The sequence below is a fragment of the Amblyomma maculatum genome, chromosome 6 (genome assembly GCF_055883805.1).
Source record: "Amblyomma maculatum isolate TAMU_Amacu chromosome 6, ASM5588380v1, whole genome shotgun sequence".
NCBI lineage: Eukaryota > Metazoa > Arthropoda > Arachnida > Ixodida > Ixodidae > Amblyomma > Amblyomma maculatum.
Window position 1 is genome coordinate 139,520,153 of NC_139349.1, and position 72,089 is coordinate 139,592,241.

The 72,089-nt window shown below is 45.1% G+C and overlaps 2 protein-coding genes across 2 annotated transcripts; both read left to right on the forward strand.

The window, feature by feature from the left end:
- Nucleotides 1-22,999: 22,999 nt before the first annotated feature.
- LOC146186878 (uncharacterized) lies at nt 23,000-40,994 on the forward strand. The gene is made up of 2 exons (XM_084608132.1): nt 23,000-23,281; nt 39,875-40,994. Exons 1-2 carry the CDS (start codon nt 23,000-23,002, stop codon nt 40,208-40,210), a joined length of 618 nt encoding a protein of 205 aa, XP_084464258.1. The 3' UTR covers nt 40,211-40,994.
- Nucleotides 40,995-44,380: 3,386 nt separating this feature from the next.
- Nucleotides 44,381-51,092, forward strand: LOC146186879 (E3 ubiquitin-protein ligase MARCHF3-like). The gene is made up of 2 exons (XM_084608133.1): nt 44,381-44,644; nt 50,499-51,092. Exons 1-2 carry the CDS (start codon nt 44,381-44,383, stop codon nt 51,090-51,092), a joined length of 858 nt encoding a protein of 285 aa, XP_084464259.1.
- Nucleotides 51,093-72,089: the final 20,997 nt, after the last annotated feature.

Sequence of the window (72,089 nt, forward strand, 5' to 3'; positions counted from 1 at the left end):
AGTACGAATAGGACCGGCGAAAGCGGGCACCTCTGGCGCACTCCCCGCGTAAACAGGACAGAACTGGCGGCGATGAAACCAATCAGTATAAGCTCGCTACTAAAACCTGTGCGCGCAATAGCTGGACAATTTCATCTCAGAAGCCAAAAGAGTGTCGCATGGCAAACAAGTTGCTGTACTCAACGTAGTTCAATGCCTTCACCTAGACAACGGCGACAAAGGCTCCACTGATCCGTTTGGCGCAGGCATACTCGCACGCAAACACAATCCTGGTCAGTGTCAGTGTGCCGAACACCGACCGTCCGTGCATAGCAGAGGACAGCTTGTAACCTCCGGACCAGCAATGTGGCAGCCATTTTATAATCGGTGTTAAGCGGCATTCAAAGTGGCGACTCGAGAAAGTCGCTCGACAGGGTTTCGTCAACCGGCAACAAGCGCCTATCTACGCCGCGTGTTCACACTGGCTGCGCCTCGCTTCACGACAACCCTCTCGCCGAACAAGATTCGAGCGAAGAGCAGACTTCCGCGCCTTTTCGGTCCCTCGCGTCTGCTACTGAGCTTGGGTTATAGATCACTTCGGACTCCTTTCAGATATGAAATCTACAATATTTCAGCGAGGAAGCTCTTATGATTATGTCCACGTGCAGGGTGATTAAGAAAGGCAGAAGCACTCTTGTTCGATTAAGGTTGAAGCAGCGGTGGTGTGCGGACTATTGTTTGCAGTCTCGCGATGCAGCAGATCACCAAATCGCCTTATGCCCGAGCGTTCAACGCATGACGAAGAATACGAGTACAAAGGCGAATCAATAGGGTTAACTTTCGCAGAGATCCTAGACATGTGTGCCCAACTGCGTGCGCAGCAAGTCGTGCAGATACGCGCACGTAGATTCGAATTTGCCCACTCTCGGAAGGAGGCAGAAGCGCCGCGGATTGGCTGAGAAGTTCTGCGACTTGAAGTCGCGTCACGAGAAATAGGTCAGTAAACGACCTCAAGCAGGTAGCTGGCACATTCGTGCCGAAGGCATAAAAGCATACATAATTCCACTAAAGCTATCATGCTGCACAGCATTCTGCTTATTATAGTAGGTAGGTGCATTTGAAGAAAATCATCTTCAAAAACATATTAATATGAGTTATGAGATAATGCGATGGTTTGAATACCACTGCGCCGCACAATAAAAAAGATTACAGGATAGAGTAAAAGCTGTACCGTCCGTTGCAGTTTGTCATGAAATTTGAAGAAATATCAATTTAAGCATCATCAATACTACGAACAAGTAGAAAACAACTTTAGAGCATTGAGAAAGCTTTGAATATTGCATGAGATAATATATATATAAATTCAACAAACAATTTAATTGAATCGAATTTTAGACGCCTTCTCCTATAGGGGAAAGCCTAAGAAATTCTACAGAATGATGCAATTAGGATTCGGTGGCCTCGGCTTCACTACAGGTTTGCAAGGAGTAGACGAGACATCGAGGCAGGAGCAGCCAGGGACGAGTGTGAAAGCGTTTACCAACCCTTGCTACATAGTGCAGTATGCACAGAACAGAGAGAACAGGATTGAGCTGCTGGTGGATGCAACTCCATTTCTTAAATACTGCTTGTTGTGCCCAGCTAGGGAGTTGGGGAAATAAAATTCATGTCGGCCAGTACAATCAGTAAGACGCTGGCGAACCTTCGTGGTACCGCCCACTGCAGGGGGTGGTATTTGAGCCACCTCGCAACCTTTAAGTGGCGGGGGTGAACTCCCTTGGTGCCGATGGCGACTTTGAGCAGATGATGGAAATGCAGGAGATAGTTCTGGATGTCCGAGAACTCCGCCCTTGGCAAAGTTCACTTTTGCATAATGCCTAATATTCTCGGAATTTGGTTGCACTTCTGCTTTCGAAAAGCTGGAAAACTTCCTTGTGGTCACCACTGCGAACCGAACGTCAGGCGGGTAAATGTACATTAAATGGATCGCTCTTCATCCTTGCGACCGAACGGGGTGGTTGACCAGCACGTAGTGGCCGGTGGGGGCGCCTTCGATGGCTGCCGCTCGCCGGAAACGCTTGGTTCCTATGTTCCAACCATGTGAACATCGACTCGGACCTCCAATCGTAAAAAGAATAAAACCAGGCGCTAGGTTTTATACTTACTTTTATATTTTTTACTACATTATGCTAAATGTTTTGTGCCTGATAATTATGAAAAACTGAGAATTTTTGTAAGGTGGTTTAAATGAAAAAAAGGTGATATTTTTTTTTATTCGAATCCAAGTTGCCCATTCTTTATATTCTTGAATTTCGCCCAATTTTGAAGTAACAAGGACAATGAACAGACAACCCCTGAGCTACAAGTATTATTCGGAATGGAGAACAGCACCTGCATAATACCTAATAAAAGTTTCAATAGCAACAATTTATTGGATCGTGTCAGGATATAGGGCTAAATATTGACAACTTTCAGTGCAAGCTTTCCGCTTTATAATATTGTTACGTGCTTTGTACGCACGGGGTGTTTATTTACAGGGATCGGTACAAACAGGACAGCGGCGAAGCGTACAAACGTCCCTCTATCCTTGTTCTTCTTTCTTCTTCACCAATCTACCCGACCGTTCTTCTTCATCTTCCGTCGACGTTCTACGAAGGCGCGTGACAATATTATTTATAACATTAAACAATATAATGCAACTTCTTTTCATTGCCAATGATTCTGAGATAGATGTTAATCAAAGTCGAAGATGATGTCTTTTTGTTTAATTAGAATTGTTTCAGTTTTTGAAATTTGTCCGAATTTGAAGCGCTCCGTAGGAAGCACCTAATGGTCTAAAGCTTTAAATTTCGCCTTCAATTAAGCACCAAACCTTCATAATTAGGACGTAAAGCTTTAGTGACAACATAATTTCGTGCTAGAATATAGGATTGAAAATAGACTTTGTGCAATGTGTTGCACCTGGAGCAAAGTTCGTGATTTTTTCTAAACCAATCTCAGCAAGAAAGGTTTTTAAGAACCCTCTTTAAAGTTAACGTTGAACTGAGTTATTGAGTAAAAAATAATGCATGGAAATCTTTAGGGTGCAAATAGCAGGGCTCCAAACTTGCAGCTTCTTGAAATGGGATAAACGGCGTTTTCTGCTCCAGTGACATAAAGTTTTTTTCTAAGAAAATTACTCCATGTCTTTTAAACTTGTAGTCCATTCCTTTGGGTCGAGACATTTGCTCACCAGATATAAAAACTTCATAAAAAAAAAAGTGTTCATGGGGTCTCGATTATCGCTCTTATCTGAACACACCCACACACACACCCACACACACACACACACACACACACACACACACACACACACACACACACACACACACACACACACACACACACACATATATATATATATATATATATATATATATATATATATATATATATATATATATATATATATATATATATATATATAAGTTGTGAATCAATGCCCACAATATGCTACAAAATGCATAATTTGCTGTCCGTAATACAGTCTAGAATCTTTAGTTTAATTTAAAATCTTACAGTAGGTATTCTGATTGCACAATTATTCCCAATTATTAATTATAAAGGCTCTAAAATATACGCCTACTTCCTCTCACGTATCCAACGATATATCACGATTCACTTTCTATATTGACATACCTAGTTATATTTATCTATTACCTAATTACCTTGTCATTAACTAGAAGCTATCTGAAGTACTGAGCTCAGCACAAACTATAGAGTGATATATACCTAAATACTGCACACTTGGCTTAGCTCACTAGCCGACTCGGTGGCTCTGTGGTTGAGACGCCCGCTTCTGAACCGGGATACCTCGGTTCTAACCAGACCGCGGCGGTCGTGTCTTGAGGAAGACGAAATGCAAAGGGTTCAGGATGCTGTGCGACGTCAGTGGATGTCAAAGAGCGTAACGTGGTCGAATTTATTCCGCAGCCCCTTGACTATGCCATAATTTTCACTACTTCTTTTGCTACTATCTTTACGGTGAGGTTCAAGTGTGCACCGAAGATTCCCTCAGTTACCACGACTTTCCTGGCATATACACCAAAATACATTTTTTTAGCTCCTACAGATCTTACCTCCACACGAGTTACAGATCACGAGGAAATAAGTACTCGATTTCCAAGCTTGTATCGTGGAATAGTAAAGCTTATGCTGTAAATCCGCGGTCCCGCCCTCGCGAAATGTCACGCAGGTCGGGCACGACGTAATTGCGAGCCAAAAGTATACCGGGGGAGGCGAAGGGCTGTTGAAGCGTTGTCTCGTAAATTCGGCCCTAGCTAGTGTGCTTTTTGTATTCAGCCGCCAGCTTGCTCTTTCGGCGACGTGCCGCTTCCGTTGAAACAAGATAGCATTTTCTCGGTAGCTTCGAACAGCGATAGCCACGAATAGTGGAATAATTGTGGTTTTATCCGCCACATGACCAAACCATGCTTACTATAGCAACATACGCACTAGCAGCGTTTTACGCAGCCCGAGGACGAACTATGCGCATAAAAGAAGACAAGGCGTGTGTCTTCGCAAGTGTCGCGCCTGTTACCAAAAAAAAGCTGGTCACCATGCATCTGAAATATTCATTTAAATTAATATGCTGCAGCGGTGCAGCTGAAACTTCAAACTTTTCTAGCTTCACACAACAAAAAGCCATACAATACAGGGTTTATATTCTAGAACACTTAACAGGTCTGTATAGCGAAGTGTAAGCAGGGGATTATAATAACGTTCTTAGTGTGACTAAACGTTTATCCATATATACCCACCGTACTTCACATGTAGGTACCACTTCTTTGTATAACAGGCTAATGAGCAAACGCTGGCACCCAATAGCATAAATATAATGAGGCTCTGACCTTTTCCTCTGTTTTGTGTAATGTAAGCATTCATTAAGAGACGCTACAGTTTGCTGTTGTCGTCGTTACTGTAGACCTCATAAACATAGCGCATACCTACATGGTAGATTGGCCATGACCAGGCAATATTTACAGATTCGCGGATTGCATGCGGCCTAAATGATCTGGTAGTTTCAATAACAGACAAGCATTCGCCATATTCAACCTCTTTTATTACGTTCTCATACAACAAAAAGAACGCAGGATTTGTGCGATGTCAGGAAAATACCCCTCCCCAGTTTGATCACGAATGTGACAATGGATATGAGTCAATGTGAGAAATTTAAAAATTTGCCAGACATGACAAGCAGCACATTTTCCCAGTATCGTGCAGTGCATGGACAGTTGAAAGCGCGGCGTTGAAAACATTTCCACTGATACAATGATGATTCGGAATTCTAAGGAGAAATAAATATTTTATATAAAATTAGTGCTTGATTTTTATTTGCTGAAATTACGACACATATTGAATAAGTATACTCATGCTCGAATTGTTCGTAAATGCGATTTCAGATCAGTTCTGGTTTGGCGAAGACAAAGAAGGATGCCGAGGGCAGCCGACATATTCTGAAATTCATGCAATATCGACGCAACCCTAGCCGACGCATCATCAAGCCACCCCCTGTAATCTGACCTGCAACCGTTTACTGCAGCCTAGAAACAACAAAGACGATGTCGGGTGATGAGGCTGTTACGCTGACTACCGGAGGGGCGTTCATGGCTGGGTCGGAACGGCAGTCCGAAGAGACGCATGCAATGGCGGCAGGCACCAGCGCCAACAACACCATGGATGACTACAACGGAGAGGGAGATATGCGCAGCATTGAAGAGTCAGATATTTGCCGCATCTGCTTCTTGTCATCATATCCAGATGGCCTGTTGTCGCCCTGCGACTGCCGCGGGAGCATCGGACTCGTCCACAAGAAATGCCTCGACCAGTGGATGTCGCAACAGAACACCGACACTTGCAACATCTGCTCCCGCCAGTTCAAGGTGACAAATTGACGCATACGTCGGAATGAATGAGCTTAGACACGCGTAACACCTGCAAAGCCCCAGGGCCAAATTTTGTTTGCAATGGCAAAGCACGAGAATGGACATTTGGGCTAGTCGATGTGTGGCCATCTCAACGAACAGCGCGAATGACAGGACAGCACTCGCCCTGTTGTTATCTTGTGCCGTCCTCTTCGCTGTTCGCTAAGATGACCCCAAAGCAGACTGGGCAGGAACTAGAAGCAACCAATCGATAGTTTGCCACTTCCTGAAACAAATGGGAGCCCCATAGTGCCATTTTAGTCAAGCCTAGCGAGCACTCGGTCACTGCAAGAGCAATCGGCTCACTCTCTAGAGTGCAAGCCGCTGAGGTCTATCAGTGCATAGCACTTGTGTCAAAGTACGTGATGCTATGGCTTCGAAAGAGATGGCTAAAACCAGGAGGCCGTAAGGCCGATGCGCAATTACTGCAGGACTTGCGACCGACGAGTCACACTGTCACAGTGGTTTTGATAAAAAAAAAATATTAAAAATGATAATGCTCAAGAGAGCGAAAAAACAACGGCAGCCGTTATTGATTTTTCTCAAATATTTAATAACACAAATATTCATTAACGTCATATATTAGGCTAACTTTACGAATTCGTTAATGAAACAAAAACGTGCCAAGCATTTAGCTTAGCCTAAAACAATTAGGACGTGTTAAAGTAGTATTTGGCATGGCATAGTTTTGCTTGGAGGTTTATCATTGAGTGACTTACTCAGCGATTTGCAATGGGTTAACTGTCTTTATTTGATTTAGTCTTTGGGGAGAGGAAATGCTCACTGGCTGCCTGCATTCTTGGTGGACATCTACACCAACAATTGATGGCAAACAGTTCCCAAGCATCACAGTCCGTTGGCCCACTATTGGTACTGTGTTGACAACGTCCGGTTTAGCATAGGACTACTGTGCTCCCACCATATTACCAATATTGGGCCTATGATGTATGGGGCTTGAGGTACGTACATATGACGTCGGTTGAAACCCCTCTTACAAACGACGCTGAAAATTGGTCAGCAGATCAATGGTAAATGGGAAGCAAAAGCGTGTGAAAACATCCTACACGCTGCATAACGAACGGCTTTGCCGCAGTGTTCATTGTAAATAACCGTATATACGCTTTCAGTATTCACCACGCAAACAATAATGGCGGAAGAGACAACCACAGGACGCAGTCTCATTCGGAGTAAACGACAGTATATATGCCCTAAATCGGAAAGTGATGAAGAAGACATCAGTATAGGTATGCAAGCAAGCAAATATCGCGGTCAATGATAGCACAAGACAGAGAAGTCGTGAGGAAAATCATGCATATTCGAGCAGCGGAATTTGAGCCTTCGTTAGGATGACTGAGCCAGCACTGATGCACGTGTCAGAATATTTAGCAAAGTGAAATGCTTCCTTACACTCGCGTATGGTTTGTATATGGCTGATGAAAAGATTCATTTCTCAACGCCTGACTTTTACATGACGTTTCCTCATGCATCGTTCTTTTTGTGATGATGCTAATTTCTGGTTCTCTATACTGCTTTGTTAGTAAACGTTCAGTTCCAAGCGAGCGCTTGTGCTACGCTGTATTTTCATTTCTCTTCGCCTCTTCACCCTCTAAAATAATGATTAGGCTCAGCATTCATGGGTATTCCGAGCAGTGGAGAAAAATTCCAGAATAGCGTAAGGCTTTAATGAATTTAGAAAGCTTGGCTGTGTTGCATGACATTGCCGATGATCGGAAAAGAAATTGTGTTCAAACAACGCATGGTCAAATGATGGTATGTATATATATATATATATATATATATATATATATATATATATATATATTAGAGGAAAGAAAATTGTTGTAACTTGATTTAGACAGCGCAGCAACCAGGAGATGATAGGTGCAAACACAGCTGCAAAAGGCAGAAACGCGGCGCAATAATTGATACACAGGGATTACTGCGGCTTGTACTCTGAATGCGCACAACAGTGAACGAGCGGTGTCATAAAATACTGTAAGAACATATTAAGAGGAAAAGGAAAAGACAGTGCATGAACAATATAGCTTCGATCAAATACGCAGGCTTTTGGTGGGTACGCGAAGGAAAAGAATTTCTCAAGCAGCAATAAGATTGAAGAGTGCGTCTTGTTTACCTAAAAGCATATCGGTTACGCACCAGTGTAGTGCATTGCAATGCGTTGTGTATTTCACGATTTCACCCCAAGAAAGCCTCTTTTGTACGCCTACGATACGAGGTCACATAAAAGCACGATGAGATGGAAATGATTTTTTCTTTTAACCGACAGTTTCAATGAATATAAGAAGCAAAAATAAATATTGTCCCTCAAGGCCCAACGTTGTTTTGAATGCACCGCATTATCGAGAGCCTAAACGTGATGCCATAACCATCATAACATTTCACTACTTAGGTGGAGCGGATGCCCAGAAGCCTTGTGGACAGGTTCCGCGAAGCGAGCAGCCGAGTGCACCGCAAGCGGATCATGATGGCAGTAATATCCGGCGTCATCATACGGTTGGTTTTCTACTGCCTGTCGATGATGGAAGTCATGAACGCCACGGTCTTGCTGTTAGAGCGAATTTTTATCGTCACCACCATGATTCTAGTGGGTTTAATCTGCGTTACCAAAATATGCTCCATGTTGTGCCGCATGCTCCAGACGCTCGTCCGCTGGCGCCAAGATAACTTGGGCGTCCGAAACCCGAGACCTGCCGGCAAGACCGCCACCGCCATTTTCTGGGTTGGCCGCCCAGGTCACCAACGCCGTCTCTTTGTTGCTGTGCTGCGTCCTTATCGCCCTCGTCGTCGTCCTTCCAAACACTGTCTCGTCACGATCACCCTCAAGATACCCCGCGAATGCCAGCTTACGCCCATGTTAATTTTGGTGGCATTCATATGGTGGTTTAAAAAAGAACTTGGGCGTAAGTATGGTACTGCTCAATGCAGTGCCCGAAGGCGCCTTTTCGGTAGACACCAGGCACTTGCCGGCAAGAACGCCACCGCCCCACTCCGGCTCAAGCATTTAGGTGGCGCGCACCTTGGACAGTACCACCGGTCTCAACGAGGCCATAATAATACTGCTAGTTACAACGTGGCTTCCAGACGATAGGTCGACCCATCGCGTGAAGTGCACCGCGGTCACGACAACGCGCGGTGCAGTCCGCGCTTTCGAGGTGAGGACCTTGGGACAAACAGCAAGATACGCATTGTTCGCACTCTTACACTTTGGCTGGGCTCAATGTATCCTGCAAAGAAAACTGCAGTTTGCAAACGAAAACTTGAGAGTGTCGTGGAAAGAGAAAGTTTATTCTTCAGATTCTAATTATCGAAGTCTGTAGATTCGTCCCAGCGGCCACTCCTCTCTGGGATGATTTTGAGATGCCAGTAGTCGGGTGCGCTAATGGGACATCCTAGCGGTACATTAATCGGAATCGTTTTGCGTTGGTGCTCCGCTGTCACTGTTATGACTGGCGGGTGCGATAAACAGAATGATGGTTTTGTTTGGTTTGGTTTTTGGGGTGTAACGTCCCAAAGCGACCCAGGCTATGAAGAATGAAGCATACTAAAAAAAAAATGCAGATGGTTCAACTAAATGGTCCAAATGTGCAGTATGCGCGCTAGCACGAAGCTTTTCATTTCACATTCGATTTGAAACTTCAGAATCAAGGGTAAAATTTAAGCGACAAAGCTAAGAAAAGGTTAGGCTTAAGGCAGGGTAGCGCAGTATATATAATTCACGGTGGAAGAAAGGTGCTCCGACGGCGCGGCCGCGCTGCAGCGAGCGCGCGGCTATGCGCGGCCGCTTAGCATAGAGGAACATACGTAAAGAGCGGACACTTCCATATAGGGCCCTGCGGCCGAGCAGCGCCAGCGCCCCGAGCGGCTGGTCAGACCGCTAATTTGGTCTTCCGAGATTTTCGGCCCGTGATTTACTCTGTTTACTCTGTTTCGGTTTCGCTTTCGATATATGCTTTCAATTCTGACTTCCCTTAAGCTGTTAAAATATTCAAATACATCGTCTAATGTTGCGCGCAAGTGCTTTAACGATGCCATGCATACGGACGTATTAAAGTCGCGGATCGCAACCTCTTTACTGGAAATATCGGCAAGGTTCTCGCAGAAAATAAGCGTGGCTGTCTTACTTCATGCAGGTTAAAATAATGCGATCAGAGCTTTTGTTACTGTAATTTTTTGCCGTTATTGAGCCACTTTTCTCAGTGGCACACAAGGAGGCTATCAGTTCAGTTCAGTTCAGGCGTTCAGTCGTGTCCGACTCTTCGTGACCCTATGGACCATGTCACGCCACGCTTTCCGGTCTCTCACTATCTTCTTAACATCACATAGCTTCATCTGCAATGCCTCGAGAATGCCATCTAACCATCGCGTACGCTGCCTACCCCTTCTCCGGCGACCCTCAACCTTTCCCAACATCAAATCTTTCTCCAGCGACTCCTCTCTTCTCATCAGATGACCAAAGTAGCTGAGCTTTAACTTTAAAATTTGACTCTCCAATGAGCAGTCAGGGTTTATCGTCGACAATATCGACTGATTTGATCGTCTGGCAGTCCAAGGTACTCTCAAGAGTCTTCGCCAGCACCACAATTCAAACGCGTCAATTCTTCGGCGGTCAGCCTTTTTCACAGTCCAACTCTCGCATCCATACATCACAACTGGAAAGACCATAGCACGAGTTATACGGATCTTGGTTGGCAGACTAATGTCTCTGCTCTTTACTAGGTGGTCAAGGCTAACCATTGCTCTCTTTCCCAGAAGCAGGCGTCTCCTAATTTCATGGCTGCAGTCTCCTTCCGAGGTAATCTTGGCGCCCAAGAACAGAAAATCTGTCACAGCTTCCACTTCTTGTCCCTTGATGCTCCAGGACTTGATAGGGCAAGACGCCATGATCTTCGGCTTTTTAATGTTCAGTTTAAGCCCAAACTTCTCACTCTCTTCTTGTACGCGCATCAGAAGTCTCTTGAGTTCCGCTTCATTTTCTGCCATTAAAGTGGTATCATCCCCATATCTAAGGTTGTTGATACGTTTTCCAGCAATCTTCACTCCAGCTGAAGACTCGTCCAGACCGGTCTTCCTCATGATGCACTCTGCATATAGGTTAAATAGGCAGGGCGACAGTATGCAGCCTTGCCTCACCCCTTTCTCAATCGGAAACCAATCAGTAAGACCATGCCCAGTTCTGACTGTGGCCTCTTGCCCTTCATAAAGGTTCCTGAGGAGACAGATGAGGTGAATTGGAACTCCCATCTCTTGGAGAGCTTGCCACAATCTGCTGTGATCTACGCAGTCAAACGCTTTTGCATAATCAATAAAGCAGAAGTAAATGGGTTTCTGGAACTCTCTTGCTTTTTCCATGATCCAGCGAAGGTTGGCAATTTGGTCTCTAGTTCCTCTGCCCTTGCGAAACCCAGCTTGCACGTCCGGAAGCTCCCGATCCACATACTGCTGCAGCCTACCTTGCAAGATTTTTAACATCACCTTGCTAGCATGCGAAATAAGCGCGATCGTGCGGTAGTTGGAACAATCTTTAGCACTGCCTTTCTTTGGAATGGGGATGTAAACTGACCTCCTCCAATCCTGTGGCCACTGCAGGGTTGTCCAAATCTTTTGACATAATGTATGCAGTGTGTTAACAGCGTCGTGGTTGAGGTTTTGAAGCAACTCAGCTGGAATACCATCAATTCCGCTAGCTTTGTTCTTAGCAAGGCTGGCTAAGGTCCATTCAACTTCACTCTTCAGGATGCCCGGCTCGAGATCAGTAATCACAACCGTCCTATGTTGGGCTCGCACATCCGGGTCCTTCTTGTACAGTTCTTCTGTGTATTCCTGCCACCTCTTCTTTATCTCTGAGGCTTCAGTGAGGTTCTTGCCTCGTTTGTCCTTTATCACGCCCAGCTTAGCACAGAAGCTTCCTTTGATATCTTTGATTGTCTTATACAGAGCTCTTGTGTACCTTAATTGGCTGTTGTCCTCAACTGCTTGACACTGTATGTTCAGGAAGGCATTCTTATCTCTCCTTGCTATTTTCTGAAAATCCGCATTGAGAACCTTGTATATTTCTCTTTCCCCCATACCTTTTGCCATCCTCCTTTCCTCAGCTATTTACAAAGCCTCTTCAGATAACCAGTTTCCTTTTTTGCATTTCTTTTGCTTTGGAACTACCTTAGTAGCAACTTCTTGTATTATATCACGAACATCAGTCCACATCTCTTCGGGCTCTTTGTCTTCTAGATCTAATTCTTGAAATCGATTCCTCACTTCCACAGCATATTCTAATGGAATCTGATCCAGATCATACCTGAAAGGCCTTCTAGTTTTCTGCGTTTTCCTCAATCGAAGCCTAATTTTGGCAACAAGAAGCTGATGATCGGTGCCACAATCGGCCCCAGGCCTTGTTTTTACTGCTTGTATAGCGCTTCTCCATCTCTGCCGGCAAATAATATAATCGATCTAATTCCTGTACAGACCGTCCGGTGAAATCCATGTGTACAGGCGCCTCTTGTGCTGTTGAAAATGAGTATTCGCTATGGTCAGGTTGTTTTCTTGACAGAACTCTACTAGCCTCTGCCCAGCTTCATTTGGCTCACCAAGACCGAACTTGCCTGTAATTTCGGATATTTCTTCACTCCCGACCTTAGCATTCCAGTCTCCTATGAGAAAAACGTCTGATGATGGGGTGCGGTCTAAAAGACATTCTAGGTCCGCATAAAATTTCTCAACGTCAGCTTCTTCAGCAGCAGTGTTGGGCGCATAGACTTGGATAACTGTTATGTTGAAAGGGTGACCTTGGATCGGAAGTGAAATCATTCGGTCGTTTTTGGGGTTGTACCCTAGCACTGCTTTGCCCATTCTTCTGTTTACTATGAGAGCGACCCCATTCCTTCTCTTGGATTCGTGCCCACAATAAAAGACATAATGGTCGCCGTAGTTAAATTCTCCCATTCCGGTCCACTTGAGCTCGCTGATACCCAAGATATCAATGTTCAATCTGTCCATTTCTCGCTTGACGACATCCAGTTTACCTTGCGTGATAGATCTTACATTCCATGTTGCTATGTGATATACCTCCTTGCAACATCGGACTTTCCGGTCGCTTCCCGACACATCCACAACTGAGCGTCCTTTTGGCGTTAGCCCAGCCGCTTCATTCGTCCTGGAGCTACTAGGAATCGCCCTTTGTTCATCCCCAGTAACATGTGGGACGCCTTCCAACCTGGGGGGCTCATCTTCCGGCGCCATATCGATAATGGTATTGTGACTGGCCATAGAGTTTTCTTGGCAGGAAATACTGGAGTGGGTTGCCATTACCTTCCCCAGTGAATCACATTTTGTCAGAACTCTCTGCCGTGACCTGTCTATCTTGGGTGGCCCTACACAGCAGAGCTCACGACTTCATCGAGTTTCGCAAGCCCCTCCGCCACGACAAGGCAGTGATCCATGAAGGGGAAGGAGGCTATGGTTCCATACAAAAACAGTTTATTTTCTTGTTCACATATTGAATGACCCAGACAGAATACTGGATCACACACCTTATAAAGTACATCATATTACAAATAGAACGAAAGGAAGAAGATGGTTGGCACAGTATGAAGAACTGAACAAGGGTAAATGGGGTACACCTGAGTTCGGAGATGAGCCAACGTTTCGGCAAGTGGACTTGTCTTCTGGGCATAGGTACCATTGCTTTCGTTGAACAATGTTTGTAAGTATCTAAGTGCGATATGTAGTTACTGTGCTTTGCTGCTAATTTCCCTGCAACAAGAAAAGGGCGGCGTTTATGCTGGGGGATTTCGGCTCTAGGAGTGAGTCATATCTTCTTGTTGTTCCGAGTGGACTTCCTGACAGGCGTTACGTGTTTGGGGTAGCTGACTTAGGGCTGGTGTTCGTGGTAAAGTCCATTTCGGTGTCCGCCTGGCAGCTGGTGGTTCTCCTAGAATGGCGGGGGGGGGGGTTCTGTGTGAAGAAACTGCGATATGTCTTCTGGTCTGTGCGCGCGTGTTGTTTCACTGGTGTTGGTTCCACAGACTCCGTTTGTGTGCACATTTCACGGGTGCTGACAATGGGAGGTCGTGGGCGTTCCGGTTCGTTATCAGGTTTGTGTGTGTTCAGTTGATCCGTGCTGGCCAGAGGGGTGCGTGTGATAGGTTCAAATGGCTGCGTCCACTTAAATGAGTTCCTGATTCTATACTTGATCATGTTTGCCATTAGTCGGACGCCTGGAAAGTTGGGGTTTAGTCCATCTCTGGCCAGGTGTGCCTCAGGTTCATAGTGGATTTCTGCGTAGTGGATGACATTGACGTGTTCATGACTGAGTTCCATGTCAAGCAAGAAGTGGTTAAATTTAGATGCGTTCTCTGCGTGTGCTGCTAGGGTGCTACTGGCACATGTACATTTGGTGCTTGTTTGTGAGCCTAAGTAGGATGGTCGTCAGTGTTAGTTTTTCGTCTGGTCTGTTGGCATGAACATCGTGTATGAGCGTTTGCATGGCCTGAATCGTCTGTTCTCCGGTGCTGTGTTTGAATTCGTCAGTACAGCAATGAATGATGAAATGGGTGATGTACCATGGTGCGGCGGCTATGAGTTTTCTTATGTCATCAGTCTTGGCGCCGCTTTGAAACCTAATGTAAGGTGCGTGTTCTCCAGAAGGTAAGTTCGTGTGAATGTACAGTCGAGCGCGATTTGAAGATTATAGCGAGAGCGTCGACCAGCCTAGCACTACAGGCACCTGACGGCCTGGTTTGGAATACGAAAAATTACCATTTCGCACTCTTCTCTCCCTGGTTCGCTGTTCGATACAACAACCATCACCCCCGCGACAAATACATCGCCCTTTCTCTCTATTTTAAGCTTTCCATTTGTTGCGATAGAGAGTCCAATTTCAGATAATACCGAAGAATACGTCGTGCGCACAACGGTCACTGCCTCTTCGCAGAACCATAAGAAAAAAAAAGTGATGTCCCAGCAGGGAGTGACGACTGCTGAAGAAACAGCAAAAAGAGTGAGGGAAGCTGGCCTGATGCCTCCCTCGCCTCGGCAGAGAATTCTGGGCCATGGCGCTGTTCATGTTCCCGGTCGACGCTCGCGCGAAAACCTTCAAATTGCGCTCGATTGTACTTCTACTGACTGTCACCGATAAGCGCTACGTGTGCCAGTGAAAGAAGAGGAGGCTGCTTACATTGTTCCGTCGTCATCTTCCGTTGTTTAGGATTCAGGTAGAACAAAATGAAGAAGATGGTTTGCACGGTATGGAGAACTGAACAAGGGTAAATGGGGCACGCCGCAGTTCGCAGATGAGCCAAAGTTTTATTTTCTGCTTTTTTTTTTTCGACAAGTGAACTTGTCTTCGTCTGGGCAGGCCCCGACGAAGACGAGTCCACTTGTTGAAACGTCGGCTCGTCTGCGAACTGAGGCGTACCCCATTTACCCTTGTTCAGTTCTTCTTCATATAATATTACAAAGAGCAACAAGATTCAAGGTATGGTGAAGCATGCGGAACAGTATCACGATCAAGAAATTTTGCATACCGGCTGTGTGTTTTTCCTCTAAAACATCACCCGTGAGAACAATAGAAAAGGAGTTGTGAACTGGTAGACACAAGTAAGGAGGAAAAAAGGCAGGCACTGCCCGCGCGGAATTTCTGTAAATTAGCCTTGGTCGTAGGCTGTTCAGAAATTTAAACACACCACACTGAATACATAATAGTAACCCACTGCTATGCTTATACTCATTATCGCGGACAAAATTGCCCTCTGCCCGTATTGCAAAGGTATTACAGGGAATCCATTGTTAGCTACTAATAACAGTATATGAAGTCAAAATGCAGGCCCCGAACAGGCAGCAGCGCTTTTTAGATCCCAACGAGAATGCTTTAATCATGGCAATGAATTTGGCATGTAAACATGGTGCTAACGTAGCGGCAAAAGCTCAGGCATTTTGCAAACACAGCGAAGTAAACATCATTCCCAAAACGCTCCCCAATGCGCAACACGTAGTTCTTGTACTGCCGAATAATTGTTTGTGTTAAGATACATCTGAGCCATCGGAAATTTCTTTCCCTTAAAGCTGTCTTAGAAAAATACGCAATCGAAGGAATGCACATGTTCTTCAGAAAAACCCTACCCAAAAACATACACTAACTGCACACTGAAAGTGTTTCACGGCTCCTATTCTATGTTACACGTGCAAAATACGTTCACGTTGCGCAACAAACGACTTGCTAAACGCGTTCTTAGCTCAAAAAAGAGCAAAATTATTTCTGCAGACAAAAGGAAACAAGTTACCGGCCAAACGAGGCGATGCATTGAAAAGCACAGTGAGGTGGGCGTACCCGGCGGCATATGACCGGCTCAACATCAACGTTTATATGGAAAGAGCAAGGAAAGCATACGCTTTGATGCAAGCCGGTGGGCGTATGATAAGCTGTCTACCTTTGAGGTGGAGTGAAAGCGAACATAGCTACGCTGCCTCACGGGTGGTCAGACCCTTACTTGCTCGGCCGCGAAAAGGCTCGAGTGTCCGCTCTTGACGTATGTTTCTCTATGGCTTAGTGTGACCGGAAGAGATGGCCGCCGCCACGAGCAGCACATGTTCTGGGGGCCATCCTCTCCGCCGTTTCTGCTGGCGTGCCTATGGAGCACCGGCGCACGCGATGACAATTTTCCATTTAAATTAGCATTAAAAGGCCCTGACCCTTAGATATTTATTTTTCGATATTTGCACCCCGACTTCTGAGTGGGTAGAAATTTTCGTAACGCTGACTAAAAAAATAACTCTCATTTCCGAGCAAACAGAGACGCGTCGTCTGCTCGAGCAGACGACACGCTGCGCTCGCCGCTCCGGATCGCGCACCGTGCGTCGTCGAATGATATAAATAAACGATTGCAGCCAAGAAACATTGTGTTTTAAAGAGGTAGTTCTCCATGACCTTCACAATGTCGTCATTTACCTAATAATATTTTGGTTCTGTTGCTTGCTCACTGAACTTTATCGTATTTTTGTGCAATCCGTCTTTTGATGAAGGTAAAATGCGAAAAACATCTTTATGCTGCCCGATGCCGCAAGCGCATCAGGAACACCACGAGTACAAATGTTCGAATCATTCACTATGATGTCTGTCAGCTAATTTGCAACGTAAAGACACAAATGACTAAATACAATATTATGCCACAGTTGGAAAATGGTGTGCGATTCACAAATCTCGTAGAATCTAGAAACCTGCATCGTGCGCAGAGACTTGCGCAGGGGCGTTATTGGAGTGACCTTAATTACTAGCACAGCAAAATTATGCAATATGTTTTCAATGAATTTGAAAGCTGAAGTAAAGGAGAATAGGTGGAAAAAGTTTTAGAGATATAAAAAAAATTAGTTGTCATCAGAAATTTTCACTGTTCGCTGTTTTCTTGAATTTAGTGCGATCGTACGTCTGTATTGAAACATTAAATAAATATACGCTTTCGCAGTTTGATCTATAATTATACTGAGAACATAATTTGAAGTATTGCCGCTCTACCACAAACGCTTTTTGAGACAAAGGACTGCAAAATAGACAATATTTCATTTCCTGCACCGATTTCACCCCGCCGCGGTGGTGCAGTGGTTAAGATGCCCGACTATTCTGCCCGAGTTCCAGGGCTCGATCCCGACCGCGGGCGGCTGCGTATCGATGGAGGCAAAAAGAGGCATTCGTGTGCTATGCTATACCAGTGCACGTTAGAGATCCCCGGGTGGTCGAAAAAACTCCTTAGCCCTCTACTACTGCGCTCCTTTCTCTCTTTCCGCTTTCACTCCCACCTACCTCCCTTCCTTTAAGGCGCGGGTCAGGTCTCTTCACAAGATTTGTGGCAAAAACTGCGCATTTCCTTTCCTGTGAACCAATTATTATACTTTAAGAAATGTTATAAATCGCGCGAGGTGCTTTTTTATAATTTTGGTGGGAAAAAGTAGCCGGAACTGCTACGCGGCACCAACCTCTGCTTTATTGTTCATGCAAATTAAAACCTACACTTACCGAAAAGGCAAAATTTATTGAATAAAAACTAAAACTTGCATATTTTTAGTGAGACCATTTTCAGCTACTTAACTTTATTATACTTTCTGTAATCAATAACAAAAGTTCCGATATGTGAAAGTGATGTTTGAATTCATCAATACGCATTGCTGCATTATGACGGTCAAAAAAAAAAAGAAAGTACTAAGCCAAAGGTTTGTTTAATGCCATCTCTTGAAACCATTATTGCTCCCAATCAAAGCTGGGAAAAGCCTGTCACCAATTTGATGTTGTGCACTCTGTGCTAGGGGTCTGGTTGAACAGAAAATTAGTTTGTGTACATTAATATTGCTAATTAATATACAATAATACATACTCATAACACTGTTTCCAAGAGGCATATGCATGGACACTAAATTATGGGATTTTATAACATCTGCACTATATGCAGTGTTTGCAAGGTAAAGGCGTCAAGTGCGAAAATTCAGGCATGAAGTGAGCTTGTCTAGTGATTCTCCGTAATGAAAACATCAAGTGAGAGCAAGGTCTCAACACTTGCAGCACAGTTTTGGTATGGCTGCCAAGAGAAACAGTCAGGCACCAGGGCACATCCAGGGCAGAAGAGAAGATAGTCAAAAGTGAGGATAACTAGTCTTTATTATACAACCATGAAAGAGGAAAGTTTCTTGGATATAAATGGTGAACTTGTCTCGTACTCTGAGTAATAACATCTGATAGTACACTTCTCTGGCAAACTTTTGCAGCACGTTTTTTATATATTGTGATTAATGACTTCATAACAGGGCTGCGAGTGAGGAATAGTAAATCGTTACAAAATGAATAGTACATCATGCAAAAATGAGCCTAAATATTTATGTGGGCGAGTAATAGCAAGCTTTAAGAAAGTGCATGGTACATAGCACAAAAATCTTGCTTACGCTTTTTCATCACACACACAAGCTTGAGTTGGTTTCAGGATTCACTGCCACTTCTCACTTCTCATCATATGGATGTATGGACATAAAAGCTGCAAGCTGGGCCAGCCTCTGTCTAATTTGCAGAATTTTGCACTTCTTCAGATAGCCAACGGCCACCAGAACCTGGTTTTTCTTCTGAAGGTTAGCATACATCCCAGATGAAAATGACACACAACTTCATACACGCAGCATCTTAAAAACATTCAGTGCACTATATCTATATGCTACCTTGCATTGATTCATAAGCAGCCTATATAGGTGTATGCATTTATTTAATTTTCACATGTACGTTTAGCACCACCTGGGCCATTGTGAAACTGATTTGCTGCACAGCACCGATTTGGTTTCATACCATTTATCTCAGCTGTCCGCTTTGAAAGGTGAAAAATAGCTACAGCGGACATTGTTAGTAAGTTCCTCAAGTGAAGACTTTCATATGACTCTGACTCTGAGTGCAGAAAAATGCTGCTAACATTTATCTCTATAACCCTCTGTAAATATCTTTTTTCTACACAGGACAGGAATGATACTGCATCATGTTGTAGGTGCACAAACAGGAAACTTAATTTTAACATCGTGCTTGTACTTCTCCGCATGCTCATTGTATCGATGGTAAAAGCATGTTTCGTTATAGGATGTTATATAAGCAAGTATATTATTACACAACAGTGCATAAGACTTGCAGCTGCTCACGGTGACACGCTGGCCCAGTCAGGCAACGAGACCATGCATAGACAGCTGATTCGTAAGCATTGGCCTTGATTCCAGAAACCTGCATGTAGCGGAAATGCCCGACTCAAAATATGTTCACTACTTATTAAGTAATATCACTCTGTACTGACGGAAGAAAAGAACAAAATTTGCAAACCTTTCGAAGACGCGGAACCACCGCGCGCAGCTACCGTCACCATGCGAAAACAGCTGTAGCAGATAACCGAAGTTGCTCGAGCGAGAACTTGGTGCTCCTGAACGTGAGCAAACAAAAACCTACTTTACAAAATTCACTAGCTTTCCCAGCACTAACAAATTGGCCATTGGCAAAATACTCGAAATAAAGCCTCGTGTTCCATGTGCACTTCGCCGTAGACGGTCAGCCAGCGGGTCGCAACAGCCAACTGTTTTCGCCGTTCACAATTCCCGTCGGCACTAGGAATTTCGTGTATCACGTTCTATATTGAGGTGTCGTATTTTGAAGCAGAGCACAACACTAAATTTCCAGATGAAGTGAGCGCAAGTAGTAAAAAAAATAAAGGTCGAAACCGCATGCCTGCAAACAATGCCAGCAGAAACCTAACCACAGAAACTATCCGGAAGTCAAAATTCACGCGACAGAGCCTCGCCGTGACGCAATGTCAGCCAATAGTTGAACATCACGTGTTTCTCGAAGCATGTTTGCTTCTTATCACTTCCTACTTTGGTTGCCTCTTGAACCTGGCTAGTGTGGTTCACTTGATCTCTTATTAGACTGTTTATTTGTCTTTCTCGCCTACTTGTGAAAAGCACTTGAGAATTGTTTCCCTGGAGCTGCATTCTTTATCAGGACCCTGTGGAATGCCTGTCCCATTTCTTGAAAGGTGCGTCAGCATTGAACATGTTTTAACTGCTGACTCATCATCAACCCCCCCCCCCCCCCCCCATTGTAGCTTTTCCTGCTGCTGCCGCTTCTTATTTTTTTCCAGGCAATGGGACCCCAGGTGACAGGCTGAGAAATACATACCAAAGGATCATTTCTTCACTCCTTGGCTTCCTTAATTCTTTCTCCCCACCCTCCGTAGCTTTTCCTCTTCAGAAGCAAAAGAGTATTTAAACCCCCGCCATTGATGATCGCGCTGTCCAGACGAAGACTAGTCCACTTGTCGAAACGGTGACTCAGCCTGCGAACTAAGTTTCCCTCTCTACCCTTGTTCAAGGCCTATTTCATTTCGTGTAGCCAATGTTTTTTTCTCGTTCGATACCTTGGGTCGACAAAATCGAAAACGTAGAAAATAGAGTAGAAGCCAAAGTTTCCTTTTTGGCCCCGAAGAATCGCAGATAGTCACTTTGAGGGATGAATTCTGACACCAAAAGAGATCCTGCCTACGTGACGAAGCACCGTCTCCGTCTGGTAGACTGTGAAATCGTATGTTTGTTCTGATGCGGCAAGATCTACATCGACCAAACCTGGAGGTGAAAAAGAACAAGTGTGCTCCTGATAAGGAGGCTTCGCATCGCTCCTTTGAAAAAAACTCGCCATCTACGTAAATACGTGTCCTCTCTCCAGAGAATTGGACCCTCACCTTCCGAGAAAGGTTCAAACGTCTCGCGTCAGGTTCTGAGGCCTGCAGCGCATGGCATCCATGCATAATTGCAGCTACGCTGGGCACTGAGGCTAGGCCTAGTGCCTCCGCTGCCACGCTGGCAGAGGTAGCTTCACCGGCGTCGCTCGCGTCAACGCCTGCCGCGCATTCGACATCCCAATAATCAAGCAAGCAATAATCTGGCGCTAAGCTCGGCTCAGCAAAAGTACTTTCTACTCAGCTCCCCACGCAGGCCGCCACCAACTCACACCTGGATATTTACATTCAAGGATGTGTCATTAAAGAAGTTTGTCATATCACTTGCTTAGGAATTGCGTATACTGGATGAGCAATTACACTGCCAACTACATATCGAATCTCTGCGAAAAGTTATCCCGTGTTGCTTCACATTGCTACAATGTCAGCAGTATTTCGATATGCCACTCTAAGAACATTATACATCTCTATATTTCACAGTCACCTGTCTTATTGCGGTGAACCTTGGAGCCATACCTATCGGACATATTTAGAACTACTTTTCAAAATTAAAAAAAGAGCAATTCGATTCATATCATCTACTAGTTACCGTGCCCATACGACGTCTCTCTTCAAGAAACTACCCCTTCATCTTATAACTCAGCATAAACTGCGATAATTGTGCACCGTTCGATCACCAGCAACTATCATTTACCCTCATCTCACTTTGGCTCTTCGCGATACAGATCATGAAGCGCAGCAAAAAGCAATTTTCTCATCCCAATTAGCAAAAATGTGTACGTCAAAAGAACTCTCCTGTCTGTAGTGACTAAAATATGGAATGAAATTCTAATAGCAATAAAGCAAAATATCAACTTCTCTGCACTCATAAAATCGTACTATTTCAATAGGTTCTGACCCTTTTACTCCTATAAAATTGTGCCAATTGTGCTGTCTGCTAATTAAGTTTTGCTAAGCATTATGTGCATGGATCCCAACTAGCCTGCAAGTATGGATCCAGATACCTCTTGTAATGTTGCTTGTGTTTATTTTGTTGTGATTGAATAATCAATGAAATTAAATTAAAGTGCTTAAGGCGTATTTACTATCCTTAGATCAAATATCCGCGACTTCAAGTACAGCAGAGTACTGGGCACTGTTTTAGGCAGACCTAGCTTTCAAAAAGCAACAGCGGTTGTAGCTTGCACCTTGAGAACCCAGAAAAAAAATAGAGCAACCAAATTCAAGGATCAGCCGTATATAAATCTTACAAAGAAAGACCCCAGTGTCCCCACGCATACCGCATTTTTTGTTGTTGCTCTGCACCTGCCAGCGAAAGGAACGCGCGCCTTTATGCACACTGTTCCTAATTAAGGGTAGCTACTTCATCTTGTCGTTTGTTATATATACCCAAGTATTTAACAAAACCAAATTGTTGTGATAAGATGGAACCATGTAGCAAATAAATGTAAAAAGGGATGGATTTGCGAATGCTGGCTGGAATCAGCAGATTCTTGGAATAAACTTAATTTTGAATTCGGCAAAGGTTTATTGAAGTATGATAATAATGCCGACGTCGTTCCCCGAGCGGCAGTTTATTTTATTCACTTAGCTATTTTTCCTTCATTATACTGCCCGTGCCATCTTCAATTATTCCGAAACATTACCCACCGACATTTATTTATAAATTTTAATGTACGTGCGGTGCAAAAATATTTGGTTGTGTCAGCACCAAACCCATGGCCGATCCCCCACTGTGGGTATATACCATGTCTTCTGAAGGAAAAAGACAAAGATGGGTCTGATGAGCTGACCACGAAGGCCGCCATGACTCGCCTGGAGAGGCGGCCCAAAGATGATTCGCCGCTTTCCGCGGTAGCCGGTGGTAGCGCCTGCACCACGCAAGACGGCTCCGACAACGTGGAGGACTCGTCCAGCATGAGCGAGTCGGGCGTGTGCCGCATCTGCTTCAACGGCTCCCAAGATGGCAGCCTGCTGTCGCCTTGCAACTGTCGAGGCACTATCGGGCTCGTTCATGGGAAGTGCCTCGAGCAGTGGCTGCTACACTGCAAAAGTGACGAGTGCAACATTTGTTGCCATAAATTCAAGGTAACAAATCGCTTTACTCCCTTGCACTTCGCCGACAGATGACCCCAGGGCAAACACAGGACTGTGCAATTGGCCTTGTCTGGGAGTGCCGATATTCCTAGATCCTTATCTCCTTCACCCGCTCTGTTCAGAACGTGTCAGCTTTAGCGTCGGACAACAGCGGTCAGGATATGAGGCAAAATAATCTGCCGTCGTTTTCCTTATTTTCTAGGCAGAGAAAGTAATCATATTAGTCGCAGGCAATGATACGACCTAAGCATGCCACGCCGTTTCCTTTCCGGTGGAGCAAGCCCCAAAGCTACACTCAGGGCTAGTATCCTAGACGAGGTGACGGCTAATGCTAAACGTTGGGATGCATGAAAGAGAGATAGAGGTGTGGAATGGCGCGCTCTTCTGAATGCTGTAAGAAACTATTTGATCAAGTTATTAGCTCACCGTCGGTTAGGCATGAACCAAGACATCAGATTTTAGGGGCGAATACTCTACTTGAAACTTTTGGATAAGTAGGGGCAACGTTTTATCTAATAACAGAAATTTCATTTGCCTCGTTAGCAGACAATATCGGCATGTAGATAGACCTGCACCGCCAAGACTCAGCAGGACAGCGTACTGTACATTGGGTCTATGAATGTGATTTAAAGATAGCTTTGGTGTAAGGGCTGCGGTCCTTTGATACTGCTGCTGCTCTTTCACCATCCTGAATAACATGGAAATTCTTGTCATGACTTAGTTAATGTTACATGATAAGTATGAAGATCCAGGTAGAACGAAAGGAAGAAGATTGTTTGCACGGTATGAAAAAGAACTGAGCAAGAGTAAATGGGGGTAAATGGGGTAAGCCTCAGTTCGCAGATGAGCCAACGTTTCGACAAGTGGACTTGTCTTCGTCTGGGTAATGCGATCATCACTGGCGGGGGTTTAAATACGTTTTTGCTTCCGAAGAAGAAGCGCTGGGGAGGGAAAAGTGGGTGTGAAGGAGTGGGGAGGAGAGGATGGGTGAGAAGAAAGTGGGTCATGAAGTGAAAGAAAAAAAAATCTTCAGTATGTACTTGTCAGCCTTGAACCAGGGATTCTATCGCCTGCAAAAGAAGTAAAAGCGGCAGTACCGGGAAAAACTACAATGCCGGGTAGGTTATTAGTCACCACTTAAGCCGGTTTGGTGCAGATACACCTTACAAAAGGACAGGCTATGCAAAGGGCCCTGATAAGGCATATATCTAGGGGAACAATTCGTAAAAGGAGGAGGTAGGGGGAAGTACAAAGTCACAGGATAATAACCGCACAGCGAACCACTACTGACAAAAAAAATAATAATCTTAATTACCTATCTCAACCTGGAACCAGAGATCCTGTGACCTACAAAAGAAGTAAAAGCGGCAGTACCAGGAAAAAAGCCACAGTACCGGGTAGATGATTAGTCATCACTTAGGCGGGTTTGGTGCAGATACACCTCACAATGCGAAGGGCCCTGATAAGGCATATATCTAAGCGGGACAATTCTTAAAACTTTCTGCAAAGGGGTGAGGGGTGGTGTGGGGGAGAAGTACAAAGTCACAGGATAGTAACCGCACAGGGAACCGCAACTAACATGAAAAAAAAGAAATAAAAAATAATAATAAAAAATGTTTGAGGACAAATTCAAGCAACAAGTGATAAGGAGGAAATGTGTTTAAAGGAAGGTGTAAGGTTATGCTATTGCGGAAAGGAATAGAGTGTACATGCGTTGTGAATAAACTGTACAATTAACGCTATGTGAGATTCTTTTCCCGAATAGTTATGATGGAGAGGGAATATACCTATGGGATTCTAACGTTCCCTTAGATATATTTATTCCTGCCGGTTCCAATGTTCTAAATTTATGAATTAGATATGCCTCTCTATATTTTCTGTCCCTTGCAGATTTAAAGCCTGACTGCAGAATATATAATTTAATTTTTTCGAACTTATGGTCTTTCTGATTGAAATGCTGGAAAACTGCTTTCGGGAGGTTTTTGCCTACGTCTGCCAGAAGTCCATTAAGCTGTATGTTAATTGGTTGTCCTGTCTCTCCGATGTACTGTTTATGGCAGAAGGAGCATTCTAGAAGGTAGATAACGTTTGAAGATGTGCAGTTAAAGCCTGATTTTATGTGAAAAGTGAAATCGCTTGTATTGCTTTTAACCGTGGTGTCTTTTTGTATATGACTGCACGTCTTACATCTAGGTCGAGAGCAAGAGCGTTGTGTTGGATTGTTTTTGTCGAGTTTAGAATGTACTAGAATAACTCTGAGATTTGCGTTACGTTTGTATGTTAACCTTGGTTCCTCCGGAAATATTTTCTTGAGGCGTTCATTACACATTAGCATGGAATGGTATTTCCGCACAATATTGCTTATGTTTGAAAGGGCATTGAAGTATTTAGTTACAAGAGAAGGCTGGCGTTCAGTGTTGGCCTTTGGTCATTTCGTGAGCACATCGTTGCGGTTTAAAGTGCTTGCTTTTTCGAGGGCCGTATTAAGGGAGTCACCGGGGTAGTTTCTCTGGATTAGTGTTGCTTTCAATGAATGTAGTTCGTTTAGGTAGTCATTATCATGGCTACGTATATTTCTAAGCCGTGTCGCCTGTCCTACAAATATTCCTTGCTTACAATGTCTCGTATGATGACTCGTAATGTCTAGGTATTGTTGCTTATCCGTTGGCTTTCTGTACCAAAAATTTTATGTTTTCCATTTTCCACTGACACCGTGGTGTCGAGAAAGTCGACTTTTAATTGCGACGACTGGCAAGTGAAGTTAATGCTAGTGTGATGATTATTAAAATGCGAGACGAACGACTGAATTGATTCTTATCCATGCTGCCATATCATGAAAATATCGTCAATATAGCGAAGGTATATAAATGGCTTTTCCGGGAATAAATTTAGTATATTGGATTCTAGAACTCCCATGAATATATTCCCGTATGTCGGCGCGAATGGAGTACCCATGCTGGTGCCCAATATCTGCAAATAATAGGATGAATCGAACTCGACATAATTTAAAGTTAGGACTAGTTTAAGGAGCGAGAGATAAACTTCAGAGGCATGCGGATTGTGGTCGTTGACTAATTCTTCAGAGAGGGCGTTGATACCTTTATTGATAGGAATAATAGTGTAGAGTGCCGCGACGTCAAGTGTCACAAGTATACAATCATCTGCATGATTGGTGGTGTTATTAATATGCTCAATAATTCGGAGAAAGTGAGGTGTGTGCTGCACAAACGAAGAAAGCTGGGTCGGGAGGTCTGCTAGGTGGTGATTTAGGAATATTGAGAGGTTTTCTGTGGGCGTATTATTGTTAGAAACAATCGGTATTCCTGGTACGTCTATGGTAAAAAATGTTTCTGCGGAAACCTTATGGATCTTGGGCCGTAGGTAAAAAAGACCTGCTTGTTTGTTTGACCGCTGAAGGAATTTATGATCCATCTCAGTAATTAGTTGCCTGGTTAAAAGATCTGTTATTTTATTCAGGATGACTTCACTGAATTCCTCTGTCGGGTCGGTATTTAACTTTTCGTAGTGGCAAGAGTTCTTAAGCTGTCTATCTGCCTCATTTTTGTAATTTTCAATAGGGAGAATCACTATGCTACCACCTTTGTCTGCAGGCTTGTTAACTAAGTCACTTCTAGAAGCTAGGTTGTCAAGAGTTGTTCTTTCAGTTAGAGAGAGGTTTTATGGCTTTCGAGCTAGCTTTGTTTTTTCAATAATTTTTTTTAGACAGATTTAATGTATAGGTCTAGTTCGGGGCTGCGCTCTGCATCAGGAAACCATGTACTGGAGGCTCTGAGTAGGTTAGAAGCTTCCGGCACATTGTTTGGATTTTCAGCGAAGAATTCCTTAATACGCATTCTTCTTGCGAATTCATTTATATCTCGGTGAAGTTCATATTCATTAAAGCTGTTATTCGTTGGGCAGAAAGTCAGGCTTCGCCTTAGAATTTGTTTATCATTATAGTTTAGAGATTTAGAAATGTCAATGATGTTGCTATCATCTGTGTCCTGTCTAGTAGGTGATATCCGTCGTTGTTGTGAAACTGCAGGAGGTATTCCTCGCTGCCAATGTGTGTCATTATCTACCGACTGCTGATCCCTTCTGAATTTACGCTGTTTTTTAACCTGAAGTTTTTGTTCTTTCCTTTTCACGAATTCTTTTAGTACTTGATGCTCGTCCGCGGTTAGCGCTAGTTTGGCCATTTGGTCGTTAAGTTCATCGACTTTTTCCTGACAGTGCTGTTTTAAAATGGCTATCAAAGCTAATGACGCGTCATCTAAAATATTATTCCAGCGAATGAATAGTTCAGGGTGAAGTGTGCCGAGAGCACACTTTACATTTATCTGAAGTTTTTTCAGTACCATTGCTTTCGTGTAATAATGTTCGTAAGTATCTAAATGCGATATGTAGTTACTGCGCTTAGCGGCTAATTTCCTGGCAACAAGAAAAGGGCGACGTTTATGCTGGGCGATTTCGGCTCTAAGAGCGAGTCATTTCTTGTTGTTCCAAGTGGACCTCCTGACATGCGTTACGTGTTTGGTTGTAGCTGGCTTAGGGCTGGTGTTCGTGATGAAGTCCACTTCGGTGTCCGCCTGGCAGCTGGTGTTTCTCCCAGAATGAGTGGGTGTATGTGTGAAGAAACTGCGGTATGTCTTCGGGTCTGTGCGCGTGTGTTGTTCCACTGGGGCTGGTTCCACGGACTCCGTTTGTGTGCACATGTCGCGGGTACTGACAATGGGAGGTCGTGGGCGTTCCGGTTCGTTGTCAGTTTTGTGTGTGTTCAGTTGATCCGTGCTGGCCAGAGGGGTTCGCGTGATAGGTTCACATGGCTGCGTCCACTTAAATGAGGTCCTGATTCTATACTTGATCATGTTTGCCATTAGTCGGACGCCTCCAAAGTTGGGGTGTAGTCCTTCTCTGGCCAGGTGTGCCAGAGATGGACTACAGCGTAGTGGATGACATCTACGTGTTCATGACTGAGTTCCATGTCAAGAAAGAAGTGGTTAACTTTAGATGCGCTCTCTGCGTGTGCTGCTAGGGCGCATGACTGGTACATGTACATTTGGTGCTTGTTTGTGAGCCTAAGTAGGATGGTCGTCAGTGTGAGTCTTGCGTCTGGTTTGTTGGAATGAACATCGTGTATGAGCGTTTGCATGGCTTGAATCGTCTGTTCTCCGGTGCTGTGTTTCAATTCGTTAGTACCGCAATGAATGATGAAATGGGTGATGTACCGTGGTGCTATGAGTTTCCTTATGTCATCAGTCTTGGCGCCGCTTTGAAACCTAATGTAAGGCGCGTGTTCTCCAGAAGGGAAGTGAGTGTGAATGTACTTGTACTGACTGTCACCGATAAGGGCTACGTGTGCCAGTGAAAGAAGAGGAGGCTGCTTACCTTGTTCCGTCGTCACCTTCCGTTGTTGAGGATTCAGGTAGAACGAAAGGAAGACGATGGTTTGCACGGTATGAAAAAGAACTGAACAAGGGTAAATGCCATATAAATACCATAATTTTGCATAAACTAATTTCCACCTTAATTTTGTATGTATCATTACATCTTAAGCCTGGATGCTACTGCACGTGTTGTAACGCCATATGACTGATAATTGCGCTATGTGACAGCATTGCACTATGTGAAACAATTAATGAGGGGCGTACACCTTCGTACGACGTCATGTCATCGTTTGGGACCCCGACCTCCGGTGACAGTCCGCGGGGAAATTCCGAAGACACCTTTTGAGTCTCGTGAGACATATAAGGCTCTAGCCTCAATAAGCACCCCTCAACTACGATGTCTCTCATAGCCTTAGTTGCTTTGGGACTTTAAACGCAACCCAACCAATCTAATAAATAAGCGCGTCGACAAACCGGAGTTCACCGCGCGACAAATCGTATATATCGCGGTATTTGATCAATACGCGTTTAGGTGAAAAACACGTATCTTTTTCTTTCCTCATTGCTTTGTGGCCAGCACGCTGAGTCAGCAATGTACTGTGGAGCACCCAGGGAACCGGGACAGTATTTCAGTGCCAATGATGAAGTCCCTCGAATCCACAAGACGTGATAAAATTGCAGGCTCTGCGTTTGCGGAAGATGTAGACACATTGCAAAAACCAATTGCCCAGGGAAGTCCTGCTGGCAACTATATAGCAGAGGAAAGTAAAAAAATCTACGCTAATCGAGTCAAGTTCATGAGGACTGCCATTTTATATTAAACTATCAAGATGCAGACAATCATTCACCTTGGAAATATGGTTTGCATGTGCCAGAAGCGATGATCTGCTACTTTTCAGTCTTATGCAGGGACAGTGTTGCATAGATTTGGAAACACCAAGAGTTGTGCAGTATTTCACAATGGTACCGCAAAAAAAACTCATAAATTGACGCTGGAGTTTGCGAGGACTGGCAAGGTAGTTGTAGTCGACAGCAGTGTCTTGCGTTTAGTCTTCTTCATGGTTAGAACATATACGGAGTTTTATGGCGCAAAAACAACTGCGGCTATGATGCGCATAGTTAGAAATATCACAATCAGAAATATCAATTTGAATAAATATATTCTTTTATCAATAATAAGAAAAAACATACATCAGCCTTTCAGTGCACCCTTAACCACAATCCCCTTGGATCTGTTCATGAGCATAAGTACCTTGGTGTGGCCCTAACTTCTGACTTCAGATGGTACAATAATGTTAACAACATCACGTCAACCGTATTACAACAGCTATTCTTTATTACCAGGCGCGTTAAACTGGCACCATCTGAAACAAAGTTACTTGCAAAGAGAACACTTATTAGACCGGTACTAGATTACGCTAATAAGGTTTGTTCCCCATTTACTAAACAGTCCTTTAAAAAACTGAGGCGTTACAAAGGAAGTCACTAAGATTAATATAATGTTACGTATATGCCATCGAAGAGGACGACGATAGAAAATAGAGTGAGTGATGACGAAGCTGAAGAAACCGTTGGGACTTGCCTGAACACTTGCTGTCTTCAGCTCTACTGTGCTTTGAACAGTTGCCCATCACCTGCTGTGGTTTCCTGTGCTAGCCATCTGCCCCGTATCATCTTAGTGTGGGGCATTACGAAATTTCGCCCTTACTTGTTTGGCCGCCCGTTCTCCGTCATCACCGACCACCACGCCTTATGTTGGCTTTCTACGCTGAAGGACCCTACTGGTCGTCTGGTGCGTTCGGCGCTGCGTCTTCACGAATGCACTTTTTCTGTCGTTCACAAGTCCGGCTGGCTACACACTGATGCCGATTGCCTGTTCCGTAACCCGGTAGATCCGCCGCCGGAAAGCTAGTGTGATGATACCTGTGTGCTGTCCATCTCTGACCTTTTAAACATTCGTCATGAGCAGCGTTTAGATCCCAAGCTTTGCGCCATTATCAAACGCCTCAGCACTGATCACCCTGACGCCACTCTTGCTTTGTTTGTGCTCCTCAACGGCGCTTTATATCGGCGGTATATGCGACCAGATGGCGCTGAGCTTCTGCTCGTAGTACCCGAACACCTGCGTGCCACCGTTCTTCAGCAGCGGCATGACGCGCCCACAGCGGGTCATCTTGGCGTATCTCGTAATTACGACAGCGTCCGCCGGCGCTTCTTTTGGCCAGGCCTCTACCGCTCTGTTCGTCGTTACGTGGCTTCTTGTGAAAGGTGCCAGCGGCGGGAGAAGCCCTCGGTTGTGCCTGCTGGATCCCTACAACCGATCGACATCCCAATAGACCCATTTTACCGAGTTGGCCTTGATCTCCTCGGCCCTTTTCCTCTGTCTGCTTCAGGGAATAAATGAATTGCGGTGGCTACGGAATATACCACGCGCTATGCCGTTACACGAGCGATACCCACCAGATGTGCAACTGATGTGGCTGCGTTTCTCCTCCACGACGTTATCTTGCTTCACGGTGCTCCACGCCAGCTGCTCACTGACCATGGCCGTTGCTTTCTTGCTCGAGTAGTCGAAGAAAATCTCCGATACTGCTCTATTAAGCACTACTTCACCACCGCTTACCATCCACAAACGAACGGCCTCACCGAACGCCTGAATCGCACACTCACGGACATGCTGTCAATGTATGTATCGGCTGATCACTGTGACTGGGATATTACTTTACCGTTTGTTACGTTTGCATATAATTCCTCCCGTCACGACACAATGGGCTACTCGCCCTACTATCTCCTGTTCGGCCGTGACACCTCTCTTGCGTTTTACAGCGTACTGCCTCACACCACTGATGCAAGCTCCTGTGTTCAAGACGCCATATACAGAGCTGACGCCGCTCGTGTTGTTGCTCGCCGCCGACTGACTTCTTCCCAGAACTCCCAAAAACGGCGCCATGATTCTCGACATCGCGATGTCCACTACTCTCCGGACTCGCTCGTCTTGCTCTGGACTCCCGCTCGTAGAATTGGGCACTGTGAGAAGCTCTTGCCGCGGTACACAGGCCCCTACCGTGTTTTACGGCCAGTCACTTCTGTGACATACGAAGTGCACCCACGCCAACAGTTCGATATGCCACGTTCAGAAATCGTTCATGTCGCTCGCATGAAGCCCTACCACTCCAGCTTTAGTTCCTCGACGTAGTACGCACCGGGGCGGTGCTTTTCGTGGCGGGGTAATGTTACGTATATGCCACTGAAGAGGACGACGATAGAAAATAGAGTGAGAGACGACGAAGCTGAAGAAACCGTTGGGACTTGCCTGAACACTTGCTGTGTTCTGCTCTGCTGTGCTGTGAACACTTGCTCATCACCTGCTGTGGTTTCCTCTGCTAGCCTTCTGCCCCGTATCAATATAATAAACACTCCATTACAGATTCGCCAACACAATTACTCAAACGGGCAGACCTTCTAACTTTGGAAAACAGAGCTTATCTTACAAAACTTATAATCATACAGCAGGGCCCGTATTCCGAGTTTGCGTCGTTATCGAAGTGTCGCTATCTCACGTGACCTCGAGTCATCTGATCCGTCGAAACGCCGGAACCGGGTGTTGCCACTGCGGTACCGGAAGAGGTGGAAATATCATGTTTCGGCGTTTGCACCAATCGGATGACTCGAAGTCGAGGAGATAGCTACACTTTCGATAACGACGCAAACTCGGAATACGGGCCCAGGTACTACACAGTCAACTAAAACTGCCTATTACTAAGTATATGCCGACGTCGTCGAACAGACTAATCTGTTATAACCTTACATATACATTAGACAAAGTTTCATTTCATACTGATATCTCAAATACTCATTTTTTGCAAGGGCAACACGAGAATGGAACATATTACACACGCCCATTACTAGCAGCCCGTCCTTACCTGCGTTTAGTTCCCTTATTGCAGATGAACTATACGCATCGTCGTAAAATTGTATTCCTTATTTTCATACTTCCTTGTTCTTTTGATATTTTCATTCGCCTGTTTGTGCCCGATTCATGTTTTGAACTCATTGTAGTCGATTGTTTTTCCTTTTTTAGTATTTTGTAGCTTTATTAGGCCTTGACTGTCAATTAGAACTAATACTGATTCCGTCACTGACTCTGCGACTGAAAGTTTTCGTGTCATATGCCTTTTTTACTATTTGTTATCATCCATATTCGTGTAATTAATCTATACCCATTTTTTCTATTGTTGTATGCTGTATTTAACACTGTACATCATGTAATAATATGTATGCTTTTAAGCTTTAGTGTACATATACTGACTGTCCTTCCTTTTACAATCCCTGATGGAATTCTCAGCATGAAAAAAATGCACAGAAGAGGGGCATATGACACCTGTACTCATTAGTGATAAACTGAAACTCGAGCACCATATTGACACTCCGTTCTGAAAAACCGACTTGACAGCGACGGGGTTTACAAAGCAACTAGTTAAGGCTGAAGCGCCTGCTTTGTTGCCCCAGAAGGCTGCATTACTTGCTGAGAGAAAAAACATGCAGAGGCAATGGAGATATAATTTTGCCTAAAATATCGGGGACACATAACCTTTGCCTTAAGCGGAAGTCGTGGAAGGTAATTGGCTCCAACCTCTGATTCTCACCGAGGTTCCTTGTTTCCGCGCATGGGGTGTCAGCTTTCTTATTTGAGAGTAACTTCTGTCTCTCGTACCTCATTCTTCTTAGCACGCACTCCTAAGCCCCCTTGTTAATCTGCTGTTGGTCATAATGGGCCACATGACAAGCAGATAAAAAACATCTTTAACCAGGTCGTTCTAACATTCCTGAACACGCAGAAGCGCGCTTTACTGGTTGTCCAAAAGCCTATGAAAGTTGAACCATAGTCCACGACTCTCTCAAATGTGCGACCCCAGCATTCAGCTCCTTATTTTCAGACAGCAAAAGGTATTCTTACGTCCCAAAACCCATCGATGAATTAGCGCTCGGCATTATCAACTGTAAAACTACCACCTGCTAGAACCATGCTTGCAATGTTTTGCTCCCAGCGCCGGAGGCGCATTGGCTGCATAACAGGACCTTTGACGCTCTCGAGTTAAAGATATTACTAATGAAACCTTGCTCACCTCTGGAAGGTTAAACATTTCTAGGGGTGCACGACAAAGGCGGCGGCCAGAAATTTAAGAAGATTAGGGAGGTCATGCAATCTCATTGGGAGGGCTAAAATCGTACCAACACAAGTCGAAGATATGCGCCGTGAAGGGACACTGAGGACCGCTATAGACCCAGTATTATGTTAGCGAAATCCGATCGCACGATATTACTTGCTCTTGTTAACGCTTGTCTGACACCAATTGACGCACTTATTGCTGAAATATTTCGATTTGAAACAGGAAATGTTTTTTCCCACTGTTTCTTCCAAGAAGAACAAAGTAAGTTGTTTTTTTTTCTTCGGAATATTGAGTTGCAATTACTGCAACCATGCATCACTGTCCGGCAAGGTCATCGAAGGACACCAGATCTACCTCAGGTTTCCACATACAATGCTTCATGCAGGAACACGGCAGATATATTTCTCTGACGACAGTACATAGCACTGCCCAAAATGCCCAGGGTTGCTTTTAAATCTGCTTATATACCGAAATGAACAGGAATTTCGAATTCAATTAAGTTCCTTCATAAGTTCTGCGTTTCGTTGCTTACTACTGTTGCTTAGTTGGAGTTTTTATTGATCGAATCGGACGAAGTCAAACTTTGAAGGTCAAGGGATGAAATTCTAATGCTTATTCTAGCAGCTCAAGAGTGCCGTCCGCAGAAACCGTGGCGAGAAAATGTCCAATCCACCTGTCTATTACAAAAAAAAGTAAGAAGCATGTGTCCACCGGGAATCGAACCTCGACCCCTCGGATCCCCCAGTCAAGTGCTTTTACCAACTCAGCCGCGCCTGAGATTGCGGGAGGCACCTCGTAATTCTCCTTATTTAACGTGAGGATGACAGTCGCCATGATGATGGCTCTGCAATTAATGATAATGATAATAATTATATTGTAGCGACGATAATGGCGATACATTTAGTTTACAATGATAACGAGAGCAAACCCGATGCACAATGTGCCGCAAAAACGCTCAGGCTTTCATATTTATACAGTTAGATTCTACAGTGCTCTTTGAATTTTTCGGGAGGCGCGAGCCATCCAAATTTTAAAATCGTTCTTGTGTTGGCCACGCTAAAATTAGGCTGAGCACTAATGTTAGCCAAATTCCAACAAAGTCAGATTTCGGGGGTTCAGGGAGGCAAAATTTCACTGTTGGGTTATCCCAATTTGGTGGTGACCCCTGAATTCTTATTACAAGATTTACGTTAGACATCACTTTTCCAATTCTCCAGTCCAATTCTGTGGAAATCAAATTTTTGGGCTTCAAGAGGCCAAATTCCTGGGGTAGGCCATTCAAATTTGGAGGCCACCATCAGGTTGATCACAACTGAATTAGATTGGATACGAAATTTGGTCAAATTAGCTGGTTATTTGTGGGTAATCGCTACGTTCACAGCTCTCATTCACAGCTCATTTTGTTCATTTTTTAATTAGGCAATACTTTATATGCCTCACTAGCTCATATATTTATTCCTATTGTATAAATAGCTCGTTAATCAATTCTCATATAATTTGCCTACGCAATCGATGACTGACAGTTTAAATTTGGAGGCCACCATCGGGTTGATCACAACTGAATTAGATTGGATACCAAATTTGGTCAAATTAGCTGGTTATTTGTGGATAATCGCTACGTTCACAGCTCTCATTCACAGCTCATTTTGTTCATTTTTTAATTAGGCAATACTTTATATGCCTCACTAGCTCATATATTTATTCCTATTGTATAAATAGCTCGTTAATCAATTCTCATATAATTTGCCTACGCAATCGATGACTGACAGTTTTACGGATGATTTTGTCGACTGGCCGTGTCCACGCCACCCAGGAGCCAAGGAATGTTTTAGCATTAAAATACCATGGACTTGGTGCCATCGAAATTCTCGTTCCAACGCCTCATTTATTCCATCACCCTTGGCTATCACTTCTTCGAGCTTGTTTCAAAGTAATATCATTTGAAAGATGAAAGTTATTATCAGCACTCGCGGGTATGCGTCTGAATTTAGACACATATTCTCTCTCCGACGTGCACCGCGGAGCGCAAACGCGCCCGCACCGCTCCAATGCCCTCACAGAGACACGGGCAGACGGGCGAGGGCGCCCTAGAGGCTGCTTCTGTTTCTAGATGAAGCTTCTGGCGAAGTGGCATGACTAATAAAAGTATTGAAGAAATTTTTTGCATCGGGTTTTCTTGTTCACTAATAATAATTGGTTCACATGAAGGGAAGGGAATATCTGTCGCATTGTTTCTGCAGAAAGCTAAATCTCACCATAAGAGAAGGGACGAAGGTGAGAGGGAAAGTCGCACATTGCATAGCACACGGATGTCTCTTCGATTTTACCCCATCAAAACGCAGCCGTCCGATGTCATTCCTACTCACTGCAGCCCTTACTGCTCACAGCCAAGCATGTTTACTCATTTCGAGTCAGTTGCGATCATTACAAGTCGTTTACTCTACTGGTCTTTCCGTAGTCGTGCTCAGTCATGCCTATTCATTGTAGTCATTACCACTCATAGCTAAGCATGTTTACTCATTTCCAGTCAGATGCGTCATTACAAGTCGTCGTTTGACACATTGGTGGTCGTTACGTTGTCATGCTGAGCTATGACAAGCCATGCCCAGTCATTGTAGCCATTACCGCTCATAGCTTTGCATGTTTACTCATTTCCAATCAGTTCTGGTCATTACAAGTTTTCGCTTGACATACTGGTCGTTTCATAGTCATTTTGGTCCTTTTACTACGAGAGCAATACTGTGCTGGTCGGAACCGTTCTTCAGCGTGGCCTGTGCTCCGTCGTGCCGCTCGGCCTCACTGCTGGCGCCCCGTCACCATTGCAACACCGTTGCCGTAGCAACGCAATCACGTTCGCTCGCTCTTGCGCTCACTCCACAGGCAAACGATCAGACTGCCTTGGAAGTGTTCTCTACTGGTATCCTTGGGCGCAACGAAGAGTAGTTAGCTCTCGTGATCGAGGACATCAAAAAAGAAAAGGACTCCTCATTCGTCCAAGCTATGGAAGAGCGGTTTTACTGGGACTTATGTTCGCAACAACCAAAGTCAACCACACATTGTGCCAAAAGTTTGGACTTGGTATTATATAGAGTTACACAGGAAAATATACGCCATCAACAAAGTAGAACACAAGACACACTTCACTGATCACAAGAGCGTATTCATTGGAATAAATAAAGTAACTACATAAGATGCACTATGGCTTTGTCTACGTCGAAAAACCAAGCTAAGCCAAACATTGATCTCGCAAATATTTAGCTTAACTGGAGTTAAACCGCAGCTATCTTTATGGTCACTTTATTAATAATTATCAATTTCCATCAATCGTTGTCATTACTGATTTCTCTCCTCACATATCGTTATTAGCAAGTTACATATCAGCGCACAGACTGGATGCACAGATACTATCCACAGTTTCCACGCACAACTGCCGCACAACGCTCACACACAACTCTCGCACACGGGATTTCTTTCCATAACCCTATAAATGCTTTCGCCTTAAAGACCATTCGTGACATTATTGTTACTATCATGATGTACCGCAATCCTAAAACAGCCTCAAAAGAGACTGTCAGTATGTTTGGAAAAAAAATGAAATTATCGAGAACACTGCAGAATTTGCACTGGAGAAATGCGTAAGCCTGAGCATTGCTACGTTATCCGCGAGATGTGTCAGCGGGATACCGCAAGTGACATATATGCGACTTTCCTTTCCTGTAAACCAATTATGTTGTTGTTGTAAGAAGGAAGAAGGAAAAGAAAATGCACGGGCCTGCTACGGACTCTGTAGCTGAGCCTCTTCCGCTGCCTCGTGCGGACAGAAAAGGAAATAGAGAAGAAATGAAAAAATTGCCCACGATTACGATACTACCTAAAGCAAAATTTGAGCGCAGCACATCAGCTGTTTCAACTTTTCGATAGATTGAGGCAAAGAGTTTGAGCAAGACTTGTATAGACAATTAAAGACAACCTGTGTTTAATTTTTCACACGTATTTCATTAAGAAACACTCCACTAACAGTTCTTGGCTGCCATGAAAGAAGCTTTGCGGTCAGAGAAATGAAGTAAGCAACGCGTGGGCCCATAGGAACGTTGCGCGACGAAGAGATAGCAGCGACTGACTGATGCCACTGATGCTGCAGCGAGTGAAGCAAGTTAGACTGACTGATGCCGCTGATGCTGCTAGCGAGTGAAGCGAGTTATAACGGGATGCACTGTGATCTGCTGATGGCGAGCCGGCGTTTCAGCAACCGGAGAGCACCCTTGCCGCCACGCAAGAAGAGGGGGCGACCCCTCCTCCTCTTTCTGCATGGCGGTGACCAGTAGGTCGTGGCGGTGACAGTGTTTCTCTTTCCCCTTTCACTCCCGCCTTCCTCCCTTCCCGTACGGTGCGGTTGAGGAGTCCACAAAAAACGAGCGAGACAGTTACCGCGCCTTTTCCTTCCTATAAATCAATAAATCATCTACGCAGGTAACGCCCCGCCGGGGTGGTGCAATGGTAAGACGCCCGACTACTGCGCTGGAGTACCCGGGTTCGAACCCGACCTCGGCGGCTGGGTTTCGATGGCGGCGAAACGAAGAGGCGTCCGTGCGCTGTGCGATGTCAGCGCACGTTAAAGATCCCCAGGTGGTCGAAATTACTCCGTACCCCTCCACTACGGCTCCTCTTTCTCTCTATCCACTTTCACTCCCATCTTCCTCCCTTCCCTTACGGCGCGGTTGCGGTGTCCACAAAAAACAAGTGAGGTACAGTTACCGCGCCTTTCCCTTCCTATAAATAAAATAAAAAAAATCAAACTCTACGCAGTTAACGCCCCGCCGGGGTGGTGCAATGGTAAGACGCCCGACTACTGCGCTGGAGTACCCGGGTTCGAGCCCGACCTCGGCGGCTGCGTTTCGATGGAGGCGAAATGAAGAGCCGTCCGTGCGCTGTGCGATGTCAGCGCACGTTAAAGATCCCCAGGTGGTCGAAATTACTCCGTAGACCTCCACTACGGCCCCTCTTTCTCACTTTCCACTTTCACTCCCACCTTCCTCCCTTCCCTTACGGCGCGGTTGAGGTGTCCACAGAAAACAAGTGAGACAGTTACCGTGCCTCTCCCTTCTTATAAATCGATCAGTTTTTTTGCGCAGTTAACGCAGTCACGTTGTCTTGACTCGCTAGCGGCGGCAGCGGCATCAGTCAGTAGCTGCTAGCATTGCTTCCGGCGACCCTGAAGCAGGTGAATATCAATGTTTAACTCCGTAGAATACAGAAGCTAACGAGCAGCTGTTGTTGAATAATTTCTGCATCACTTACAGCCTCCAGGCGCTCAGCTGGAGCATCCGATTTCTAGAGCACATCTGCGGCTCTTCGGTAACATATTCCGCAAGACCACAAAGAGAACCATTTGTTGGCCGCTGTACACCTTTGCACCGGCATTCTCTCGCTGCTCACAGGCAGCCTGGTAGAGAACAAAAGATAGTCGCTGCTTTTAGAAGAACGCTTTATTTATAAGGAGATTATTTTACTTCAGCATGAATGCTTAGTGCGAGACGTCCTCGTCAATTTCAACGCATTATACCCATTGTCATCCTTATAAGCCTTCGTTTGCCAACTGCAGAATGAACACTACTCCAAAATCCCTTCACTGACCCTCTCTTAAGCAATCTGTGACCATTTTACTTTCACAAAGTGCCTAATTTTGTACATCCATCTTACCCTCTGCCGTCCTTTACAGTTTTCTTTTTTTATGGAATCCAGTCTATTATCACATGGCGGACATCAGCACTCTTGCCATCGCGTTACGTGTCTATTTCTTGTTGACCTCACCTATTAATAACACGCGTCTGTTCCCGGCACACTTTGGTCATATTTAATTTCATCACGTCACTTCTATCATTTACCTACCTTGTGCCCTCAATTAAAGTCTAACCATTTCCGTTCCTTCCACACGGTCGCGTACAGATAGTTAAGGTGCACCTTCAAAAGCGTTACTTCCGCATCGCTATAAAGATGACGTCCCAACCACTGTCACAATTTTGCAGGTGAAGCGAGCCCCTAGAAGTATCATGGACTGGCTACGTGACCCGAGCAGCAAGGTGGACGAGTTGGACACCCTGATAGATGTGTGGCTGTCCATCTTCAGCACTGTAGCGCCAGCGGTGTACGCCAGGTTGTCCGCAGTGTTCAACAGTGACATAGCGCCGGTGCTTGGCTGCTTGCTAATCGGAGTCACCGTTGTGCTCTCCGGCGCCGCCATCTACTTCGCGGTGCGCCACTTCCGCAAGGAGCACCAAAATAACTTTGGTGCCCCCATGGAGCTCCCAGCTGGCGAACCCGAGGACGCCGATTTGGTGGACACTATGGACATATCACCATAACCTCCACCGCATTTCGTGGGCCTTTCATTTCAATGTCGCCCGCCCCGAACAGTACGATCACCGCACATACCCCCGCCGTCATAATGATTGCCATGTCGCAGCACGGCTTTCAGGGCACAGCTCGTCCCATCTCGTGGGGTTCATCGCAATCAGGAATACGTTCTGGAGTTAGTGCGTGGAAAGCGAGGACATTGGAGCATATCTAGACAAGCAGCAACACACAGACGTGTCGCTGTTGCGCTTATGACCCGAGTTTGTGTCGATCTATTAAGGGCTCTGCGTATCTCCAAAATGCACACCAACACTTAGCGCTACTGTTTAGGAACTATCCCGAACCTTCAGATTCTTCTTTCAAAGCATGCCACGCTTGGAAACAAGTTTGGTTTATAAACTGCTAGATTTGTGATTACTCTCCCGAAATTCCAGGCAATCACGCCTCGACACATCGAATAAGGCGTAGGCGGCCACATTTTCTACAACTGACTCGTTGTATGCTGCCCACATTACGCGGGCGATAAACACTGGGCAGCGATGGTGTCTGTGAGGGGGGCGGAAGGTGATACTGATGTTTCCATAGCGACGGTAAATACCTTGATCACGTGCTATTCCTGGACTCCTCACGAACAAACTTAGAACCCATAACTCAGTAATTGCCCTGAGAAATCAATGCTTCCTTACCGCAACATAACTATGGCTTTCCGCTTCTTCAAAAGATTATCACTTTAGGTTCCTGTTCTAAGTGTCACCAGGTGAATAAAATTGACGAGCTCTACAAAAAACACACATGGCGCAGTTATATTTCAACTCACTCAACAGTGAGCAGGGAACACTCATCTGCAATCCAGCATAACAAACAGAAAATCGTTGGGTATTGCTCATCTCATATTTTTTTTTTATGCTCATCAGCCTTTGACAAAAGACGGCCCTACCAGTATTATTGATTTCGATTTCATTTGAAAGCGCATATAATACTATTAGTACGGCCGGGGAATTCCTTCAGACACCAAACTAACAAGGCTGGTTCACACGACGTTTTTATCCACCATGAATAAGCGCAAGTTTATCCTAATTTTTACAAAAAGCACGATTCAACCGCGGCTCAACAAGATAAATTGGTTCACAGGAAGGGAAAGGCGCAGTAACTGTCACACTTGCTCTGTGGACACCCGAACCGCGCCGTAAGGGAAGGGAGGAGGGTGGGAATGAAAGTGGAAAGAGAGAAAGAGGAGCCGTAGTGGAGGGCTACGGAGTAATTTCGACCACCTGGGGATCTTTAACGTGCGCTGACATCGCACAGCACACGACGCCTCTTCGTTTCGCCTCCATCGAAACGCAGCCGCCGCGGTCGGGTTCGAACCCGGGAACTCCGGCACAGTAGTCGGGCGTCTTACCACTGCACCACCCCGGCGGGGCAAGGCTCAACAAGATCATTTTGGAATTTTCAGTAGCACAGTTCAGGAGCTCACCGGCTAGAGGAGCCGGCTAGAAAAGAACTTTGTTATCATAGTTCGAAGTGGGTTCACAGTTTGTGAGCACAAACTTAAAATTCGAGGCTTTGACAGCCGGCCTTTATATATTGAGAACAATTACAGTGTGCTCTGTAGTATATGTAAGACCACAGACTAATATAACTCCTTATGAATTAGAACGGCCTTTAAAGATGAGCTTTATTGGGTAGTTGGAGATTTTGGCACAACCTCTTTCATTTGCGTGGAGAGGGGGGGGGGACGGAAGAGCTAACATAAGAGTCCTGAGTAAAGAGGATTTCAGCCTTAGCTACAATATTCACTAGATACTGCTCACGCACTCTCCAAGTTCAAGAAAAATAAGCTGTCTAAATTTATCTTTGACTTGAACTTTCATATTGCCTAATTTCAAATTGGATTTTTAGACAACCGACATGGCAGTCAGTATTTACATCTACTGATCACCTGAACATATCTATCGGAAACTCTCACAACAAAACAGCAGCGATGGAACTTCGTTTACTGACTGAGTTTTTAAATGAGAAACTACTTTAGAGAAAGAAATCCAAAATTTTAACGCTACCAGAATCGGTGAGCAGTTCAAGATTTCATTTTATGACTGCCGCGCAACTAGCAGTCCCGCAATCATAAGATCCCGCGCTGCAGAAATGCAAAATCTGGTATACAGGAGACGAAAATCAAGCGAAAAAAACAAAACAATAATGTTGGGGTATGCTTCACAGTTCTCGCGAAGAAGAACGTCGTAAATAGAGGAATTTCCGCTTGCATATTCTGTTTGGTGCTGATGCTGCGCAATGTGAATAATAATAATAATAATAATAATAATAATAATAATAATAATAATAATAATAATAATAATAATAATAATAATAATAATAATAATAATAATAATAATAATTGGTTTACAGGAAGGGAAAGGCGCAGTATCTGTCACACTTGCTGTGTGAACACCTGAACCGCGCCGTAAGGGAAGGGATGAAGGTGGGAGTGAAAGTGGAAAGAGAGAAAGGGGAGCCGTAGGGGAGGGATACGGAGTAATTTCGACCACGTGGGGACCTTTAACGTGCGCTGACATCGCACAGCACACGGACGTCACTTCGTTTCGCCTCCATCGAAACGCAGCCGTTGTGGTCGGGTTCGAATCCGGGAACTCCGGAAACTAGTCGGGCGTCTTACCACTGCACCACCCTGGCGGGGCAATGAAAGAAAAGCAGAAATGAAATTTTCTCTTCTCTCTTTGATTGTGCATTTTCTCATTGCATGCTTAATTATACTCGCACTATAGTTATAGGTCCAGAGGTTATAGGTCCTCAACAATTCGACGTCAGTGTTAGGATGGAGGCTAAAATTTCTTTGTAATGCCGTTACGTCGCCTCTTGGGTTTCCTTTATGTTGTTAGCTTTTTATCTATTTTTTTTTTGTGTCGTGTCTTCTGCTGTCCGTGAACTTGTGTTTTTGGAACCACCTGCCACAGTGGAATAGCAATCACAGAGTCGGTGGTTTTCCTTTCCTTCCTTTTAAAAACAGCGCTACAAAACGCTGTAAATAAATAGAAGGGCACACATTCTGCTGTGTGTGACCAGGATTTTTTCTTTACCGTGCTTCTTTTTCAGATCACCCTGTATGGAATCCTACGAACTCGTACAATCGGCCGTTTTTCTTCAGATGTTTTTTCGCACGCCATCTTTTTTGAGTATGCTATTCCACACTTATTTCCCTGCTTTCTGCTACGAGCGAGCGCCCGCTTAAAACAATGTTTTTATTCATGCATTCGAAACCTTCTTTTGCCTTCCACGTTAATTCGAGGTATACTTCGCAAGGCTCAGGTACATGCTGAATCCTGTAAGTTATTTATATTTTATATTTTATATTTATATTTATATTTTATATTTTTTATATGTCACAAATCATAGTGATCTCCTTCAGTTTGATTTTTATTCTTCCATGGATCCAAAAGCCGTGTCATTTTTTGTGTCCTGTAGTCGTTTCGTGTCCCTCCAAAAAAATTATAGAAATTCGTTTTCTGTGCGATGTCTATGTCACCTTCCAATTTACTTTCTTTTCGCGCTATTTTTATTGTCTCCAGCAATAGTAAAGCCAACTCTATTACTCACAAGCCTAATATTATTTCATAAATGTTTCTCTGTAAGGTGCACCAGTTTTACTCTTGCCTTTCCTTCACCGAAGTTTTAAAATAAATATATATTACTTTTTATTATTATAATTTTGTTTCTTCATTTTTCTACCAAATCCGCGCAGTATTATCTGCCTTCATGCTTCTCTTCACCAACAATACCACAACTTTTTTCATTGCGCTCCGCTGATCTTCCTACACCCCTCGATCACTGGACACTTCCTCAGAGTTGGCGCCGCTATTATGCGCCTGGAAAACAGCAAGAATGATGTACATTTTATATACATCACTGCCCCAGTTCTTTTTTCCTCTAGCTCCTTCTTTCCTTCCCCGCGCTGTCTACTCTTAGTATCTTTCATTTCCGCCTACCGTAACTCAGGTGCGCCTGCTCACAATAGCAAGTTCCGCGACTGGCAAAACCTTTTTCTTCCTTTCGTTTGTTGAATAAACCACAAAGAAGAAGGCAAAACTTCAATAGCCATTTTCAAGAGACCAACAACAATAGTACAAGAAGAAGAAGATGCCGCTGCGCTGATCATCAGAGTAGCCATGGCGTGGTGGGAAGGGTGGCTCGAAGAGCGCTCGCCGTGTTCGACTGGCGCCTGTGGAAACGACCACAACACGCAAGCCGATCCTGACAGCGTAGGAGAGTCTGACATGTGTCGCATTTGCTTCCGTGGCTCCCAAGATGGCGACCTACTGTCGCCCTGCAACTGCCGAGGCACCATCGGGCTCGTCCACAAGGAATGCCTCGAGGAGTGGCTCTCTCGCAGAAACACCGACGAGTGCAACATCTGCTCCTACCAGTTCAAGGTAAGCTCGATTAAGCACTGTCAGATACGGTTTGCTGTTTATCTCCAGCATAGCCATATGCGAATCTCATGAAATGCAGCTGAGGAACGGGCTTCAGCTCCCGTCCCCTCTCTGACAGTCCGTAAACCTCAAAGACATAACAGTAGAGTAGTTGACATTAAGGAGTCGGGGGCACCTGGAATGGGGAGTTCCCAGGAGGCGAGCCAAATGGGCAGCGGTGGAAAGCAAATGGTAGGCAGGAGGTTGGAAGGCTGTGTAGCATTGTGTCAGGAAATGTATAATTATGCAGACATGTAACAGTACGACTAGTTTGCCAGGTGTGTGAAGAAGAAGCAGCAGGGGTGTTGTGATGACTAGAGTTATTTACGGTGGTCCTGGGTCCACACTGGTCATACAGAGATGGAGGCACAGACTCGGGATATAATTTTACACATATTTAATTAAAACAGCTGGCACAATGTCTCTTATTCCTCGCCGTCCTTCGGCGGCGTTGTTGCATGGGCATGGTGCGGCATGGCCTCCGAAAAAGGGCTGAGCGTTCGTCATGGCCAGGGGGCGGAATGCGAGTGCTGCCGCTGCTGTCTTCATTTGCAGCCGGTGGTGGGATGAGTTGCCAGGCGTGGAGGCAGGATGACAGTGGCCGAACTTGCGACTAGAACCCAGCCTCCCAGGTCGTGGCGCAGCCCCAGTCTTCTGGCCTACTTGTTTTCATTCGACCGTCTCGTCTGCTGCCTGCGAGTGCTCTGCCCCGCTCTCCCGTTTGTCTTCTCCTTTAAGCCCTCCGCTCAAATGTAGTGCCTCCTTTTTCCAGCCTTACGGGGGTTGACCGGTCTACGCGGCCACCGGCTGCCTTTGTTAGCTTCTCCGCGGCTTCGGCTTTCGCCCTTTAGCAGGCCCCGTCCCAAGGCAGTAGTCGGTGGCTGTCCATATAATGGCAGGTTTCCGTGTCGTGGTACCAAATATGAGCATGTGTAGAGTTTGGCCACTCGATGCCGGCATGGCGTGTTCAGTAGTGTCCAGAAAATGTCACTGACCGGCCGCAGCCTCGTGCACGCGGACGAGCCGTCACAGTTGGAAGTAGAGGAAGCGAGGCACCAGGAGAAGAGAAACGAATAGCGAGCACCGGCGGCCCCGTGCACCGCATCTGAGCCCAAATTGCGAAGCCGGCAACCTTGGCTCGAGCAGGCCTATAAAACTTTCGTTTTAGAAACAGTACGCTCACCAAGTCAATTGGTATCCATGCGACCAACGCCGCATCTGATCGGAACATATTGCGCCAGAATGTTGTGAAGATGCGTGCACCTTAAAAAGGCTTTTGTACTCTCTACAGCTGTGTTAAAAAATGCTTCAAAGCAGGTACCGTACCAATTGGTGCTCTTCGAGTACAATTGCTCATAGAAGTCGCCAGTTGAAGGATGTGTGGCAGTGAAGACCAAGCTCAGCAAAGAAGCTCGAATATATTTCAAGTTATGTGAGTAGAGGTCATATAGTAACAGTGCACCGCGGGAAATTAGATATTAGAAATTCCGTCATCCGCCACTCACTCAATGTAGCTTGTAGCAGAAATATTGCACAGCGTCTGCTAAAAACAGAGTTCGTTTATGCAAATATGTATCATAAAAGTGGTTACCATTCCTTCCTGGTCTTTCTGGCTGAGCATTTTTTTTTTGTCTTGCCTGTTGCACCACATTCAAGATATGCACCAACATGCTTCGGCCTGCCGACGGAGGTCCGTTGCAGAACTTTTCTCGGGTAGTCACATAAATAGTGCATACATTTATTTTACATTGCCACGAGGAAATAAAGTTTAGAAATAATTTATCTTACAGCTAGTAATAAGCTCATGTGCGTGGTCGTTCACGTCTACTATGAAACGGCACTGGTGTCGTCTTCGTTCCACATAGCGTATCTCGTGGGCGCCTGAGGAAATATTGGACGGGCGCAGTTGGTGTCGTAGGCGGGTCTTCTGGCGCGTCGGCTGCTGCAACGCGCTGGCACCGCTAAATGGCGACTGCTTTGCGGCGAATGCAACTTCGATTATCTTCTGCGCGCGCGTATCGCTGACGGAATTTGAGTTTCTAAAGAACGTCATGAAACTGCCAGAACTCTGTTCCTGCGTATCCTTTACCGGTTCTCAACGGTCGGATTTCTCACCGCGAAAAAACAATGGCATAAATGTTCATAAAACCGCTCTATTGTAGTGGCCATTTAGCTAAGAGCTGAGTAGTAAATGGCGGCTTACTGAAACTGCGCATCACTGGGCAGGCGAGATTTAAGAAAGAAAGCTCGTCCCAAGTGCCGATGACATAGCGTTTGCTTACCTAAAACAAAAAGTAGTTTCTAGTCACCGAATAGCTTCCGGAAGTGACACAGCCTGGCTAAAGGCACATAGCTAGCGGGATGACCTCACAGCACTATTTGCGATTCCGCGCCTTTGCCGGGAAAATATAAATCGCGCAGGACACCGCAGTGATGACACAGCACCATGTGTAATGCTGGAAACGCTTCTAGTCTATCGCTTCCTTAACACAGTGAGGGTTCAATTGAGACCTACAAATAAAACCTCTACAAAACATGTTGCATATGTCGTGAAGACAAAAAGGGTGCCGCTTAAAGCCATATGAGCATTACGGCTGCGTAGTTCTGTTTTTGTCTATTGTTCCAGATGACGTCGAACATTCTAGTTGCCCTCTGCTTCATGTCATGCTGCAAAAGGTTCCGTCACCATGATCATCGTAGCGTTATATTTGCCACGCCTCTCAAGCAGCAAAGCTCTTTCATATACCCGTTTAATTTTGTTTTCTGACGGAGCCATCTCAGTTCCACCTCCTCAGTTCAGTTCAGGCGTTCAGTCGTGTCCGACTCTTCGTGACCCCATGGACCATGTCACGCCACGCTTTCCGGTCTCTCACTATCTTCTTAACATCACATAGCTTCATCTGCAATGCCTCGAGAATGCCATCTAACCATCGCGTTCGCTGCCTACCCCTTCTCCGGCGACCCTCAACCTTTCCCAACATCAAATCTTTCTCCAGCGACTCCTCTCTTCTCATCAGATGACCAAAGTAGCTGAGCTTTAACTTTAGAATTTGACCCTCCAATGAGCAGTCAGGGTTTATGGTCGACAATATCGACTGATTTGATCTGCTGGCAGTCCAAGGAACTCTTAAGAGTCTTCGCCAGCACCACAATTCAAACGCGTCAATTCTTCGGCGGTCAGCCTTTTTCACAGTCCAACTCTCGCATCCATACATCACAACTGGAAAGATCATAGCATGGGTTATACGGATCTTGGTTGGTAGACTAATGTCTCTGCTCTTTACTAGGCGGACAAGGCTAACCATTGCTCTCTTTCCCAGAAGCAGGCGTCTCCTAATTTCATGGCTGCAGTCTCCTTCCGAGGTAATCTTGGCGCCCAAGAATAGAAAATCTGTCACAGCTTCCACTTCTTGTCCATTGATGCTCCAGGACTTGATAGGGCAAGACGCCATGATCTTCGTCTTTTTAATGTTCAGTTTAAGCCCAAACTTCTCACTCTCTTCTTGTACGCGCATCAGAAGTCTCTTGAGTTCCACTTCACTTTCTGCCATTAAAGTGGTATCATCCGCATATCTAAGGTTGTTGATACGTTTTCCAGCAATCTTCACTCCAACTGAAGACTCGTCCAGACCGGCCTTCCTCATGATGCACTCTGCATATAGGTTAAATAGGCAGGGCGACAGTATGCAGCCTTGCCTCACCCCTTTCCCAATCGGAAACCAATCAGTAAGACCATGCCCAGTTCTGACTGTGGCCTCTTGCCCTTCATAAAGGTTCCTGAGGAGACAGATGAGGTGAATTGGAACTCCCATCTCTTGGAGAGCTTGCCACAGTCTGCTGTGATCTACGCAGTCAAACGCTTTCGCATAATCAATAAAGCAGAAGTAAATGGGTTTCTGGAACTCTCTTGCTTTTTCCATGATCCAGCGAAGGTTGGCAATTTGGTCTCTAGTTCCTCTGCCCTTGCGAAACCCAGCTTGCACGTCCGGAAGCTCCCGATCCACATACTGCTGCAGCCTACCTTGCAGGATTTTTAACATCACCTTGCTAGCATGCGAAATAAGCGCGATCGTGCGGTAGTTCCACCTCCTACCAAGCGTTAATATTAGGTAGACCTGAAAGTTCTCCACATGTTTCGCCGCCGGATGCTTTCTGCCCATCTAGTCGAGAGCAGAGCCGGGAAAGCCATGAGATTCAATGTTCTGTGCATCATTAAAGAGCGCTATACTACACGACAGCCGCATTAACGCGCTATCTTACATCAGTGCTGGTCATGCGAACTTCTAATGTTTTGGACGACGAAGTTCCATCAGGTGCTAAGATATGTGTGGTTAATATTTCCACATTTTGCCGCCACACAGTGTCTCGGACTGCAACGCAGTTCACCTGGAAATCAATGTTAAAGCTTACTTCGATATTCATTGAGGCCAACTATATGTCTTTCAAACCGTAAGCTACAAATATGACCGCATATATGGATCGCAGGTTGTATTCATGCTATTTCGGTAATACACGCGAAAATAGAATCAGGGACTAGGAAGGTTAAGCGTGAGAGAACCAAGTTCATGTAATGCAAGCGCTTCTATGGCCAACGGATCGGAATTCAGTGAACGGCTTCACCGTCTTGCCCACATATGTATCGGCTGCATTTTATTACGTTCGCATTAGAACACCCATCCTAACAAAATATAGGAATCATTTATTTACATCGCATGTGGAGAAGGCGATAGCAATAAATCTGCAGTACGCATCACATACATCGCGAACCACTATCGGTATGCCGAACATTTCGACCTGCTTAAAGCCTGAAGTCGATAGTAAAGTTTCTTATCCTTCCACATTGCTGCTTTTCGCATATGCTGAGCCTTTGCAGGCACCGACGCTCCGTCTTCAGCGACGTATTTCTGCGGTGTCCGTCTCTTCTTGAGGGGTTTTAACGCTAAGGTAGACAGGCAGCGTTGATTCGGGACTCATTATATCTTGATATGCCTGCCACTGCGCTCGACTATATAAAAGGTGTCAAGGCATTACTTCTCGTACCTGCCAGCGCAAACATGACCCGTTATTTCAAAGTATCACACAACCTGTCGGCAAACCAGCGATCGTTCATGTCTCGTGGTCTGACGCCAGTGAGTGCCGTATTTCAGCTCCGACAAGGTTTTGGCATGGTCGCATAAATAGTTTATGGCATTGGCGCCAGTGTGTGTAGCATTCGTGGAGAGATGACAAAGTAAACAAGGGCAAAATAATTCCCCTTTAAAGACACAGGATAGATGGGGAAGGCGACTACTGGCGCAAGGGAAACCGCGGTCGCCTATCAGAGTTGAGTAATCGCTGGACTAGGATTACTCCTTGAACTGATTAGGTCGGGAGAGTGGAAGGAGGTAGGTCGTGTCACGGATAATGGACCTGATTACGCCATTCGTTCGCTCTTGTCTTAAATCGTAAGCGGCAGCGCCTTCGATGTTTGCGGAACACTGCTGCTGATGCATAATAGGCGTAATAAATTTGATTTGATAGCCTCCGTGTTTTTATCAGTACTGTGGCTCGCGAAAATACATCGGTCACTTCAAATCGATATGTCAAATTCTATGGCGCAATTGAAGCTGTCCCACTGCGAAATCTTGCCATAAGGTTTACTCTTCAGCGGCTCCCCGGTAGAAGTGCACCACGGAATGTAAATAATCACTCTCTTTGCATTACAAACTTATTGGGAGATTAGGAACCTAGATATTTTATCACGCAAACATAAAGACACCTGTAAAATTACTATTATTCCAAAGCTGAAGCTTTAACCGCTGTAACGGCGGTGCAGGTGGAACGGACTCCTAAAAGCATCCCAGACTTGCTCCGTGATCCGAGCAGCCAGCCGAACATGCGGCGCATAATAGTGGTCCTCCTGGAGTCCTTAAAACGCGCTGTTCAGCTACTGATGATCTTCTGGCTGACGGCGGCCAAGATCGTCAGCAGCATCTCGTCTGAGCCGGGCTGCATCCTCATCGGCGTCACGGTGGTGCTTGCGGGCGGTGTATACGTGTCCATAATCTACCTCACAGAACGTCACCACTACCAGGCATTCAAGCAGTGGCGCCACAAAAACGCAGCAGTCCGCCTGGTGCTTCCCAACTCATTACCCGAGGCAGCCGCACCGGCGGGCTCCAATAGTTCGCCACCAGACCAGCAGCAGCCGTCCGAACACCCACGGGCTCCCAGTTCGGCGCCACTCGCCATCAACAGCATGACCACCTCCAAGGATAGCGCCACGACAATGACCACTGCGGCTGAGCAGCAGGCTTTCCAAGCCACGGAACCTGGTTTGCCAATTCTACCGCCCACGGCCATGTGCATGGAACTCCACAATTACGTGGTTATCGGCAATCCTAAAGAGAAAACAGTGGGAAGGCAGTAAAAAATTGCAAGACAAACTCCGCGTTCACAGTTACCTCACAATGACCCCATATGATGTCTCGTTCTACAGCCGTTCATATGGCAGTGCTTAGCTTACGTTCGAGAAAAAATGGCTATTTGCAACTAAGAATTTTGCACGCCGTGGACAAAAGAAAACAGTTTTTATCAACCATAGATTACATATCTTGCTAAGACTTAAACCAGTGCGAAATATCGTCTTTAAGCACCTCTTAATAAATCAGATGTAAGTGTGATGTGCTGATGCATAACCTTGTTGCAGGCATTGTTACAGCTTTCTTAGTAATTTTCTTACAGTATGCGACAGAACCCGAGCGTTTTTTTTTATTTCGTTTAACTTGTCATAAGGCATATATAAGAAATCGTGTAAACAATTTACTTGTACAAACTCGAGAATGCTTCTATTCTTATAGTTGTCAGCCTGCCACTTGGAGAAATCCTTCTCCTTCGTTGCCCAGAGTTCTATTGTGTGTAAAATCTGTATCCTTGACGCTTTTGTCCCTACACAAGTCCGCAGCAGGTGGCGAACATCCCCATCTGCATCCGGTGTAGAACACTTCGAGCAGCTGGTCCGTCTTATGTGTTGAGAGCCCCATCAGCGCGTGACCGAAAGGGTAAAGGCCCTTATAAGCCATACCTCTTCAATCTAGCTAAGTTATGAGGGAGGGGGAAGATATTGGGCAATGGGGGCACCTGTACTTTTTCTTGGAGATAAATCTAGGATGGGGACAATGGAGCGGGCATGAAAAGGTAACCTGCTGCGTGGTGCATTAGTGTGTAGAGCTTGGTGTGATGAGGTGGTAAACTTTTTTCTGCTCAGTGTTCTCAGCATACTCCGGTTTCCAGTGCATCGACATGCTAATCCTTGTTTTCTTATTAGGTGCGTGAATCTCCTGGGTAAACAGAATGTATTTGTGAATCTTTTCAGTTGTTTTATGGCCTAAAAAAATTAGTATAGATATGGGCTTTTGGTATAGACTATTTTATTTATGACCTTCATAGCATCGCGATTGCATAAAGTTCCATCACACGCTGGTGAGCATGTTGTTGTGATTCGTATTATGTACGTTTTGTCCTGCGTGTGTCGGGCTACTAGCTGCTATTCTGCCGCAAATGTTTTATAATCGACGCGTCTATATACATACAGGTTACTGGGAGTACATCAACTGGAGGATGAGATGCCGGCTTATCTTTACGACGCATCTTAGTCATTTTTTTTTCGTCGTAACAGTCGTCAATCCCATGTAGAGGGTCATCCATTGTCAGTGTTGCATTGCAATTTCACTGGTCAAGGATTGCATGGCCATAACATACTTCCGCTTCATATTTCTTGTTGCCTCTCGCTATTAATTTAGTTGTGCCAGTAAGTTCAGCTACGCAAATTCCTAAAATAGGAATGGCGTACAGTTTCGGTAGGGCCGTAATTGTGCGCATTGCGTTCATATTTATTGTTTCCAACTCTGCCCACTGTCTAATCAATCTTTGGAACTGCGCTTGGTATAGTATCCTGGGCTACTGTACCGATTATAATAGATGTCTTGCCATCTCCATTCGGGCTCCTCCTCCCGTAGAAAAAAACGTTTTTTTTTTTCAAGCCCAAGAAGTCGAGACACTTCTTTAATCCTATGAAGGCACAGTGTCTTTTTGCCACATTTACTATTATCTCGGCCAAGGATTCCCCCTTCGTCCACTCGACTTGTCCACCTCTGGTAACACCTGAGTTCAAATCTTTGGCGTAACTATTTTCGTTGCCAAATGTTTTCTGAACATGAATGAAGCTGGGCTTTTAGGGTGTCCCCAGACTTGCATCGTGGACGTACTCATCTAGTGTATTTGGTGTTTCAAGGCGTTTATGAATAGACCATATCGTGGCATCGTCTGCTGAAATAATGAACGGTACCTTGGGTATTTTGCTAATTTACAAGCCAAAGTATTAAGTTCGATATATGCACTGCTTTTATGACGTGTAGCGAAGGCTCATACTTTCCAATTAGACCTTTACATCGAACACGTTATTGTATTCCTTTACCACTTTGGTGGCCACCCCGGTGCGTGCAACGTGGCTATAAGGAGACACATTTATGACCTCCTCAGCTAATATAGTGATTAGTCCTATCAAACCCCAGCCCTCAGTCACTAGCGGCTGCGGAACAACTGACCACGGCGGCGGTCAGACCTGTGACGCAGCAGGGGGTGCTAAGAATTCCTGGCTCCGCTGGACAGGCCGCCATTGGAAATTGACACTGGCAACGTTTGACGCTAGAACCCTAGCTAGTGAAGCTAGTTTGGCAGTGCTGTTAGAGGAACTAGAGGGTATGAAATGAGATGTCATAGGGCTGAGTGTGGTTAGGAGGCCGAATGAGGCATACACTGTACTGAAGGATGGGCATGTACGGTATTATCGAGGTTTACCGGAGAGGCGAGAACTAGGAGTACGTTTCCTTGTCAGTAAGTATATAGCGGGTAATATAGATTAATTCTGCAGTAATAATGACAAGGCGGCAGACATTGTAATTAGGCTTAATTAGCGGTATAAACTGAAGATTGTACGGGCCTATGCACCAACATGTAGTTATGATGACCAAGCAGTTTAAAGCTTCTACGAAGATGTAGAATCGGCAATGCGAAAAGTAAAGATGCAGTCTACGGTACTAATGGGCGACTTCAATACCAAGGTAGGGAGAACGCAGGCAGGAGACCAGGCAGTAGTTGACTATGGCATTGGTTCTAGGAATAGCAGGGGGGAGTTACTGGTTGAGTTTACAGAGCGCAATAACTTCTTCAGCAAACGGAAGAACCGGAAATGGACATGGAAAAGCCCTAACGGGGAGACAAAAATAAAATTGACTTCATACTGTGTTCAACCCCCGCCATTATGCAAGATGTAGAGGTAATCGGGAAAGTGCGATGTAGTGACCACAGGATGGTGAGGTCTCGAATTAGTCTAAATCTGAAGAAGGAACGCCACAGATTAGTAAGAAAGAGCTCCATCAATAAATTAGCGCTGAGGGGGAGGGAAGAAGGGTTCAGGATCTCTCTACAGAATAGATATTCAGCTCTAATTGAGGATGGCGACATTACCCTAGAAGAAATAAACAATAATTTCAGAGATATCATTACTGATTGCAATGTAGAAGTAGAAGGTCGGATAGTTAGAGAGGATACCGGTGAGCTGTCTAAGGAGACGAAATATTTGATTAAGAAACGCCAGAGTATGAAAGCTTCCAATTCAACAGACACGATAGAGTTGGCAGAGATATCAAAGCTAATTAATAAGCGCAAAGTGGCCGATATAAGAAAGTATAACATGGAGAAAATTGAGCATGCTATAAAGAATGGGGAAAGCCGTAAAGCAGTGAAGAAGAAATCGGGCATAGGCAAAATTCAGATGTATGCGATAAGGGACCAGGCGGGCAACGTCATCACGAATATGGACAAAATAGTCAAAGTAGCTGAGGAGTTCTATACAGATCTCTGCAGTAGCCAAAGTAGTCCGGACCGTAATGATATTGGCGGTAGGGAAAAACAGTCAGACGTTCGAACAGTGACAAAGGACGAGGTTAAGAAAGCAATAGAAACTATGAAAAGGGGGAAGGAGCTGGAGAGGATCCGATAACTATAGATTTCTTGTGGAACGAGGAGGATATCGAGCTAGAAAATCTGGTCACTCTGTATAAGCAGTGTCTGGTGTCATCGACGGTACCGGAACCATGGAAGAACGCAAACATTATTCTCATTCATAACAAAGGGGACGCTAAGCACCTTACAAATTGCAGACAAATCGGTTGTCTGTTACGTATAAGGTATTTACTAAGGTAATCGCTAATAGAATCAGGACAAGCTTAGACCGCAGCCAAGCAAAGGATCAACCAGGTATTCAGAAACGGTACTCTACTATCTACCATATCCATATCATCAACTAGGTGATAGAAAATTGCTCGGAGTATAACCAGCCCTTATAGATAGCATTCATTGATTATGAAAACGCATTTGACTCAGTACAAACCTCGGCGGTGATGCAGGCATTGCGAAAGCTGGGGGTAGACGAGTCATACGTGAAAGTGCTGGAAGATATATATAGTGACTGGACAGCCACCATAGTTCTGCATAAAGACCAAAATTTCCATACAGAAAGGTGTTAGGCAAGGAGATACGATCTCCCCAGTTCTATTCACAGCTTGCTTAGAGAAAATATTCAGAGACTTTTAATGGGAGCAATTAGGGATAAGGGTAGATGGAGAATACCTCAGTAATCTGCGATTTGCTGCTGACATTGCTTTGCTGAGTAACTCAGGAGATGAACTGCAAAGAATGATTGGTGACCTAGACAAAAACAGTAGAACGGTAGGTGTGAAAATCAATGTGCAGAAGACTAAGGTAATGATCAACAGCCTTGGCAAGGAACAGCAGTTTAATTTAGGTAGCGATGCACTGGAAGTATTAGGCGAATATGTCTACTTAGGATAAGTAGTAACCGCAGATCCGGACCATGAAAAGGAAATAACAAAAAGAACACGATTGGGATGTAGCGCCTTTGGCAAGCACTCGCAGATTATGACTAGCAGCTTACCGGTATCGCTCAAGAGGAAAGTATACAACAGTTGCATCTTACCTGTACTCACCTATGGGGCTGAAACGTGGAGGCTAACCAAGAGGGTTCTACTTAAGTTGAGGACAACGCAGAGGGCTATGGAACGACAAATGGTAGGGGTAACATTAAGAGATAGGAAGCGTGCAGAGTGGGTCAGAGACATAATTATTTTACTTACATTCTAGTGTAAAAAAAGAATCGGGTATGGGCGAAGAAATGGGTATGGGCACGTAGTGCGAAGAGAGGATAACGGATGGTCGCTTAGGGTAACAAACTGGGTTCCAAGCGAAGGAAAGCGTAGCAGGGGCAGCAGGAAATTAGGTGGGCGGAGGAGTTTAAGAAGTTCGCAGGGGTCAAGTAGATGCAGCTAGCACAGAACCGGCCTATTTGGATGAATATGCGAGAGGCCCCCGCTCTGCAGTGGGCATAGTGAGGCTGATGATGATGATGATGATGATGAGCTAATATAGTCAAACCAGTTTCTTTTTCCAGGTTTATATGAAATCTAATTCGCCACATTTGCTCCGCTTAATTTATACGGTCTGGTAAAATTAGGATGACAGAAATTCATCCAGAAATCAGCAAAAGTTCGCTGTTGATGGCTAGGTAGCCAGCTTTGTTAAAATCACGTAATTTTTTTCTTTTGTCTGCTCGTTTTCGTCTGCGTTACCCATAGGATGAAACGTAGGCTATCATTATCGCTCAGCTCAGGGAAGTGCGAAACCGTCAATAAGATGTCTGTTGATGTGGAAAGAATATGGTCGAGAAGTGGTGTATTTTGTGTTACACGTTCGGAAGACCAACAATATAAGTTGAAGTCTTAACATTCGGAATAAAACTGACCTTATTCAGCGGGCGAGTGATTAGAAAATAGTCTATCATGTGATGAAAAGCTGTTTTGAAAATTAAAATCCCCTACTAATAAATGTCATTTATAGAATCGTATAGGTTATCCAAACTGATCTGTGAGCTGACGGTGATAGATAACATATGCTTAGTACTATTTTTTTTAAAGTAAGATTTAGGCAGCAGCATTTCAGCTCTAATTAGTAATAACATGTACAAAGACTATCAATGCCTTCCTTCATCTCATTAGGACACCATCGGCAATTCTGCCCCTCGGTCACTGCGGAACACAACATATTTAATTTTCGAATTAAGCAGTAAACTACTAGTTATTTTAATATTTATCCACGTTTCTGATGATAGAATGGTATCAGCATCACGGTCTCCGCTCAGCGCTTATAATTCATCTTCTTTGGGGTACGGACTACAGATATGTATGTATAAAAGTGTATATTTGAGACTTTTAGAAGTACTTCCTGTCATGTTCGGGCATCCAAGAACTGGGCGGCGTAGACGACACATCGAAGAACGTTCATCCCTGCTGCTTCGCAGGAATCAAGCTGGTTACAGTAGAGAGCACGAAGCGTACGTGTCAGCGGCTTTTTATACCCAGCACGGGCTAGCCGATGAGCGATAGCCGAAGCGAGAACCTGCTAAGGCAGTACGCTATAACGAAACGTGTGCTTACTTCGCGCGCACAGAACGTCACCTTCCTTCTAATGAGCACAACATCCTTTGCTACATTATACAATGCAATGATGCTATGGCCGATATCGGTCCGGAGGCCGCCGGTCCCTCAGAGGGTAGCGCCGCTCGTTTGGAGGGTCGTTTGTTGCCGCAGGCGCCGGAACTGGCGCGGTGTCGCTTCCAGGATCCCTGACATCGGGCCAAACGTCAGTCATTGTACTTTGCTTTGGGCGTTCGATGCTGCGAAGAAGCTGGTCTTGATGACGACTCCAGATGAACAAGCCACGACTCGTCTTGACTCGAACCTTGAATGAAAGAGGGCCAGATTGCCTCACAATCGTGCCAGGAACCCATTTGCCAGGACCTCTGTAGTTCCGCCCGAGGACTTCATAGTGGATGTTGAAGAGCCGCTCTTGCGCTCTGCGTCGCACCGCGTCGGCGAGCTGTTGTGAGCCATACTTTCCCCGACTAAGGGCTTGACGGGGTCGAGTCGGGGGCGAAGTCGTCTACATATGAAAAGGTTTGCGGGTGCTTCTCATGCGGTCGCATGCGGCGTGTTGCGGTATGTCAGCAGGAACAACTGCAAGGTGGTTTGCAGGGAGTCTTGAGGTCGTCCTTTCCGCAACGCAGATTTCATTGACTGTACAAATCTCTCCGCAAGGCCATTAGTGCTCGGGTGGTACGGTGGACTCACAATATGACGACCACCAAAGGCTTTGACGAAGCGCTTGAAGTCTTCCGAAATGAACTGTTGACCGTTGTCGGTAACGATGGTCTCGGGTACGCCAAAACGAGAGAACAGGTCTTAGAGACACTGGATTGTATGATAACCCATAGCCTTCTCCATTATGTAAACTTCCGGCCACTTCGAGTGTTTGCGTCAACAGCAATGAGAAACATCCTGTTTTTCATGGGTCCAGCAAAATCCAAGTGGATTCTTTGCCAGGGCGACGTCGGCCATGACCAAGGATGAAGCGGAGCTGCCGCAGGTTCGTTGCGCTGCTGCTGACATTCTTGACATCTCCTTACGTGTTCTTCCAGGTCTGCGTCGATTGCCGGCCACCAGACGTAGCTCCTCGCGAGTTCTTTGCTTCTCGTAATCTTGTAATCGCCACACAGCCGGAGGGTTCCATCCCGCTTCACGACCGGTACCACAGGCGTCGCGTAGCCGCTTGTTGCAGCAGGCGCTATAATGCAAGCTTCTCCATTTTCGTAAGTTCCGCTTCAACTGCTCCTTGTAGAGCGAATGGAACGCTTCTGGCCTCTGCAAACTTAGGCTGCGACCCTTCCCGAAGGACAAACACGGCTCGCTCTTCGGCAGTAGTGCCTAGTTCATCCTTGAAAAGCTCGGAATGACTGTCTAGCAGGGCTTCCAATTTTCGTTCCCAGTGCTTTGACATGGCATGAGACGGATCAAGGTGCTTTAAAAAAATGCTAGGTTCTTCCAATCCAGCCGAATATCCTGCAACCATTCTCTGTCGAGAAGTGCGGGTCCTGCAGTGCCCACGACATACAGAGGAAGCTGTGCGGTCTGGTCGTTGTGGTACACGACGACTTTTGCCAAACCCTTCGGTTTCACCAGCGACCCAGTGTAAGTCCGCAAATTTAACGGCGCTGGCTGAAGTTTCCTACGTGAAAAAAGCTTCTTTAATTTGCACCACGAAATGACGGATACGGCTGCGCAGGTGTCAAGCTCCATCGGCAGCAGGACGCCGTTTGTAGCCACGTTTACTGCTTGAATTGATGCGGACGGCTCCTTTTGGATGGATGCCAGCATCTTTACTTGTTTCTGAAGCTTTTTCCCTTAGCTTTCCTTCCTTTGCGACAGGCGCGTTGAATATGCCCTTTCCAGTTACAACTAACACGTATCGTCAATATGAGGGCACGTTTCGCTAGAATGCCTGGGTGACCAGCATCGGAAACAGCTTTGCGACCTTTCAATCGGTTTTTCAGCTCGAACTTTGTTCACATCTGGCCCTGCGGGCACGCTGTTATGCGTAAACGCCGCAATTTTCGTTGCGGTTTCCATGGCAAGAGATTTATCTACACCCTTCTGGAAGGTTAGCGTTTTGTCTTCCGTAAATAGCACACGTTGAATGTCTTCGCGGATTAAGGCACGAACGAAACAGTCCCGGAGCGCTTCATCCACAAAACTTTCAAATTCGCAACTCTGCACCAGGCTTCGAAGTTCAGCAACAAATTAGGCAATGGTCTCCCACCTTAGTTGTGATCGCTTGTAAAACTTCGTACGCTCGGCAATGAAGGACTTCTGTGGCTCCAAATGATCGCCCAAGAGTTTCAGCAGACTGTCAAACCCTTTTGAGGACGGTACGTCTGGTGCCGTTAACGACTTCAGCAGCGCGTAAGTCCTTGCGCCGATTATGCTTAGAAAAGCAGGAACCTTCTTTTTGTCGGGAACATTGTTATTCAAAAAGTAAGCCTTCAGCCTTTCCTCATACGAGCGCCAGTCGCTCGTGGTCTCGTCAAAAGCTTCAATGTGACTAATACGGCTCATGACTCACTTGAAGTTTTCCGCCGCCGTGATGCTGTTTTCAGGAATTCTACCACCGAGCAATCTTCGAGGCAGGAATCTTTCGACACTGGAGACAGTTTCCCTATGCTGCGAATTCCGTGCGGCAATCCCATCTTCGTCGTCAATATGTCATGTTCGGGCATCCAAGAACTGGGCGGCGTAGACGAAACATCGAAGAGCGTTTATTCCTGCTACTTCGCAGGAATCAAGCTGGTTACAGTAGAGAGCACGAAGCGTACGTGCCAGCGGCTTTTTATACCCAGCACGGGCTATCAGATAAGCGATAGCCGAACCCAGCGCCTACTACGGCAGTACGCGATAACGAAACGTGTGCTTACATCGCGCGCACACAACACTTCCCCTCCTTGGAACCTAGCTAGCCGAGAGAACGCGGCAAGAGCGGAGATTTCCGCCACGAGCTTCGCCTATTTGTGTTTTCTGCTGCGCTTTCAGATGAGCTGCCAATTTCATAAATGGCACATTCACGTTCATTTTAGCTGTACCAGTTTCTTTTAATAAAAATTATTTTATACCCCCCAGTCGAAAAAAACTACAGAACTGTGTCAAAAATACGACAAAATATCCTGTAGTTCTGTCGTATCCATCAGATTTTTCTGTAGTTCTGTAGTACTTTTCTGTAGTTCTGTAGTTTTTCTGTAGTATATTTCTGTTGTCTGTAGTTCTGTAGTACTTTTCTGTTGTAACCACAGACATTTCTGATGTTACTACAGAATTTTCTGTTGTCACAACAGGTTTCCCGTCAAAAACCGCACAGAAATTCTGTCGTAACATCAGAAAATTTTCTGTAGTTTTTTCCGACTGGGCCAAGTTTGAAAGATATGTTTGCTCTTGATTTGTCAAGCTGCATTCAATTTTTTTTTCTCTGGTATTACGCGTGACTGTACAGAGGGCTTCAGTGATTTCTTCCTCGCTAATCTTCAATGAGTCTTGTTTTAGCAGGACTAGCTTTTTGTTTTATAGTTTCCAAATATCTGCATAAGTGGTCTTGTTTTCCCACTGACGAAACGCCCACGTCTGCGCGCGCGTAATATCCGAACTTCAGATGTCAATTTCTGTTGTTCTTTATTAGTTGGATGACTTCTTGTTCTGATTTGGACGAAGTTTTATATGCAATTTCAGTATACCATGCAAAAAATTAGCTGAGGTTTAGGTTTAGTTAAACCCGGTAGTTTGCGTAAGCAAAGCGGACGTATCTTCTATTTCTGTTTATCAGACAACATGTCAAATGATCGGGCAAAGCCAACAAACACGTGTTTTTATACTCAGTTTGCACCTCCTCTCCACATTCCAAAACTTCTCGGGAGAGTGCAGCGCCTCCGCTCAGCAGCGGCGCAGCGTGGCTACCGACCGGCCGGGTTTACCCGACGGCTTGAAGAGGTCGCTCTAAAGGTCAAACGTGGCTACCGTCCGGGTTTCCGCGACGGGCTGAAACCTGACGTAGTGTTACAATTACGCAATAAAACCAGACTGTTGTGTCTAGATCAGTTTTCTGCGTAATCAAAATGGTATCGTAGCGTGGTAATATCTTTCTCGAGGCGCGCTACTATGGTATACAACAGCTTTATGTGCTGCGGCCTCTGCTCTATGACAGACGTTTAATTTTCTACTTTTTGTAAGCTGCGCCCTTTATATCTGCATCGCCTGCAAAACGACTGCTGATGTTGTTTCAGCAATACGGATGATTGTTGGGCCAACTCTGACATCTTTTCTGAAATAGTGTTTTGCGCTAACTCTATTCTTCTGGAACGTTCGCTCATTTCTTTCGTGTCTTGCAGTATCTGATTAAGGTTATCAGGACTTGAATTGCTTTCAACATCACCCCATAGCGGATATCTGATTTCAAGTAGGGTACCCCTGATGAGAAACCCCATATCGTGCCAGACCGGTTTTACGGGTCCTTTATATCAGGTAAAAATGTTATATACCAGTGGGACTAGTCCTTATAAAGTTTAATCAGGCTTATAATGGGCCGGTATAACACTTGAACCGGACGGACCCGTCCGTACAGAGCTAGTACCGCACAGACTATTTCCGGTATGTATCTGAAACCGGACATCCACGTCCTGTACGGATCTGAAACCGGGTGAACCAATCCAACATGCACCCCATATACAGGAAAAACCATGTCCGGTTTAACACAAACCGGATGAACCAGTCATTTATGGAACTGATATCCGACAGAGTATTTCCGCTTCTCAACTAAAGCCGGACGATCAATGAAGCTCAACAAGAATGACAATGCTTGAGGGTGCCAGCGCGCTAAATAAGCATGAAAAGATACACAACATGCATGACAACTCTGCTGTACATGTGGGTTACGCACTGTATTACAAATACCTCTAAGATTTGAACCCACCAAAGTGTTACGTACATAGCGCGTGGCATCGCTTTAGCGCGAGCAACAGTCGCTGCAGCTCATCCGACCTTGCGATATATCTTTGTAATTAAGAATGTAGAAGAGTCTTCCACGAGAAAAAAACAAGAAAGAATGTAGCGTTCCGCTAACCACGAAAAATTATGCACGAGCGTAACTGAAACACATCGCTGAGCATCGAAATATTCATAAATAGCTTCCTAACGGACGACGCTTCCGTGAGTGTTTACATATACAGATCGCTATATATAGAAAGATATATAGAGATATCGTAAACGATGGCAAAGCGCTTAGCTCTTGCGCAGGAGATTGGCTTGCAAGAAAGTGACAATTTATTAAGATGCTGGACATTGGTGATACCTCGTGATATCCAGGAAAAAAATTCAGCGTGTTTAAAGGGTGATCTATCAATTATGACCAAAAGTTGGACACTCGTGAAAAGCATGCGAAGTGCGGCCCCCTCCCCCTGCAGTATACAAGCGCAGCACATTTTTTTCTTGCTGTACTTTATCAGCTTTATCAGCATGGCTCGAAAGTTGCGTGGAAACGTTTTTCCGTGTTGTGGTTTGCCCGGGCCTTGTGAACCGCACTCAATTTTGCCTTCTTCTCCCGCACCTCATCACTCCCTTCGCTGACGTGCCAGTTTCACATGGCAAAAGATTGTTAGCTACACTACGAGACCAGCATGCCGCATTTTGTTCCTCGCGCCACGCCTCACTTCTCCCACGTTCTGATCCCGATAGCTACTACTGCGCTATTCCAATTACGCCTGTATCCCACCTGAACGGCCACACCTTCACGAGGTGGCGGATATGGATCGTTGGTAAAACGGTTCATTGAGACGGTGTCACTTATCCAATGGCTTGATCGTCACTGGAATGTTGTGCAGCGAGGCCATTGTTATTGAACTTGCGAGCTAGTACCTACCAAATGGCCATACCATTTTTGTAGACAATTTATATAGTTCTCCAACCCTGTTTCTACATGTCAAAGATTCAGGATCCAATGCTGTTGGCACAGTAAGATTGCACCGAAAAAACATGCCGAAAGATTTCAAGAAATTGAACTTAACAGCAAACTTCACTGCCGTAAATGCAGTGTCCGAGAATGCTGGTATGGCATCATCATCAGCATCATCAGCTGGACTATACACATTTCAGGGCGAATGTGTCTCCCATATTTCTCCAATTAGGCCGGTCCCATACTAGCTGCATCCACTTGGCCCCTGCGAATTTCTTAACCTCATCCGCCCACCTAACTTCTCCCGCCTCCTGCTGCCCTTCCCTTCCCTTCCCTTGGAATACATTTTTTACCCTAAACGACCATCGATTGTCCTCTCTTGCACTTCATGCCCTGCCAATGCACATTTCTCCTTGATTTCCAATACAATGTCATTAAGTCGAATAATTTTTCTCACTCACTTGGCGCGCTTCTATCTCTTAACTTTACACCTATCATTTTTCGTTCCATTGGATTCTGCGTTGTCCTCAAAGAGAATTCTTTTTGTTAGCCTCCACATTTCAGCCCCATAGGTGAGTAGAGGTAAGAAACAACTGTTGTATACTTTCCTCTTGAAATATATTGCTAAGCTGCTATTCAAAATCTGCGAATACTTGCCTTAATGTGCTCCATCCCAATCTTATACTCCAAGTCATTTCCCTTTTGCGGTAGAGATCTGTGGTTACTACTAGAGCTCTTCAACACTACCAGTTGCAAAACTTCTCATAGGGCCCTTATATAAAAAATGGCGGTTTTTATTGGTAAAACTTGGGATTATGCGAATAGTTGCGGTGCCCGCGGTCATTAAAGGAAACTTCCTCTGAATTTCAAATTTACAGATTGTTGATAATTGCCCAAACAGCATTGTAAATAAACGTAGTTGAAGACTTGCAGTAGAAAATCTTCTTAAATATACCAGCCATACAATAAATATGGGAAAGAAGAGAAAAAATGTTTTTTTGAAACTGCAGAGAAGGCAAAAGCAGAAAGCTTCTATTGGCCACTTCTAGATGGCGCGACAATTCATGGGCACCCAAAACGTGCCTTCACAAACTAGTTACTTTTTGAAGAGAAGCTTCGCAACTGGTATGATCTAAAAGCTCTGCTTACTACTTGTCCTGAGCAGACATATTCGTCTACCAAGATACTTTGTTCGGCGACTTGGTAAATATACATCATTAAATTAAACAGCGCGAAGAGGACACAGGACAACAGCGCTTGTACTGTGGCCTCCTTTATCTCGTCCTGTGTCGTCTTCGTGCTGTTTAATGTAATAGTGGATATTCGCCTACTACCTTCAGTGCTTCGCTACCTATTGTGAACTGCTGTTCCTTCCTCAGACTGCTGAACATAACCCGTCTTCTGCATACTGATGTTCAAGCCTACCTTTCTGCTATTCCTGTATAGGTCAATGATTATTTGCAGTTAGTCCAATGAGTCACTTAGAAAGGCCATGTTATCAGCGAATCGCAGATTATGAGGTATTAGCCATCAATCTTTATCCCTAACTGCTCCCATTCCAAGTCTGAAAATTTCTAAACAAGCTGTGAACAGTACTGCTGAGATCTTTTCACCTTGCATAACACTTTTCGTTATGGGAATTCGTTACTACCTTCATGCAGAACTATGGTTGCTGCGCAGAGACTACAGATATCTTCCAGGGGTTTCCCATACCGTTCGTCTACAGCATGATTTAGCAACATCTGTGTATCTGCCAAGGATTCTACCGAGTCAACTGCTTTTTCGTAATCAATGGTTTTCTATATATAAGTGCTGGTTATATTCCGCGCCACACAAGCGCCACTCCTGTTCTTGTCGCTTCGCATGCGGGCAAAGCCAAGTCTCTTCGGCTAGGGACCTCGGCGCGAGCGGACTAATCCTTGTGGTACTCCGAAGTCACCGGCGAGGCGAAGCCTTGCGTGACTTTTCCACCTGGCCGCCCTGTCAGGCCTCGGAGCATATCCTCTGCCCTAGCTTGGGCGAACATTCACCCGTAGCCTTGCTGGTGAGTCGGACGCCCTAGATTCATTAGCGTGTTTTATTGCCAGCTGGCGTTGTTATTGCAGCAACAAATGCCTGTTTATTGTCAACACGTGTTGTTCATTTGTTCCCAGCGTGAGGCCTGCTCTTGTAACAATGGGTGACTGTTTGTCCGGGGCAAGGGACTTTCTTTGTCCAGACCATATCCTCCTGAGACCCGGCTATGGGGATTTGTCCAATATATTGGACACTAAGTAATCAGACAGTACTCCTATGCCAAGGCATTCATCCTCATAAAACCCTGCAGTCCAATATATTGGACACCTGCTAGCGCCATCTGTGCAACATAGATGAAAACGCATTGTTCGAATTCCCGCCAAAACTTTTCAAAAGGGCGACATTCAGCGGCGCGGCGTTTGATGGCACCTGTCGGCGAAGTAAGTCCTTTTTCTTGTATTTCTACCTGCTTTCAAAGCATATCTTTGATTTTATATTAAAGGTAATACAACAGCGAATGTGCAGAATAAGAAATTTAAACTGTACAAGCGCTTACTTTTATTCATGCGTCCTTTGATTTCGCGTGTCCACTGTGTTGGACGCTGGGACTCAACCCGCTCATTTTGACCGCGCTTTTGCCACGGCCTTGTTATGAATAGCAGACGAGTAGCGGCTTGCGGACAAAATCGCCTCTATTTGTTGTGTAACAGACCGGCCTCGCATGTCTGATGAGACAGCTGACGCAAGTTTATAATTTTATAATTTATAATTTTAATTAAAAATTAAAATTTATAAATTATAGCATCATAAATTATAAATTTAAAATTTTATAATTTTGTAATATAAAACAATGTTCTTTTGCACCAAATGCCCGCTCTTCTTCTGCATCACAAAGGACAGAAGATGTTTTGAAATTGCCCACAGAAAGTGAAGAAGCAAGCGAAAGTTCTTTTTTTTTTTTTTTTGAGCAGACGAAGGCTCGCTTTTACGTTCTTTTTCACCATTTTACCTTAGAAGTTAATAAAAAAAATTGCACACGAGTTTAAGAGCATTACCTGCGGCATGTAAATACATACGCGTTTGGTGAAAAAAGAACGGGTAGAATCCCAGTGTCCAATATATTGGACATCGCACTGAGCCGATACTATCAGGGTTATTCAAAAAACGTTTAACACTTTTCACCTTCATAACCATACTGACTTATTCTGAAAGTTAAAGAAAAATCTGTGCACCCAATGCATTCCCGGTCTCAGGAGGATATACCTAGAGTAATTTTGATCCCTAGGCCCTGCGGCATACTTTCTTGAGTGATAGGTGACATTCTCTGCAGCATGTTAGAACTTTTCGACATGTTCAGCACATTTTTTACCCTTTGGAGACCTTCCTTCAATTTGAAGACAACGCGATATCTTCGAGGGAGTGCGAGGCCTAGCGCCCGCGGTGTTGCCGGCCTGAAATGAGTGTGTAGGGAAGCTGCGTGTGTGATCCAAATTTTCTAGTACATATTTTCTCTTCTGTCCTTTTTGCGATTCCGGGAGTCGCGGGCTCTGGGAGTCGAGTGGCCTGGCGCTCCGGGTGCCACAACGAGCTTACTGGTCTTACAGCTCGGCACCGGGTGTCACGACACCGTCCGAAACGGTGGGACGGTGTGACTATTCCTAGGAGCCGATGTATCCTCGAGACTGTGCGCGCGTATAACCGTTTTCGGTTTGTTTTCGTTTTATCAAGGCGGCCCTAGCGAAAATACCATATGAGTCATAATAACCTCATACAGATTTCTCATACTAAACTCAATCAAATCTCATACATTTCTCATATGTTGAATATTTGTATGAAATTATATGCGATTTATATGAGTTTACTATGAGAAATCTGTATAAGGTTATTGTGATTCATACGGTTTTTTCGCTAGAGGGTCTTTCTCATATTGGTTGTTAGGCCTAAGGCTTTCGTAGCTGCCTGCACCACGCTAGAAAAATGACTGCCAAGACCGTGGTGCTGTAAAGCGGGAGCATATTGCGGCGAACTTTGTTTTTTTTTAGTATTCTCGCACGAACTGAGCAATCTCGTTCAACCAAAGAAAGGTCTTTGTTCAGTTCTGGGATGGAAGCAGGCTCGAGCATTTCAGAGCAGCTTTGATAGCAGTAATGAAGCCATTTTGGAGCAGGAAAACGAGTTTTGGAGTATTTGAGTTATGATTTGAAGCAAGTTTCTAAGGTCAAACACCTTTGATAATTGCAGTTTTCTCTTCTAGAAATACCCCCGCAGAGAGCACCTGTTAAAGCAGGTGTTTGTGTGTACTGTGCGACACCACTGATTCTGAACACCCACGCTCACCGGTGCGTGGCATCGTCGTGTCTGGGAAAAAGGGACGCTTGTGGTTGAGCCGATGCTCAGTATTTGGACCCTAAACGCTCCTCGTCAGAGGCAACACACCACTTTGGCCCATGCTTCCCACAGAGGCACCTCAAGGCTAACCCACCCGGTGGGAACCGGCAGTCGCCTTTTCCTGTCCAACACTTTATCTTTCACTCTCCTATCATCTTTCTTGCAACTCTCCGGTCCACTGCTACCTTCTTAGTCTCTTCCTACTTCCATGCGGCGACGGTTAACCCTGTATGCCTGAAAACCCTGCGTTACGCCATATTCGGTTATAGTTGAGGTGTACGGCAGGCGTTGGCAGGACTCCTTGAAAGTTCCTGTCACGTCCCCTCGTCGGGCTCCGTGGTGGGTGGTTTCCACCCTGGCCGAATAATACTCACATTTATGGCTTCCTCTGCTGGATGTCATGATCGCCTTAGAAAGAAAGGCGGACCGAAGGTATCCCTTACCGAAAATTCCATATCTGCTCCAGATATGGCACATAAGCTGCCAGATACAAATATATAAGACAGCAAATAAGACCTTATTTGGGCAAATCTAATTAAAAAATCAGGCCAGATAAGGTCATATATGTACAAAATGTTGCCGTTATATGGTTTAGATTTGGCCATATCATGCAATATATAATCCATATCTGAACGGGTAACGGGACCTTATATGGCTTGATCAGGAGCATATATGGCATCCTCGCGATCTTATGTGGCCTGATAAAGGGCATATATGGCGTCGTCATGACCTTGTATAGACAGACCAGGGCCTTATGCATGGCTTCAACAGGACTTTATATAACCTCATCGGGGCCTTAATTATGTAGGCGCCATAGTGACTGTATACTAGCAATATATGGCCTTCGTCTACCTGCTGCAAATATCCAATATTGGCATCTTGTGGTCGAGCTTCAATTGTTATACACTCAGCATGGCCTGCATGCCTAGTGTTAATTGTGTCCGATTTAGAAAATCTAGCTACGACTCCTAATATTTCAAATATTCTGCAGATTTCGCTGCACTATAATTATTATACCATGTGTTCCTTAATCCAGGAGAGCATTGGGTTATGGCTACATGCTCCTCTTTCCGCCTACTAACGCGAATTTTCATTTAGAATGCGGCGGCAGTCCGGTGCACAAAAGCATGGTCGGCTAAGTTGAGTGATTCAAAACCTCAAGAAAAATGATGGCAGTTCAGTATACGGCCCCCTCCGCGCTGTCTAGACGGTGACTCATCCACAGAGACAGCTGGCGGTTGCTGCGTCGAGGGCCGCACTGGCTAGACAGTGACTCCTCCTTTCTCGCGTTCCACTCTTCCCTCTCAGACAGCGGCGGTCCGTGCGTCGCGCGCTCGCATTTCATCTTTCCTCCTAGCTGCCACGCTCTACCGCGTAGGCCGGGAGCTCTCCGTTTTGTGTGTATTTGCTTCCTTCCCCTCCCCTTTTGAACTCCGTGCGCCTAAACACTTGGTGTCTCGTTCCTTTTCGGTGGCAGACATCGGAGTTCGGTGCGGCTGGCGGGCGTGCTGCATGTTGTGTATGCTGGTGTGCGTGTGTGCCAGCGTCTGTTCACTATTAGCTGTGTGCATGTAACAAAAATGCGACCGTAAACCTACAAGAGCTTCAGGCTGACCATCGGCACAGAGGAAATTACTGTGTCCCACTGCGGGCGGAAGCTGCCTCCCCAGCCTTGGCAGCGAACCTGATGGTCGATTGAGCTTTTCGGGGCTTCTGCCCTGGGTGGCCCCGGCCAAATCTTCACCATTGTGTAGAAACTGCAGGCGGATCGCACCCTCATCGTTCCGCCTCATCTTCACGTCCTGTCACCAAAACCGTGAGCGTGAGACTTCTTGTCGGGAACTAGCACTTGCCAGCCTCAGGATATTATTCACTTTATTATTTTGATGGAAAAATATTTTCCAATCAGTAAATTGGATGGTAATTACCAATATGTGATATTTTTCCGTAAATTTCGCTGCTAATTCGTCTTTCGCTTCAGCCATTTTGACAAATTTTAGTGGATGCATAGTGCTCTTCGTTCTTTATTATTATTATTATTATTATTATTATTATTTGCACTACCGAAGTAGCTTCATGCTTGATTTGTTTTTGGGGCAGAGCTGTCGCTGTCATGGCAAATGCCATCGGACATGCTTTTTTCTTTGTTTTCTCTATTAATTTCAAAAGCAACTACGAGTTAGGCGCGCCCTCTCATTTTGCACTGCAGTCTCTGCTAAAGGTAACACCAGTACTTCCTGACAGCCTATATGTACTTTGCTAAGGTTTAGGTATTATCAGCAGTCCCAGCAGTGTGTGGTTTATCGCCCTACGATTTAGCGGTACCTCTTCCTTGTATCGACAAACCTTTAAATTCCATTTCAATAGTCTAGTTCGATTAACAGCCGTTCTCTATTTATTTTCTTTAGCTTCGCAAGTAAACCAGCTCAAACTAAAAGCATTTACTGGTTAAAGTTCTGTGTAAAAGAGTAGAATAAAAATGTAATATCTAATTTAATACGTTAATGCCTTTCACTTTAGACAGGTAGGTCCATTATTATGTTCAGATACCTCATTATTTTGTTATAGTAGCGCGCGTAAATGAGTAGAATCTTAATATTTACTAACGGATGAGCATATCTTTAATCCTGGGTATACCCACGTTATTCAGGCCCGTCTTTTAGCGATTCCATATAGGCAGGGAAAAAGAAAACCTGTGGTTTCAAAGCTGTTTTCCTGTAAGGTTTGAAATAACAGGGAAATCCAGGTTTCCCTTAGCAAGCTTGATTAAGCGTGCGGGACGTTTAGCTGGAATACTGAAATTGTCTTGTGTGTTTTGTAAGAAAGTGTTATGTTGATATGCAGATATATAGATCTATAGTTCAAAGCCTACATGCCATGCGGGCTAGATCTTTAAATCAGGAATTGGGTAGATAAGACATATCTGACCAGATATGCCTTATCTTGTACTCAAAATGAGGAATTGGGCAGATCAGGCATATACAACCAGAGATGCCTTATATGGTGCTTGAAATCAGGAATTAGGCAGATATGCCTTATCTGGCCCAGATCTGTCCTAATATACCATATCTGCTCAACTCCTGGAATACCTGATCTGGATTTTTTTAGTCCAGATATGGTATTTCTGTAAGGAATAGCTCAGTGCTTGTACAAACCAAAAAAAAGCTTTGCAAAATATCATCTTATCCACTCCGAAGTTGACCAAAAGGCAGCCCGCACCTTGTACCTATTTTTTCGTTTCAAAATGTTTTACCGATGATTTTGGCCCAATTAAAGTACAAACTGAGCAGACTTACCAGCGGAGACCTGCTCCTTGAACTCTCTGATGAAGCTCAATACAGAATGATTACACACATTCAGACCATTGAGGATGTTCCTGCGACCATTACACCCTATAGTTCCCTAAATACCACTCGTGGGGTCATTTCAGACTGAATATCTCCACATCACCGAGAAGGAGATGCTGGATGGACGCGCTGATCACAATGTCATAAATGTCCATCGAATCACCATCAGAAAGGACAACAAAGAGATCGCTACTAAACACTTGATATTAACTTTCACTTCAAGCTTACTTCCAAAACAAATCGCAGTAGGGTGCCTTAAAGTCGAAGTGCTTATATACCAAACCCACAAAGATATTTTAACTGCCAGCGGTACGGGCATGGATCGCAAAGCTGCCGTGGGTGCATAACATGCGCAAAATGTGCCTCCAAAGAAGACCATGCTGAGAACTGCGGCGCTCCAATACCTCCTTGTGCCAACTGCGAGGGAGAACATCCCTCATACTCTAGATCTTGTCCACCTAGAAAAAACAAAAAGAAATCATTACAATAAAGACAAAAGAAAACATATCATTTGCTGCAGTAAGAAAACGGTTAGCACAGAATAACCTTGTCGTGCTCACAGCTAAAGCAGACAATGCAAATGTTGCGCAGAGGGGCGAAGCGCTACAGTGCAATCAGGCTCCTAGTAGGGTTATCAACTCGCCCCACGCAGAGTTAGCGAAAACTGCCTCCTCCTCCACCTCCAAATGACGGACTGTCGGCCGCCGAGCGGGTGGCCCATAAGGTCTCCCCTAGCAGGGGAAGGCCAAAGGACCGTCCGTTCGTGGCATCACCACGGACATCCAACGCCTCTAACGAGGCGATGGACTTCACCCTCACCACGACTGTGGAGTAGGGGCGACGACTTTCTAGAAAAAAAAGGGGAAACCAAGACTGACCCCACCAGAAAATAAGTAATTATTCCCTATGGCTCACTTCACTATGGCTCACATAAAACACTGGAACTGCAAAGGCTCACTTAGAAACTATACCGATATCACAGATATACTTAAATAAATATCACCTATAGCTTTAGGCCTTCAAAGAACAAACCTTGGTCAACAAAACACAAATACACTAAAAGTAATACAAAACCTTCTGACTAGATCGAAAGCATGGCCAGCCGACACTCAGGAGGCATCGCATTCATAACACCAAGCGACGTTCCTGCAAGGGACATAGCGTTGAACACACACCTAGAGGCAGTCGCAGTCAACATAATCGGCCACAAAACAATC

Coding starts and splice junctions, on each gene's coding strand:
- LOC146186879 (XM_084608133.1), top strand. CDS start 44,381: ATGGCGTGGTGGGAAGGGTGGCTCGAAGAGCGCTCGCCGTGTTCGACT. Junction 44,645..50,498: donor TCTGCTCCTACCAGTTCAAG/GTAAGCTCGATT, acceptor ACGGCGGTGCAG/GTGGAACGGACTCCTAAAAG.
- LOC146186878 (XM_084608132.1), top strand. CDS start 23,000: ATGACTCGCCTGGAGAGGCGGCCCAAAGATGATTCGCCGCTTTCCGCG. Junction 23,282..39,874: donor TTTGTTGCCATAAATTCAAG/GTAACAAATCGC, acceptor ACAATTTTGCAG/GTGAAGCGAGCCCCTAGAAG.